General features: G+C 51.5%; 3 protein-coding genes across 3 annotated transcripts; all 3 read left to right on the top strand.

Annotated features, from left to right (window-relative positions):
* The first annotated feature begins 1,418 nt into the window (after positions 1–1,418).
* Supt5h (SPT5 homolog, DSIF elongation factor subunit) lies at positions 1,419–29,421 on the top strand. Its single transcript, XM_026411537.2, has 30 exons — positions 1,419–1,489; positions 1,746–1,829; positions 10,059–10,224; positions 11,108–11,173; positions 11,709–11,720; positions 12,200–12,269; positions 12,388–12,456; positions 12,550–12,615; positions 12,875–12,905; positions 13,279–13,347; positions 18,470–18,721; positions 20,167–20,256; positions 20,354–20,424; positions 22,306–22,411; positions 22,614–22,707; positions 22,821–22,957; positions 23,895–24,050; positions 24,135–24,281; positions 24,986–25,132; positions 25,222–25,347; positions 26,171–26,255; positions 26,456–26,575; positions 26,660–26,762; positions 26,842–26,969; positions 27,056–27,161; positions 27,450–27,608; positions 27,716–27,884; positions 27,992–28,195; positions 28,818–28,913; positions 28,987–29,421. Exons 2-30 carry the CDS (start codon positions 1,755–1,757, stop codon positions 29,128–29,130), a joined length of 3,264 nt encoding a protein of 1,087 aa, XP_026267322.1. The 5' UTR covers positions 1,419–1,489; positions 1,746–1,754; the 3' UTR covers positions 29,131–29,421.
* Positions 29,422–31,491: 2,070 nt separating this feature from the next.
* Positions 31,492–38,560, top strand: Timm50 (translocase of inner mitochondrial membrane 50). Its single transcript, XM_026411543.2, has 11 exons — positions 31,492–31,623; positions 32,541–32,691; positions 33,138–33,169; positions 33,376–33,397; positions 35,185–35,243; positions 35,333–35,452; positions 35,740–35,844; positions 35,935–36,033; positions 36,778–36,934; positions 37,284–37,390; positions 38,346–38,560. The coding sequence occupies exons 1-11, from the start codon at positions 31,516–31,518 to the stop codon at positions 38,445–38,447; spliced, it is 1,062 nt and encodes a 353-aa protein (XP_026267328.1). The 5' UTR covers positions 31,492–31,515; the 3' UTR covers positions 38,448–38,560.
* Positions 38,561–43,885: 5,325 nt separating this feature from the next.
* Positions 43,886–51,076, top strand: Dll3 (delta like canonical Notch ligand 3). The gene is made up of 8 exons (XM_026411588.2): positions 43,886–43,948; positions 44,096–44,377; positions 45,107–45,164; positions 46,641–46,883; positions 47,936–48,150; positions 48,912–49,134; positions 50,115–50,694; positions 50,929–51,076. Exons 1-8 carry the CDS (start codon positions 43,886–43,888, stop codon positions 51,074–51,076), a joined length of 1,812 nt encoding a protein of 603 aa, XP_026267373.2.
* The last annotated feature ends 9,872 nt before the right edge of the window (positions 51,077–60,948 follow it).

The raw sequence follows: 60,948 nt of genomic DNA, 5'->3' as shown, positions 1-60,948 counted from the left end.
ATTTGGAGCCCAATTTGCAAAGGGTTTCTGATTTGTGGCCTGTGAGAAGCTCCTTTAACTTCTCTGGGCTCAGTTTCTTCATGCTGAGGCATGAGGATGGCAAGTTCCAGACCAATTTCATCCATTTAAGAAGACCCTATCTCAAAATAAAAAATAAAAAGGGCTGGGGATGTAGCTCAGTGGTAAAGTGCTCCTGGGTTCAATCCCCAGTACCCAAAACAAACATAAAGCAAACAGGACAACAACAAAGTTATGTAAACTTGGTGCGCTGGCACACACGTGTAATTCCAGGTATTCAGGAGACTAGGAGACTGAGGCAGGAGCATGGCAAATTCAAGGCCAACCTGGGCAATTTAGCTAGATCCTATCTCAAAAAAAGGGTGGGGGGCGGGTATGGTGATGCTCCTTAGAGGCAAGAGGATCACAAGTTCAAAGCCAGGCTCAGCAAAAGCAAGAGGCTTGGCAACTCAGTGAGACCGTTTCTAAATAAAATATTTAAAAAGTGTGTGGGGGGGGGCTGGGATGTGGCTCAAAGGCGTGGGTAGGCGAGTGGGGTGAAGACGTGGCTTAAGGGCAGAGCACTTGCTCAGTATATACTGGGCCCTGGACTCAATCCCCAGAGCCTTAAAAAAAAAAGAAAAAAAAAAGTTTCCTTCTCAACTGAAACCAGGTGTTTGAACCTTGCTTATGTGAGAAATTTTAGTCATGTGTTACAAAAGCCTCTGAGTTTTAAAAATCCTCCAACTGGTTATTTTACATTTCTCCCCGGTACTTATCCTCTTTGCCATCAGGCTGACGCGTCATTACTATTACATAAATTAATGCTGAAATAAATTTTGGGAGACCCCAAAGAAAATCAGGGATCTGAGCGCAAATACAACACGCTTGTGATCCTAGCGACTCAGGCTGTTGGAACGAAAGGATCGCAAGGTCAGCCTGGGCAATTTATCGAGACCCTGTCTCAAAATTAAAAAAAAAAAAAAAGAAGAAATAAAAGAAAAAGGACTGGGATGTGGCTCAGTGGTAAAGTGCCATTGGGTTCAATCCACAGTAACGCAAAACAGAAACTTTAGGGTCCCCCAAACTTGGGGAGAAATCTTGAGTCGGCTGCTTCTCATTTAATTTTTCTGAGCATGTTTCCGCTTCTGTAAAATGGGAGTACCGATCTCGTAGGGATGTTTTAGAGAGTCTATAAGATAATGAGTAAGCCACTCACTAAATTCAAGTACGAATTCGAGCTACACAAAGTTGGATCCCGACGTGGAAAACTCTCATTCTTGACCCTCCCAAGATGTCGGCTCCACCTTCTGCTTAAGATAATCCTGTCACTCTCAAGATGGCGGCCTGGAAGTGCGTCGCCCGGGGCCAGCCTCGGAAATCTCGCGTTAGGCGAGGCCAAAGGGTAGGTTATCGCGAGAGGATTCATCAGTCCTAGCTAGGCGTCGTGTGAACAGCAGCTGGTACAGAAGGCGGAGGTGGAACCGAAGCGGTAAGGGGGACTTCAGAGGTGGTAGGCCTTAGGATTGGTGGAGATCGGAAAGTTGTAGAGACCTGATGGGAAGACTCGGGGTGTGTTAGGAGGTGGCATAGGGACATTCCCCACTCTGGTTCCCGATTGCCAAAACGAGGCTGCCGGAAGTGCGCCAAGGGATTTTTCTTCTCCCAAAGAACTAGCGGGGAAACTGAGGCTGAGGGTGGAGCTTGGGAATTTTGGATGCTCTGAGGCCGGGGGTCTTTCCCTACAGGAGCAGAAGATGTCGGACAGCGAAGACAGCAACTTCTCCGAGGAGGAGGACAGTGAGCGCAGCAGTGACGGCGAGGAGGCCGAGGTCTGTGGCTGGGGCGCTCGGGGAGCTATTACCCTGGAGATAGGACGCGGGGTGGGCAGAAAGGCACCTTTGGAAGCCCAGGGACACTCAGAACCGACTGCAGCTTCTGGGGGCTTCCAGATTGTCGGCAGATATAGCAAAATAAGCAAGTAGACGTCAAGCAGAGGGAGAGGTTCTGGAGGCCTGGGGTGTGCCGGGTGCAGTGAGATAAAAGGTGATGTGTCTAAAGGACCTGGTTGTTTTTATGCCCCGTCATCACAAAAATGTATTTGTAGTACCTACATTGCTAGGCACAATTCTTTGCTCTTAGGCTACACCAGTAAACAAAACAGATTTTTAAGTGGTAATAAGCATAAATAATAAGTAAATGTATGTTCGTCCATGTAAATAAGTATAAATGATTAAACTATGTACAGATTGAATATTACTAGTCTGAAAATCCGAAATGTTCCAAAATCTGAACCTGTTCCTTTTTTTTGGGGGGGGGCGGCACTGAGTGGTGTTGGGGGGGGATTGAACCCAAGGGCTTGTACATGCTAAGCAATTATTCTATCACTGAGCCATATCCCCAGTCCCCAAATCTGAAACTTTTTAATACCAATATGATGCCACAAGTGGAACATTCCATACCTGACTTCATGTGACAGATTGAAATAAAAAAATCAGTCCACAAAAATATTATATAAAATTATTTCAGGCTGCTGAGTATAAAGTATATATAATATAAATGAATTCCTGCTTACACTTGGATTACATCCCCAATGTAGCTTTTTATGTATGTGCAAATATTCCAAAATTTTAAAAAATTTGAAGTTTCCTGGTCCCAAGTGTTTTGGATAAAGAATACTCTGCCTGTGTTAAACTAGAAGGTGCTTGGGAGAAAAGCAGAGGAGAGAAAGGAAATAGGAAGTCCTGCTTGCACTGGAATAGGGTGATCAGAATAAGTCTGAGAGGGTAACATTTGAAGGAAGACTTGGAGGTGAGGGAGTAAGTCTTGTGGAAATCTGGAGGAAGAGTTTTCAGTAAGAGGAATCATCACATGCAAAGTTCGGAATGTGTCTGCCCTATCCAAGGAGTAACAAGAATAAGGGGTCTCATGTGGCTGAATCAGAGCAAGTGTAACACACAAGTAACAGGAAGACGACACATAGGATTTATTATTATTATTAAGAAAACAGGTTTATTTTAAGTTTATGGTTCTTGTCCAAGGTCTAATGGCCTTCCTGCTAGCAGATTCCAGGTGGTACATCAGATCTCACAGCAAGAGAAAGGAAGTGTGTGTGTATATATGCATATAGAATCTTGAAGGCTATGGTGAGAAATCTGGCCTTAACTGAGAGGGAACCAAAAGCAAAGGAGGGAAATGTCCTTAGATTTTGGAGAAAGTTCACTTTGGTTTTGGGTCTGTTGATTGTCTCTGTTTTAGGAACCCAGACCAAACATTATCTGGGACATTTCTGATTTCAAGTATTCTTTTTTTTAACTACTAATTTTTTATTTATTTCTTTTTAAATTGTTGAACACATAAACAAATGCCTGAGTGTCTACTGCTGTGTTCTAATACATTTCCAGGTCTGGCAGACAGTAGAGCAAAACAAATCTTTGCTTTTGTGGAATTCACATTTAGCAGACAGGAGTCAAAACCAGTGAACAAAGAGATGACAAGATGATTAGAGATTATGTTTGGTGTTTGTTTTTTGGCACTGGGCATTGAACACAGGATGTTTTACCACTGAGCTACATTCTCAGGGTCATTTTTGTTTTTTATTTTGAGACAGGATCTTAGTAAGTTGCTGAGGCTGGTGTCAAATTTGTGATCCTCTTCCCTAGCCTCCTGAGTCACTGGGATTACAGGCATGTGCCACCATGCCCAGCTAGGTTTTTTTTCCCTTCTTTCAATATGGGGAATTGGACCAAGGGGGAGTCTACCACTGAGGTACATCCACACCCCCCCCCCTTTTTTTTTTTTTTAAAGAGAGAGTGAGAGAGAGGGGGGGACAGAGAGAGAATTTTAATATTTATTTATTTTTTCTTAGTTCTCGGCGGACACAATATCTTTGTTTGTATGTGGTGCTGAGGATCGAACCCGGCCGCACGCACGCTAGGCGAGCGTGCTACCGCTTGAGCCACATCCCCAGCCCCCATCCACACCCTTAATATTTATTTATTTTTTTTGGTACCAGGGATTGAACTCAGGGGTACTCGACCACATGAGCCACATCCCCAGCATTATATTGTATTTTATTTAGAGACAGGGTCACACTGAGTTTCTTAGCAGCTTTTTGCTGAGGCTGACTTTGAACTTGTGATTTTCCTGTCTCAGCCTCCTGAGCCGCTAGGATTACAGGCCTGCACCCCTGTGCCCAGCCCTTAATATTGTGTCTGTGTGTGTGTGTGTGTGTGTCTGTGTGTGTGTGTATATATATATATATATATTTTTTTTTTTTTTTTTTTTACTTTACTTTTTTGGCACCAGGGATTGAATTCAGGGCCACTCGACCACATCCCCAGCCTTATTTTGTATTTTATTTAGAGACAGTGTCTCACTGAGTTGCTTAGTGCCTTGCTGTTGCTGAGGCTGGCTTTGAACTCATGATCCTTCTGCCTCAGCCTCCTGAGCCAAGCCACTGGAATTACAGGTGTGTGCCACTGGGCCCAGCTTTATATACATATATATTTTTTAACCTGTATTTTATTTATTTGTTTGTATGTGGTGCTAAGGATAGAACCCAGTGCCTCACACATGCATGGCAAACACTCTACCTACTGAGCTACAACCCTAGCCCCTTAATATTCATTTTTTAAATTTTTTTTTTCACTTTTTAAAAAAATATTTTTTAGTTGTTGATGGACCTTTATTTTATTTATTTGTATGTGGTGCTGAGAATCGAACCCAGTGCCTCACACATGCTAGGCAAGTGCGCTACCACTGAGCCACAACCCCAACTCCATTTTCCACATTTTTAATTGGTGCATTATAGTTGTGCATATTGATTATTTTAATTTTTGGGGGGGGTGCTGGGGATTCAACCCAGGGCCTTGTGCATGTGAGGCAAGCACTCTACCAGTTGAGCTGTATACCCAGTCCTTGCTAAGTCCTTAAACTTATGGTTCTCCTGCTCAATTTCCTGGGTCTCTGGGATATAGGCATGGACCACTAAGCCTAGCTAGATGACTTGTTTGATGTGCAAAGACTTAAATTTACTTTAAACAAAAAAGGTTTTATTTATTTTTGTAGCACTGGGGATTGAACGCAGGGTCTAGTGCATGCTAGACAGATACTCTTCCCCTGAACTGTATCCCCAGCCCTCAAACTTTTGATTTTCTTGCTTCAGTTTCCTGAGTAGCTGGAATTATGGTGTATGCCACTGCACCTGGCTTTTATGGGCATTTGATTGTCAGTTCTTGATCTTTTTAGGACCTCTTCTGCTTCCAGCCAGGAGTTGGAGGTGCTGGGATGCCTTGGAGGGGTAGGGCTAGCGGAAGGATGACAGGAAAGGTCTTTGCACCAAGCTGTAGCACTGGGTCCTTGGCCTGTGACTCATGGCTTCAAGTCACTGCTTGGTGGTTAAAGCTTGGTGATAATCAGACCAGGATGATCCCTAGTTCCTTTTTCTTCTGGGACGTTCTGCTTTGCACTGTGTAAGTCTCACTTTCTAGCAACATAATAGAATTTTTTCCCCTCCACTTATTATTTTTAGAGTTTTGTAGTTATACATAATAGTGGAGTTTGATGTATTCATAAGTGCATATAACCTGATTTGCTCCATTTTAGTCCCCTGTACTATCCTTGCCCTTCCCTCCTCCCTCTATCTGATCCCCTCCTTCTGCTCTATTGGTCTCCTTCTATTTGTGCATTTTTTAGTTGATACATTAGAGTTTTATATAAAATTGGGACACATTGTGATATATTGATATATGCACCCAGTATAATTTGGTCAACTTCATTCCCCAGTTCTTCCTCTTTCTCTCCCTGTCCTCCTTTATCCTTGGTCCCCTGCTTCTCTACTCATACTATGCTCTTTAGTCACCTGTGGACTCGGCTGTCTCCAAGTGAGGCAGAAGGGCAGTGTGAGGCCTACCCCATTGCTAGAGACAGGGCTGGATGGGCTTTTCAGGTGGCCAGATGTTGACATAGGCCTAGATCGAAAGGGTTCTTTGTGTAGATGTGCCAGGAAGGCAAATAATGAGCACTGCTGGGGAATCAGCTGGCTTCCCACCCACAACCCCAGAAACCTGTTAATTCATTTTGTTTTCTGGAGTTCTTGGTGTGAGCCCTCATAGAGCTGTCAGTCCTAGGGAGTTTTTTTGCTTTTTTTTTTTTTTTTGGTACTGGGGATTGAACCCGGGGCACTCAACCACTGAGCCACATCCCCAGCCCTATTTTGTATTTTACTTAGAGACAGGGTCTCACTGAGTTGCTTAGCACCTCGCTGCTTTTGCTGAGGCTGGCTTTGAACTTGCAATTCTTGTGCCTCAGCCTCCTGACCCATTGAGATTATAGGCCTGTGCCACCGTGCCCGGGAGTCCGGGGGAGTTTTATAGGCAGTTATTACAGGTGCTGTTGAGGACTGCTGAAGAGCCTGCTTGAGCCCTGAGGTAACACAGACATGTAGTATGGGGAGCTCTAACCTCAGGTAGGGATGAAAAGTGTGTTACAAGGTTTCTGTAGGGCCCAGCAAAGGGGAGTGATGACAGAATTCTTCCAAATCAGGCTTGGGTCATTCAAATGGAGATTAAGCCAGGCACAGTGGCACATGTACTGCTCTCAGGATGCTGAGGCAGGAGGATTATTTGAGCTTAGGAACTTCAGGCCAGCCTGGGTAACATAGTGATAGCCTGTCTGGGGCCGGGGAGGTGGTGGGGGAGGGCAAAACGCCTTGGGCTGGTTAGCTGGCATCGTGTATTAAGCACATCCCAAGATTGTAGGATGTGTTCTAGGTCAGGAGTGATAAGAAGTGCTTTTAGATGGGATGAGGGTTAGAATCACATAATGAGAAACTTCCTTTTCAGCTGTGTCATTCTTCTGTGCCCAGCCCAGCAGTGGGCCGGGTGATACTGAGGGAACCAGTGGTGCCTGAGAGAGCTTGTGCCCTGGTGTCAGGGAGCTCTCAGTGTTCAGGGCTATATGGAGGGAGCCCAGAGGATGCTCCTGGCATTTCCTAGGGGAGAGGAGGCAGTGACAGCTGCCTGGAAAAGGGGGAGGGGGGGAGAGAGAGAGAGAGTGAGTGTGTGTGTGTTTCTGGGGATTGAATCCAGAGCATCACACATGCTAGGCGAGTGCTCTACCACTGAGCTGCATCTCCTGCCAGAAAAGGGAGTGTTTGAAGTATAGGTGGGAGATAGAGGAGAGAACTTTTTATTTCATTTTTGTATTTATTTGGTACTGGGGTTTGAACCCAAGAGCACTTTACCACTGAGCTACATCCCTTGCCCCCCCTTTTAAAAAACTTATTTAATTTTATTCATTTATTATTATTATTTTTAAAGAGAGAAAGAATTTTTCAATATTTATTTTTTAGTTCTTGGTGGACACAATATCTTTATTTTATTTTTATGTGGTGCTGAGGATCGAACCCAGCGCCCTGCACATGCCAGGCGAGCGTGCTACCGCTTGAGCCACATCCCCAGCCTCTCATTTATTATTTTTGAGGCAGAGTCTCACTGAATTGCTAAGGCTGACCTTGAGTTTGGAATCTTCCTGCATCAGCCTCCCCAGTTGCTAGGATTATAGATATGTAACACCATGCCCTGCTCCTCTTTTTGTATTTTTTAATTTGAGACAGGATCTTGCTGGGTTGCAAAGGTGTCCCTGAGGTACTGAGTCAGGCCTCAAACTTGTGATCCTCCTGCCTAAGCTTCCCAAGTTGCTGAGTTTACAGGCATATGCCACCATGCCCGGCTATTTTATTTTTCACAGTGCTAGGAATTGACCCAGGGTCTTGTATGACAGGCAAGCATTCCGTCACTGGGCTCCATCCCTAGCCGGAGAACAACTTTTTATGCAGAGTACTGGTAAGGATGATGGCTAGAGCAGAGAGCCTGGTATAGGGGTTCTGTGTGTAGTTCTCTGGTAGAGTGTTTGATTAGCATGCACAGGGACCTGAGATTGGACCCCAGCACCAAAATAAAGGGAAAAAACAAGCAAACAAATCTGAATGATAGAGGAACAAGTGTTCAGTGCAGCTGAGACCTAGTGGGGAAAGAAGAGGTCAGGCAGTGGGCAGGGTGTACGCTTCCAGGTCACCTCAAATCCATGGTTTAGATCATAGTTTCCCAAGATTGAAGGATATGTTCCAGGTCAGGAGTGATGAGAGGTTCTTCTAGGTGGGATGAGGGTTAGATCTTAAGCTGTATTGAATCACATAATGAGAAATTTCCTTTTCAGCTGTATATTCTGTCTTTTTGATGGAATCATGGAAAAGTTTAATTTGGGCGCTGCTGCGTCCTGAACACCTGAGATTTGTTGGCCTGTGTGTTTATCAGGCTTAGGCTTAGAGCCTGTAGCAGTCCCTATGTGCTGGACTCAACAATAACAACTTTGTTTGGCTTTTATCTTTACGGTTACTTTCTAGTTAAAACAAGCTTTCAAAAACCTTTTAATTATGAAACATTTCAAAACATGGACAAATCTTTCTTTTTTCTTTTTCTTTCTTTTTTTTTTTTTTTTTTTTGCTAATGATCATATCTAGGACCTTGTTTGTCCTTCACAGAAATGCTGTCTCACTGAGCCACATACCCAGCCCAGAAACATTTCACTTAATTACAAATGTGAGTGGGCCAGGCAAGAGGGTGCACACCTGTAATCCCAACAGTTTAGGAGACTGAGGCAGGAGGATCACAAGTTTGAGGCCAGCCTGAGCAACCAAGTGAGATCCTGTCTCAAAATTTGGGGGAAAAAAAAAATTTTAAAGGCTGGCGATGTAGTTCAGTGGTAGAGTGTTCCTGGTTTAATCCCCAATACTGCCAAAAAAAAGGTAAAAAGGTGAGTGAATTTGAAGGAAATATTAAGTAAATGGGTTGTAATAGTGATATGGTCATGAAAAGAGATGTTGTAAACTTATTGAAGTAAAGATTAAGTTTGGGAAACATAGTTTAGTATTTTGTAAGAGTTAATTTTGTGACTGATTTGGGAAGAGGGATTAGAGGCCCGGAGACCAGGAGGAATCCAGGGCAGGGACCCAGGGCTGGAGTATAGTGTGGTGGCTTAGGTGTCAGGATGTGGGGTTAGGGAAAGGGATGGACTGGAGAGATGACAGTTACAGGCAGCAGAAAGGACAAGGATCTGGTGCTTGAGGAGAACTAGAGGAGGCCAAGTTTAAGAGAAGACACTGAGGTCAGTGTGGGACCTCCTGTGTTTGAAGGCTGGGAGGCATGGAAAAGGCGCTGGAATGCCAGAGGCTCCCTAGTTGTAAAAAAAAAAAAAAAAAAAAAGTGGGAGATAAGAGAGGTGAGGAGAGGGAAGGTGGAATGGAAGGTATGGACAGAGAAGCCAGATGGGCCCTGGACTGACCCCTGGTGTTCAAAGCTGCCCATGGGGAGTGAGCAGAGTGAGAGGAGCAGCACAGTTAGAGCAAACTGGGACTGCACCATGTGCGGGAGCCAAGGGAGGAGTGTCATCCTTGGGGATGGTGTGGCTAGTGGTGCCAGGTGCAGTTGGGGTGGCTACAGGTAAGGTCCACCGGAAGTCCATGCAGTTAGTGTTGGGTTAGTGAGCACGAGGCTGGAGAGTAGTGTGTACCAGAGATGGCTCCTGGAGTCATTGTCAGAGCTGCTCACCTGAGCCAAGGTCTGAATAAGATAGCTCAGGGGGGTTGTAGGATGGACAGAGATGAGGACCACGGACTGAGTCCTCATCCCTGGGTTCCAACCCTAGCACCACCAAATTCATACATACATACGTACTATATATTCTAGCCTAGTAAGAGACTTTTTGTTTGCTTGCTTTGATCCTTGGTGTGTGGCTCTTGATGGCCAGGTAGAGGATGAGCAGGGATTCTAAGAGGGAATAGTGAGGGCCAGCTGCCAGGGGTGGATTGGGAGCTTGGTGACGCTGTCAGAGTTAGGGTGGTAATCAAAGGCCTGGCCAGAGGGGGAGGATGTAGAGGCAGAGCTGAGGGGCTAGGATTGGCCTGGCAGGTCTAAGGTCAGGTTTTGGGGAGAGGTAGCTTGATTTTTGGATTTGAGATGGTAGAACCCTGGCACCCCAATTCTACCTGACTCCTGCAGGTAGAGGAAGAGCGGCGGAGTGCAGCAGGCAGTGAGAAGGAAGAGGAGCAGGAGGAGGAAGAGGAGGAAGAAGAGGAGGAGGAATATGATGAAGAGGAGGAAGAAGAAGATGATGACCGTCCCCCCAAGAAACCCCGCCATGGTGGCTTCATTCTGGATGAAGCTGGTATGTCATGGGACTCGGCAAGCACTGAGCAGAGCCCACTGAACAAACGTGCCTGGGGACATAAAGACACGAGGACATGGGAACACCTTTAGCTCCGTTTCTGGGGTTTTGTTTTGTTTTTTTAGTTGTATGTGGTAGGACACAATATCTTTTTTTTATTTATTTTTATGTGGTGCTGAGGATCGAACCCAGGGCCTCACACGTGCTAGGCGAGCGCTCTACCGCGGAGCCACAACCCCAGCCCGCTGAACATACTTTTAAAAACATTTTGGGGCCAGAAGTGTAGTTCAGTGGTATAGCATGTGCTTAGCATTTACCAGGCCCTGGGTTTGATTCTTAGCACCATCAACAGTAAAAGTGAAATTGTATATATTAGTTTTCCCTTGGTAGGAAGAAGAGACTTTTTTGCTTGCTTACTTTGATCTTTTGTATGTGTAAGTTTCCCCCGCTGTGGTACTGGGGATTGAACTCACAGTGCTCTACCAGTGAGCTACATCCCCAGCTCTTTTTAGGTTTTATTTTGAGACAGGGTCTTGCTAAGTTCCTGAGGTTGGTCTCAAACTTGGGATTCTCCTGCCTCAGCCTCCCAAAGAGCTAGGGTTATAGGCATGTGCCACCACACCCTGCCGATTCTATTTTTTCAACGGGATATGTGGGTGGGGTGGAGAGTTGACATTTAGACGGGTGGGTCTGTGCGCTGCACCTGACTCTCCTGTAGCAGCTCCACGGTGTGACCTGGCCTCTCAGAGCCAGTGTCCTGCTCTGTAGAATGGACATTCCTAGAACCCATGTCCCAGAGGAAATGCTTCATTGCTGAGAGCTGTTGTCATGAGGTCACCTTTGCCCCAACTGTCTCCCTGACTATTTTGCCTTCCACTTTCAGATGTTGACGATGAGTATGAGGATGAGGACCAGTGGGAGGACGGAGCTGAAGACATCCTGGAGAAAGGTGTGTGTGGGCCCTGCCTCTTCGAGGCGGTGGGAGGGTTCTGCCCAAGAGGGTCTTCCAAGGCCTTCTCCCACCCCATGCCCTGTATCACCCCAACCCCTATCCTCTTCACCTTGCTTCTTTCTGTCCTTGCCAGAGAGACCAGCTCCCCACCCTTTTCCTTTTAGGCCCATGAGTGGGGGGCTGGGATTATGGGGTGGTGGGGATTGTGGGGAGAGGACTCTGGGACCCCAGGGCCCCAGTGAATCCCTTCTGTGGGTTGTTGGGTGGGCAAGATACCCCCCACTTCCTGGGCCAGTGCCCCCTGTTCCCTGTTATTTTCGTTCTGTGCGCCTCATACATTCCGGCTTCTCCCACCACCTGGTGCCTGGCCTTTACTTTTGATTTTCAACCTTCTCGTGTCCCTCCTTTCCCCTCCCCCAACCCATTGGTTGATTTTGCTGCTATAATTTGGCTCATACTTTGTCTGCCCTCGCCCACCACCACCACCACCACCACCACCACCACCACCACCTCCTCCTCTTCCTCCAAGTAGAAGAGATTGAAGGTAAGAACCTGGAAAGTGTGATTTGTGCCCCTCTCCCATAGCCTGATGTTTCTGCCTTCCGACAGCATCCTGCCCTCAGCCCTTGACCCTGTCTGGCTTGGGGGCTCTGACTCATGTAGAGTCCAAAGTCAGGGAGTTCTAGAGCTAGGTCTCCAGCCCCGGTTAATCTGGGAATGTGTGTTGGATTTCTGTAGGTGACTGAGCGTTGTGGGTGGCATAGATGCAAGGTGTGGGATGAAGTCAGGGTGTGTTTAGACCATGGCTGTGAGAGGGGGACTGTTCAGTGTGCCCCAACAGCTGGGCCCTGTCGCCAAGCCTTTGTGGTGAAATGATGAGAAAGAGCCTAGGGGGTGAGGGCTGGGGGTTCCTCAGGAGGTGTCTTCCTGCCCCAGGTCAGGCTCTGGCTCCCTTCGCCCCCCGCACATGCTCCAGGCCCTGCTCTCCACCCTTACTTACCCTGTCTACATATTTGTTTCCAGCCTCCAATATTGATAATGTTGTCCTGGATGAAGACCGTTCTGGAGCCCGTCGCCTACAAAACCTGTGGAGGTGAGCAGGGAGGGGGAACTGGGGTGGGGCTGGCTCTCTCGGGGAAATTTGGGAGCAAGTCAGCCCACCCTCTCCTCCCTTGCCTTCAGTTCATGTTTGCTTTCCTCCTCGTCCCCAGGGACCAGCGAGAAGAAGAACTGGGCGAGTATTACATGAAGAAATACGCCAAGTCATCTGTGGGAGAGACGTAAGGGCAGGGTGGGGAGAGGTGGCCCCACGAGGGAAGAGGGAGGACCTCACAGATCTTCACCCCTCCTCCCTGACACCCATCTCTCTCCAGGGTGTATGGAGGGTCTGATGAGCTCTCAGATGACATCACCCAGCAGCAGCTGCTCCCAGGAGTCAAGTAAGGGGGTGGCACGAGACAGAAAGTCTGAAGTGGGAATGTGGTATGGTTTGGTGGTGCCCAATGGGTCACTTGCTGGAGTAAGTTGGGACAGACGCAGTGGCAGGAGGCAGGGGAGGGCCAGTTGGAGCTCTCTTCTGTGTATAGATGAGAGAGGGGAGAACCCTGGAGAGGGGGAAGAAGCAGGGCTGTGGTGAGCTCAGCGTTTCTTGGTGAGGAGAGTTCCTCTAAAGGGTTTCCTTTTCCCTCTGCTACCTAGGGATCCCAATCTGTGGACAGTCAAATGTAAGGTGCGTGCCCTGGCTCTGGGACTCGGGGAAGTCAGAATGGAGAGACTGCTTGTCAGGGAGACTGTGTGTCTGTTCTGGGTCTCCTCGGCCTGTGGGTTTCCTGGTCCTTCTGTCTACTCGTCCATCCTTCTCCAGTGTGTGCCCACGCCCCCACCCTCCCCGCCCCATTCACTCCTTCCTCCCTTCCTCCCTCCCTTCCCATCTCCTACCCTGCCTTTCTTGATGCCCATCCCTCTCTGTCTCTCATTCCTCATTCTCTCCTGCTTATCTTTCTGCCCCACTGACTGTCCTTTTGGTTGCTGTCCTGCCCACTTTTTCCATGTTCTACCCTCCCGTCTTGCCAGCTCTTCCAGATCTGTCTCTCTTCTTCCAGATTGGGGAGGAGCGAGCCACAGCCATCTCCCTGATGCGCAAGTTCATTGCCTACCAATTCACAGACACGGTAAGTGGGGTAGTCAGGAGCCTTGGGGATGAGGGACAGGCCAAACTCAGGAGGATGTTATAGGTTTCAAGGGCACCAAATGTCCCTGGATTTAGGCAGAGCTGTTTGCTGTTGAACTGCGGCAAGACTGGAGAACTCTTCTGCACCTCGCAGAGCTTTGTCTTTGTTCTTTGCATTTCTTATGAAACCCCACAGCTCCTGAAATTCTTTGGAGATCTGTCAGCTAGCTTCCTGTGCCTTCTGCAAGAGACTGAGTTTTGCCTGGTGATCAACCCTGTGGGGCAGCTGTCATCCTCTTACAGTTGAAGAGGGTGTCACAAGACAGGGTAGCTTGGCTAAGTCCATGAGGGACCTGGGGGCTTGGGGCTTGTTCAGAAAATTCCCTCCTTGTCTCATTCACATAATCCCCACATACAGAGCCCTTCCTCAGTGCTTGTCCCTGCACTGGGTGATGCTGAGGGTACAGTGGCCACTGTGCCAGAGCTGGTCTTTGCCCCACCTTCCATGTTCACTCACAGCGTGAAAAACAAGCCGTAATGTCATGGCCCGTCAGACAGCAAGTGATGCTTTGAGAACCTAGATCTTTTGTCAGACTGCCAGGGTCTGAATCCTCTCCTGCCTCTTCTATCTGTGTGACTCCATTAAGCTTCTTGCCTCTCTGGGCCTTTTGCTTACCTTTTAGCATCGTTAGGATTAAATGACCTGGGACATGTCCAGCTCTTGGCCAGGGTTTAACTTGCAGCTTGTTTTCAGTAAGCATACTTGTTAACAAAGGCGCACATTTGGCAATTTGGAACCAACCCTCCAAAATCTGTGAAACTAGTGTAGGTGTGCTGGCGGATAGTTTTCTTAGTAGTGTTCCTGTAAGTCTAAGGAATTATTATTATTTTTTTTTTTTTGGTACTAGGGATTTAATCCAGGAGAGCACTTTACCACTGAGCTACACCCCCAGTCTTTATATGTTTTATTTTAAGACAGGGTTTTACTAAGGTGTGGGGGCCTCAAACTTGTAATCTTCCTGGCTCAGCCTCCTGACTCACTGACATTATAAGCCACGTGCCACTGCACTCAGTCTGAGTCTTGCTTTGATCTGCTAAAGTGATCACTGTTGAATAGTAGGGACATGATTTGCAAATTATGATTTGGAATATGTTCAAACCTTCCTACCTCATATCCAGGGCTGAAATACTAGTCACCTCATTTGAGTTATGACTCTGATAACTCAACTTGTTTTTGTTTTTAATGTCCAAAGTAATAAAAGCCCAAAGTCCCATTTTTCAGAAGCAATTCCTATTGGCTCTTGCGTTTTCTGGTCCATCTTCTGTGCATGTTCAAAGGTACATGTCTTTTTTTTCCCCCCCTGTAAACAGGATGGTATTATATGCTTGTCATTCTATAGCCAGCCCGTTTTATTTAATTTAATTAATTTATTTTAAAAATATTTTTATTTTATTTACTTATTGTTTTGTAGTGCTGAGGATCGAACCCAGGGCCTTGCACGTGCTAGGCGAGCGCTTTACCACTGAGCCACAACCCCAGCCCCCGTTTTATTTTTTTAATCTTCTAAAATTGGGGAGGTTTTGTCCATATTTTTCATCGGTATATTAACATATAATATATAAACATGCACACGATATAACAATATATTTTGGTCAGAATCATTCCCTACTTTCCCTTCCCTCCTCTCGTCCTTCCCCCTGAGTTCAATTCCCAGTACCAAAAAAAGAAAAAAAAGTGTTCTTTCTTCTCCACATCCTCTTTGGCATTTATTATTGTTTGTATTCTTGATTAGCCAGACTTGTCATATCTGTCATGTCAATGTCATATCTGTCTTTCCACACTCGGGAAACAAGTTTTTTTCAACGTCTGCATGAGCTTCCATTGTATAGATGGACTGTTCTTTATTTACCCACTATCTCAATAATGGACAGGTTTTCTTTATCTGGATTTTTTATTTTTTATTATTTATTTATTTTGATGCTGGGAATTGAACCCAGGGACACTTTGCTACCGAGCCACATCCTCAGCCCTTTTTTATTTATTTTGAGACAGCCTCACTAAGTTGCTGAGGCTGGCCTTGAACTTGTGATCCATATGCCTGACCTCTTCCCTCACATTTTTTTTTTTTTTCTTTTTCTTGGTAGTGGGGATTGAACTTGGGCAGAGTGGCCTCAACTATTACACCTGGCCTCTTGCCCCATATATGTATTTTTTTGTACTGGAGGCACTCAACCACTGAGCCAAATCCCCAGCTCTATTTTTTATTTTATTTAGAGACAGGGTCTCACTGAGTTGCTTAGGGCCTCCCCATTGCTGAGGCTGGCTTTGAACTCTGGTGATCCTTCTGTCTGGTGATCCTTCTGTCTCAGTTTCCTAAACTATTGGGATTACAGGCGTGCACCACTGTGCCTGGCTTCTTCCCTAAGTTTTAACTTTTCTAAATAGTACTGGACAGTTGGGACATGTTTTTTTCTTTCCCTATTGGGTTTTAGAAAAGATTTGCATGTTAGTATAAAGTTCTACATTATTCTTTCTGAGTGGGTAGATTTCATGATAGGGACACATCTTTGATATACTTAATTTCTTATCAGTAATGTATAGGATGATTCTGCTTTTGGGCTATCATAGTGAACATCTTGTTTTTCACCTAACATTGTCTCTTGAACATTTTTTCTTTTTTTTAAATATTTATTTATTTATTTATTTATCGGCGGACACAGCATCTTTGTTGGTATGTGGTGCTGAGGATCGAACCCGGGCCGCACGCATGCCAGGCGAGCGCCCTACCGCTTGAGCCACATCCCCAGCCCCTCTTGAACATTTTTTCATATTATATTGAATAGAGCTGTGTCAATCTTTGTAAGGCTTTGTAATTAATTGGCTGGATCTTGGTCATGACTTGCTTAAATAATCTCTTTTGTTGAACACTTGGGTGGTTTCTACTTTTCACCATCACAACCAATGCTGAAGCAATCTAGTTGCATTTTTAAAAAATGAGATATAATTAATACATCATAAAATTTACTCTTTTTTTAAAAAATATTTTTTAGTGATATATGGACACAATATCTTTATTTTTATATGGTGCTGAGGATCGAACCCAGGGCCTCACACATGCAAGACAAACGCTCTACCACTGAGCCACAACCCCAGCCCCAAAATTCACTCTTTTAAACTGTAAAATTCTGTGGCTTTTAACATATTTCAGCATACTCAGTATGTTCACAACCATGAACACTGTTTAATTCCAGAACATTGCCATTTCTCCAAATAACCCATACCCATTAGTAGTCACTTCCTGTTCCATAGTCCTGGGTAACCATTCATCTATTTTCTGTTTCTATGGATTTGACACAGTTCAGGGTATTTTATATAAATGGAATAACATGATATATGATCTCTTTATGACTCACCTTACCTTTACATAATATTTTCAAGGTTTATCCATGTTGTAGCATATATCAGATTTCATTAGTTTTGTTCTTTAGTGTTTTATTTGGTGCTGGGGCAGGGAGCGTGCTAGGGATGGAACCCAAGGCCTCAGACTTGCTGGGCAGGTGTTCTACCACTGAGCTATATTCCTAATCCTCTCTCTTTTTAGATTTTTTTTTTTTTAGTTGTCAATGGATCTTTTATTTTATTTATTTCATGCAGTGCTGAGGATCAAACACAGGGCCTCACACATGCCAGGCAAGCGCTCTACCACTGAGCCACAACCCCAGCCCTTTTTCCATATTTTGAGACAGGGTCTAGCTAAGTTGTCCAGGTTGGCCTTGAACTTACTATCCTCCTGCCTCACTCAGCCTCCCAAATTTGCTGGGATTGTGTGCCACTGTACTCAGTCCCTTGTTTGTTTAAGTACTATATTATATTTTATTGTATGGCCAAGCTATAATTTAATCAATCTTTTGGGGCATTTTAAAAATTTCCAGTCTTGAAGCTGGGGCTGTGGTCCAGTGGTAGAGCGCTTGCCTAGCATGTGTGAGGCCCTGGGTTCAATTCTCAGCACCAAATATAAACAAATAAATAAATAAAGGTCCATCAATAACTAATAAAAATATTTTTTAAAAAGATGGCCTTTAAAAATAAATAAATAAATAGATGAAAATTTCCAGTCTTGGTTATTTGTTGTAATAAGTAACTCTAGGGTAGGGCTGGGAAAGCATCTCAGTGGTAAAGTACTTGTGTAGGGTGCATGAGGCCCTGGGTTCTATCCCCAGCACTACAAAAAATAAAATCTCAAAATTTTAAACAATAGTCCTACAAAACAAATAACTGAAAGTTTAAAAAATAGGTAGGCCGGGTATAGTAATGATACCTATTATCCCAGGAGCTTGGGATGCTGAAGCTGGAGGATCATCAGTTTAAGGCTAGTCTGGACAATTTGGCAAGCAAGATCTTGTCTCAAAAATTAAAAAATATACATATAAATAAAAAGGACTTGGGATATAGCTCAATGCTAAAAGCACTCCTGGGTTCAATCCCCAGTCTCCCACCCTCCCCCAGAAAATCGCACAGCTAGGTATGGTGGCATGTACCTGTAATTCTAACTATTCAAGAGGCTGAGTTAGTAGGATCATAAGTTAAAGGCCAGCTTGGGCAATTTAGTGAGACCCTGTCTCAAACAGGCTTGGGAATGTAGCTCAGTGATCAGTACTGGATTCAGTACTTGTACTGCAAAAATGGATGGATGGATGAATGAATGAATAAATAATACAAAAATATGCTGGGCACAGTGGCACATACCTGTAATCCCAGCAACTAAAGAGGCTGAGACAGGAGATTCGGAAGTTCAAAGTCAGCCTCAGCAACTTAGCAAGATCCTATCTCAAAATAAAAAGGACTGGGGGTGTGTCTTAGTGGTTAAGCACCCCTGAGTTATCCCTGGTATCAAAAATAAATTAATTAATTAAAAAAATCTTCACTGAAGGCCCTAAGTTCTATTCCCAGCACCAAAACAAAATTTATTAAAAATAAACAACAGCAGTGAATATCCTTGTATCTATGACATTGTGCCAACACAAGTCTGGGATTAGTTTCCTAGAAGAGAGCCTGTAGAGTGGTAGTCATTACTGTCACTGGCATTTGTACTTGACTGTCAACTTCCACCTGCTCCCTATAGCCCCTGCAGATCAAGTCAGTGGTGGCACCAGAGCACGTGAAGGGCTATATCTACGTGGAAGCCTACAAGCAGACCCATGTGAAGCAGGCCATCGAGGGTGTGGGCAACCTGAGGCTCGGCTACTGGAACCAACAGATGGTGCCCATTAAGGAGATGACAGATGTGCTCAAAGTGGTGAAGGAGGTGGCCAACCTGAAGCCGAAGTCCTGGGTCCGCCTCAAGCGAGGCATCTATAAGGATGACATTGCTCAGGTGCTGCAAGTCGGGGCTGCCAAGGGGGCTTCTCTGATCTATCCTCTCCTGTCCTTTGTCCTTCCCACCCCCATTTGGCGTGCAGAGAATATAGAGTCCTGCTTAGGTTAGAGGGACGCAGAGCCCTCGGTTCTGTTCTGAGCACTCAGGAGATGGGTGGCCGTCTCTGGCACTTTCAAAGGTGTGTGAGTAAAGATCTGAAGGGGGTGAGCAGTGAGCTGTGGAGAGAGTGTGGTGGGCAGAAGGGGTGGCACTCAAGATGGTCCCTGGCTAAAGCAGAGGGAGCGAGGGTAAGAGTGCAGAGATGTGCTCAGGGAGGTGTTGAGGCCTGGCGGCCAGGGGTAGGCCTAGGCTTCACTTGGAGTAAGATGGGAAGGTGGTAAGGGACGTGGTTTGATTTGTGTTTTAATAGAATCATTTTGACTCTGTTGAGACTAGTTCACTATTCTTAGGCTGGGGCGCTGTTGCTCCCAGGAGCAATTTGGCAGTTTCTGGAGATATTTTTTAGTTACCTGGGGAGAGATTGACCCTAGTATCTAGGAAACAGAAGTCATGGATGCTGATGACATCCCACAATACACAAGGTCAGTAGGGCTGATGCCAGGGAGCTCTGGAATGAGCTGGAGGGGCAACACAGCAGGAACAGGGAGCCCTGCCAGGAGGCCCTGCCACAGTCCAGGTGGCAGGTGCTGGTGGGACAGGACTGAGGCTGTGGAGAAGGGAAGAGGTCAGGATTTTGAAGGTAGAGCTGACAGGATTTGCTTACAGATTGGATATAATTGTGCAAGAAAGAAAGAATCAAGAATGAATCCAGGGCTAGGTGTGGTGGGGCACATCTATAATCCCAGCTGCTTGAGAGACTGAGGCAGGAAAATCACAAATTCAAGGCTGGTCTCAGCAACTTGTTGAGAGCCTGTCTCAAAAAATAAAAAGGGCTTTTGAGGCTGGGGTTGTGGCTCAGCAGGAGAGCGCTCGCCCAGCGTTTGCAAGGCGCTGGGTTCAATCCTCAAGGCCATATAAAAATAAATAAATAAAAATAAAGTTATTAAAAATAGAAAGGACTATAGGTGTGTATTAGTGCTGAAGCACCCAGTGTTCAGTTCCTGGTACCAAAACAAACAGTAAAACTCCAGGTTGTGAGCCTGACCAGATGAATGAAGTAGGAGGTGGCTGGGACAGGGGCAGGTTGGGGAAAACAGTCGCTTAGCTGTGACCATCTGTGTTTTAGGGACCTTCCAAACATCCAAATGGGCATGTCAGGCAGGCAGTGGATGTTCTGCTCCAGACCTTGGGGAGGCAGGCAGGCTAGAGAGGGGCTTCTGGGAGTTGCCAGTTGTCTGATCTCTTCCCCATCACTCTCTTCCCCTTGCTGGTACCTGCCCTTCCAGTGTCTGGGTTCAGGGAGGCAGGACCAGACCTGCTGACCCCCTCTCTGCCCTGTGCAGGTGGACTATGTGGAGCCCAGCCAGAACACCATCTCTTTGAAAATGATCCCACGCATTGACTATGACCGCATCAAGGCCCGCATGAGCTTGGTACCGTGGGGTGTGCTGCCTGGTGAGGGGACACTTGATCTTGCTGGTGGCCAGCTCTCCCCCCTCACCTTTCCACCCATGGCCCTTTTCTCTGCAGAAAGACTGGTTTGCCAAAAGGAAGAAGTTCAAGCGGCCTCCACAGAGGCTCTTTGATGCTGAGAAGATCAGGTGAGAGTGTGCGTGGGCTTGGGGCAGGAGGGTGGGGTCCCTGTGACTGTGGTGCAGTGTGACTTTGCAGGCTGTCTGCCAAGCTGGACCCCCATAAGGGTAGTTGTAGGTGGTGAGCTGGGCAGACAGCCTCGGGCACACTACTTTACACTCCTGTGCTTCAGTTTCCTGCTTCAAAGATTGATTATAGCTGGGCATGCTGACTCATGCCTGTCACAGTGACTCAGAAGGCTGAAGCCGGAGTATTACAAGTTCAAGGCCAGTCCCTGTAACTTAGTGAGAATCTGTCTCAAAATAAAATAAAAAAGAGAAAGGGGGCTGGGGATACAGCTCAGTTGGTAGAGTGCTTGCCTCACATGCACAAGGCCCTGGCTTCGATCCCAGCTCCACAAAAACAAGCAAACAAAGCAAAAAGGAAAGGCAGGAGATACGGCTGAGTGGCAGACACCCCTGGGTTCAGTCCACAGCATCCCTCCCCCAAAAACAGATTGATGATGATGGTTCAAGATGGTGATGACCTGGCTTCTCTAGATTACAGTGAGAATCAAACTGAAATGCATGTGCCCAGAACAGCACTCTGCAGGTAGTGAGAATGTTAATGGTATCACATGTTAAAATGGGGTTTACAGATCATGTTAGACTCCATTAAAAAGTCTCCACCCCTGATCTCCTGGCCACCTGCGGTGGGGGTGCAATGACTCCCATCCTCCCCAGTGAAGGGGCAAGTTGGAGCAGCCTGGGCTGCCAGCATGTGGGCCTGGTGGACTCCACCAGGGCAGGGCTAGAAAGGAGCGAAGAGGTGCCAGAGGCACCAGTGCCGCCCTGCGCTCTGGTCCTGTTCTGGAACTGCCTGCCTGTGAGTCAGCTGGGCAGATTCCTCTTCTGTTTTGGGGCTGGAGATGGAAGCCAGGCCTCCACGCAGAGCCCCACCAGGCAGGTTCTCTTTTCTGTTCAGGCTGCTCTGTAGAAGGTGCCTTTGAGTCTGTAGCCAAGGGCCTTGCATACTTCCTGTCTGAATTAGCTCCATCCAGCTGGCACTCTCCCGCAAGGCAGAGAGCAGACCATAGTGACCCTGCCCCCACAGAAGGCTGATAGGGTTCCCTGACACGTCCAGCAGAGTGTGCTGTTCCCCACACCTGACTTGTAGAGAAGATGGTTGGGGGAATGGCAGCAGGGACCTGGCCTGTTCCTCTTGTGCTTTTCCATTTTGGTCGGTGGCAGCCATTATCCTTCCCCTTCTGGGAGCCAGGAACGAAACGAGGTACCTGTACTGTGCGTGCTGGGCAAGGGGCACAGATGGCCCGGGGCTGGATAGTTCAGGAACAAGCCTGGAATCCCACTTGCCTGTGTTTGAATCCTGACCCTCAAAATTGCTGGTTTGGCTACCTTGAGCTTGTGGTGTGACCTCTCTGAGCCTGTCCCCTCACCAGGAACATGAGCACAAATCCATTGTCACAGGGCTTAGGGGACTTTAGTGAGGCTGTGGCTGTGTAGGCTAGGCCATGCTGACTGCACCATAAATCGTGTCATCAGTGTCTGACATTAATGCCTTGTTGAGCCACTCTTTACTGAGCACCTACTACGCAACAGGCACTATTTAGGGGAGGTCAGTAAAGAAGGAGTCAGCATTGCTAGTTAGGAATCAGAGCAAACAGTAGCTCTTCAAGTGGTGATGCGTGTGCTGGTAAGAAATAAATAAATAAATAAATAAATAAGAGGGAGATGGGGCACAGGGGTCTAGGGAAGTCCTGCCTAGAGGGTGTTTGCTGGAAGCCGGGCAGGCATTCCTGTTGTCCTCTCCCTTTGCTATCTGAGGAGACTGAGGCACAATAAGGTCCTCTTCATGACCCCTTTTGCTGTCTGCTCCCAACAAAATACCAGGTCCCTGGGGGGCGACGTTGCCTCCGATGGTGACTTCCTCATCTTCGAGGGGAACCGGTACAGCCGAAAGGGGTTTCTGTTCAAAAGCTTCGCCATGTCAGCTGTGGTATGTTCCATGTTTCTGTCCTGAGGTGTGAGGGGGGACAGTGTCACACACACACATGCCTGGCAGGGCAGTGCTCATGGGGTGGGGGAGTTCCTCCCTCTGCGCCCCGGCCCACAGGCAGCAGGTTGTCTGGGTCTGTCCTGGGGAGTGGCTCTCGGGCTGGGCCTTGCACTAACCTCTGCCCTCCTGCCCCGGGGCTTAGATCACAGAGGGTGTGAAGCCCACGCTGTCTGAGCTGGAGAAGTTCGAGGACCAGCCAGAGGGCATCGACCTGGAAGTGGTGACAGAAAGCACAGGTATCTGGGGGCGGGGTCTGAAGGTCTTTTCAGAGGGCTTTGTGTATTTGGGGACAAGCTGTGTTCAGGGCCCTGGGGTGGCTGCTCAGTCAGCCATGTGGCTGTCCCCACAGGGAAGGAGCGGGAGCACAACTTCCAGCCCGGGGACAATGTGGAGGTGTGTGAAGGCGAGCTCATCAACCTGCAAGGCAAGGTCCTCAGCGTGGACGGCAACAAAATCACCATCATGCCCAAGCACGAGGACCTCAAGGTGGGCGTGCACAGGGTGCTGGCTGGACCTGGGTCCAGGAGGCGGGCGAAGCTTTGGGAGCCTGCCTGCCTGCCTGCACGTGGGTGACCAGGCTGGGGTGTGCCCGGCTTCACCTCCATCTATCTTCAAGGCCACGTCTAGGCCTTCCAGTTCCCAGTGAGAGGCTGTGCCGAGGGGGTAACATGCGTGCACCTCTGGCCAGGCCAGGCTGGGGTGTGTGCAGGGCCCGCTGTTGTGGTTTGGGGGAAGAGATGTCTGGTTACAGTTCTGGGGCCTGGTATGTAGGTTCTGTCTGTGACTTTGGTGACTGGGCTGTGGATATACAGCGTTTATGTTCCATGTTTCTGTCCTGAGGTGTGAGAGGGGACAGTGCCACATGTGCACATGCCTGCGGGAATTCCAGGAGAGATGTTCATCCACGAAACATCCCTGAGGCGTGGCTAGGTGTTGGGTGGCATGGTTTAGGTCGATCACGGGTGTATATTGGTGGTGGCGTGGTCAACCAGGGAGCCACTGAGGGCGGGAGCCTGGTGTTTGTGGCCTAGAGGTGTATCTGAGTGACTGTTGGGTGTCACATGGTGGCGAAGGCTGGTGCAAGCCAGTGTAGGGTGTCTGAGGTGTGGCTCTCTGGGGGCGGGGCCTGAAGGTCTGTTCAGGGGCTTTGTGTATTCGGGGATAAGCTGTGTCTGTGGTGCCCTGCAGATATCTTGTGTCTTGAGGGCTGACTGTCTTTGGGGTGAAGCATTGTCAGGTCCAGGTCCTATCTGAGGGCCTGCTATCTCCAGGGCCATCAGGTGGCCTCAGGTGGTGGGCAAGCCTAGAGTGGGTTTTGGTGTTGGCCTCTTCCTGGAACGTGAGGGGTTCTGAAGGCAAGAGGGGCAGGCAAGCTGTGGTGGTCCCTCTCACCTGCTCGCTTCCCTCACACCCAATCCCCCAGGACATGCTCGAGTTCCCTGCCCAGGAACTTCGGAAGTACTTCAAGATGGGGGACCATGTGAAGGTGATCGCTGGCCGATTTGAGGGCGACACAGGCCTCATTGTGCGGGTGGAGGAGAACTTCATCATTCTCTTCTCTGACCTCACCATGCATGAGGTAGGTGTGTGGATGGGCGTGTCGAGAGGAGACCAAGGGACAGTTTACTGAGAGCCACCTCACCCTCGTACCTTTTCCCGGCAGCTGAAGGTGCTCCCCCGGGACCTGCAGCTGTGCTCGGAGACAGCCTCAGGTGTGGACGTGGGGGGCCAGCATGAATGGGGTGAGCTGGTGCAACTGGACCCCAGGACTGTAGGTGTCATCGTGCGACTAGAGCGGGAGACCTTTCAGGTATGTGCCACACCCAGTGGTGGGGGCTTACTTTTAGAGACTTCCTCTCCCACAACCCCCTCATCTTGCCAGAGCTGAGTTGCAGATGAGGCTCTGTCACTTGAGTCACTTGAGTCTGGCTGTATGACACTTAATCAGCAAGTGGCAAGTCATATACCCTCCCTGTGCCTCGATTTCACTGCCAGTAAGATAACAGCTGCATCTGCTTCACTGGCCACGAACGACTCCCTGACGTCAGATATGTGCCCTGGAACTGGTGCTATCAAGGACAGGGTGCTCTCTGGCTCTTCCCCTTTGTCCTGGACGTGCGAGTCAGAGAGCACAGCGCTCAGGACCTGCACTGTGGGTCGTTGCTTCTGTGCTGGATGACCCGAGAGAATCACCCCTTCTGCGCTCACCTCCCCCACCGTAGACAGCACCCCCCTCAGAGGGAAGTGTTTGTGGAGAGTCTGACCCGGGCTTGGCGCAGACGAATGGGTCAACAGTGTTCTGTCCTATCCATCTCAGGTCCCTGAGGCTCAGCCAGGGGGCACAGTGTCTTCCCAAAGAGCGTTTTGGAACGGTTGAGCTCGTTTTGGGATGGCTCAGTGCCTGGAGGGTGATGCTCTGACTTTGCCTGCCCCACAGGACAGTCTCCCACAAGGAGGGCGCAGTGCTCCACCTCACCCTGACCTCTCAGCCTCTTGGCACCTCTTCCTTTGTAGGTGCTGAACATGTATGGGAAGGTGGTGACTGTCAGGCACCAGGCTGTGACTCAGAAGAAGGACAAACGCTTCGCTGTGGCCCTGGATTCTGAACAGAACAACATCCACGTGAAAGACATCGTCAAGGTCATTGATGGACCCCACTCAGTGAGTATAAGCTCCTGCTTCCATTGGAATCTGAAAGTTATAGTAGGATGGGGCATGGCCCAAGAGTGACTCTTCTCTCCCCTGCCTAGGACCGAGAGGGCGAGATCCGTCATCTGTACCACAGCTTTGCCTTCCTCCATTGCAAAAAGCTGGTGGAGAATGGAGGCATGTTTGTCTGCAAGACCCGCCACCTGGTGCTGGCTGGGGGTTTGAAGGTGAGGTGGGCATGGCGGGACTCTGTGTATTGGGTCCCCGGCTCAGCTCTACAGCCTTCCTTGGGCCCAAGAGTAGCAAGTTTGGGCTTATTGGGGGCAAACGGTTAGGAGAGCAATTGTCATTGTCAAGTCCTTGGAAAAGCACAAGATAAGTTTCCTTGGGATTCTGAGTTGCTCACCCAGTCACTCCGTCCATCCAGTTTTATTGAGCCACCACTTTTGGACGCCAGACACTGCAGACAGAAGTCACTGCTCTCCTAGAGCTGATTCTTAGATGCCCAAATGATACAGCGGGCAGCCGCGGCAGCCATGCCCGAGGAGTGGAACTGGGTGGGAAGACAGAATCACAGGGGCTGCCGCTTTAGGTAGAGGAGGAGACAAACGAAGAATGGAGAGCCATGTGAACTTGGTGTGGGGAGGCAGCAGCTGCAAAGGCCCGGAGGTGGGACTTGTACATAATCACGTATAAAAAAGAAACTCTGGTCTGGGTACCAGGGACCAGGAGGTGACCTCAGGGCTCTGCAAGATGAGACGATGAATTCTTATGGCTTTTAGTTTTTGTGTTATTAGGGACTTAAGTTTTTGACTAGCCACATTTCAGTTTCACTCCTTGGCCAAGGGAAGCCCAGTCATCGGGATCTGCCACAACGGCAGAGGGGTGGCAGTTCCGCCAAAGGGAAATGGAGGCGTTATCTCCAGAAGGAGGAGGGAGGGCTGCTGGGCAGGTCGGACAGGAACTGTCCATGTGGAGAAGGTCGGTGTGGTGTGGAGGGCTGGAGTCCGTCGCCCAGGCCCTGCAGTTCACTCCTTGCCCCTCCCCTAGCCCCGAGATGTGACCAACCTCACTGTGGGCGGCTTTGTCCCTATGAGCCCCCGGATCAGCAGTCCCATGCACCCCAGTGCTGGAGGTGAGGGGGGTCAGAGGCCAGGGGTGTGTCTGGGGGTTGGGAGGGTGTGGAGGGGAACCTTGGCTACTCAGCTCAAGCCACTCATTGCTCAGGGGTCAGGGGTGGACACAGGATGCTCCTAACCCAATGATGTGTCAAGCAGACATGTTGGAGGGGAGGGCGCGGTCCTAGGGGACTGGTGACATTCTTCTCCCTCCCAGGTCAACATGGAGGCTTCGGTAGCCCAGGTGGAGGTGGTGGCGGCATGAGCAGGGGCCGAGGGAGGAGAGACAATGAGCTCATTGGCCAGACAGTGCGCATCTCCCAGGGACCCTACAAAGGTGACCTGCAAGGCCATGTGGAGGCCTGGTGGGGCCAGGTGGGTCCAGGTGGGGAAGCCCAGGCCTGACCTCTGTTCCCCACAGGTTACATTGGTGTGGTGAAGGATGCCACCGAGTCCACAGCCCGTGTGGAGCTGCACTCCACCTGCCAGACCATCTCGGTGGATCGCCAGCGTCTCACCACGGTGTACGGCTGGGCCAGGGGAGGGCCAGTGGCAGGTGAGGGGCGGTGCGAAGGCCCCACTCACACACTGTTCTGTCCACAGCGGCTCTCGGCGTCCTGGTGGCATGACCACAACTTACGGGAGGACACCCATGTACGGCTCCCAGACACCCATGTATGGCTCTGGCTCCCGCACACCCATGTATGGCTCGCAGACACCTCTCCAGGACGGTGAGTAAGGCCAGGGTGTGTTTGGGGGGGGTGCTGGGGGGGGGGATAGGACATAATGGTGGGCATGCATGTCTCTCACGTTACAGGCAGCCGCACTCCACATTATGGCTCACAGACACCCCTACATGATGGCAGCCGCACTCCTGCCCAGAGTGGGGCATGGGACCCCAACAACCCCAACACACCATCACGGTGAGGGCCAGGTTCTGAGGCACGGGGTGCAGGGGCTTGGGCATGTGAATGGGTATGTTGTGGCATCCAGGGGCAGAAGGCTCTGGGGGGTGTACCCGAAGGCCCAGGCAGGAATAGGTGTGGCTGGGAATGGGGCCATCCAGCCACTGTGGATAGCCACTGCCATGATGCCAGGGCAGGTGGCCCCCATCTGCTCATGGTCTCTGCTGTGGAATGGCATGTGTTGCCATCCAACAGCATCTGCCACCTTACCATCCCCAGTTCTCAGCTGACTTCTATCCCCAACAGGGCTGAAGAAGAGTATGAGTACGCCTTCGACGATGAGCCTACTCCGTCTCCACAGGCCTATGGGGGGACCCCCAACCCCCAAACACCTGGCTATCCAGATCCTTCCTCCCCCCAGGTCAACCCACAGTATAACCCACAGACTCCAGGGACGCCAGCCATGTGAGTGCCCTGGGCTAGCCCTGATCACGGCTGTACACATCCTCCCACTGCCTCACCCCCTGTGCCTTCCCTGCTGAACAAATGTCCTTTCTTTCCTGTGTCTTCAGGTACAACACAGACCAGTTCTCCCCCTATGCTGCCCCCTCCCCTCAAGGCTCCTACCAGCCCAGCCCCAGTCCTCAGAGCTACCACCAGGTGGCACCAAGCCCAGCAGGCTACCAAAACACCCATTCGCCAGCCAGCTACCACCCCACACCCTCGCCCATGGCCTATCAGGTACTGGTCACCTTGGATGCCCTGCAGAGCAGTGGGCTAGAATGGACTGTGGCCTACAGCCAGGCCAAGTGACTGTTCCAGTGACACTATCCTCTGTTCCCCCGTAGGCAAGCCCCAGCCCTAGCCCAGTTGGCTATAGTCCGATGACACCTGGAGCTCCCTCCCCTGGTGGCTACAACCCGCACACACCTGGCTCAGGCATTGAGCAGAACTCCAGCGACTGGGTAACCACTGACATCCAGGTGAAGGTGCGGGACACCTACCTGGACACACAGGTGGTGGGTCAGACAGGAGTCATCCGTAGTGTCACGGTGAGTGGGAAACAGGCATGTTATGGTGATTGGTCAGCAGGCATCCTCTCCCTGGATGCCCGCAGTTTTCATGTATGGGCTCGGGTCTGTGGTTTGAACTGATTCTCCAGGTTGCAGTGTCAGGGAGGGAGTGGAGGTGGTGAGACTGGGCTCTTGGAGCCCTGAGGAGTTGGGGGCGTCAGGTTGCTCTGTGGCAGTGCCATGGGGAAGGGAGGAGGAACAGAGGTGGGAGAGGAGACCCTCCGGAGGCTGAACGGACAGACCTCAGAGCTGGACCACTGTTGGTGACAAAGATGAGGTCCAGAGCTTACCGGGGCTATGGGGCCAGGATGGGGGGCAGGTAGAAAGAAGCCACGGCCATTCGAGGACATGAAGAGTGCCTGAGAAGTAGTCCCCGTTTGGCCCAAGTTAGCTTCATCCTGGGGCTTCCCTTGCTGACTTGGTCACCCTCCCACCTGCCCTGCCACCATGCATCACTGGCTCCAGCCTTGGAACCAGGCACAGCCGTGGCCCTCCTTGCTTGCTTATCACATGGGGATTGAGTTTTCAGAATGAGTCTGTAGCCTGTGTCCCTTGGAGAGTGGGAACAGGACAGGTTGACCAGGCTGTGCCTACCCCGCAGGGAGGCATGTGCTCCGTGTACCTGAAGGATAGTGAGAAGGTCGTCAGCATTTCCAGTGAGCACCTGGAACCCATCACCCCCACCAAGAACAACAAGGTAGGTCAGGGGACGGGGCCAAGGGGTGTCAGGCTGCTGACATGGGGTGCTGATTCTATGTCCCCCACTTCAGGTAAAGGTGATCCTGGGTGAGGATCGGGAGGCCACAGGAGTCCTGCTGAGCATCGATGGTGAGGATGGCATCGTCCGCATGGACCTTGACGAGCAGCTCAAGATCCTCAACCTCCGCTTCCTGGGGAAGCTCCTGGAGGCCTAAGTCAGGAGGAGAAGTAGAATTCAGAAGATGACCTGGCAGAGAAGAGGACCAGGACCCTCCTTCCTTCCCTGGCCCTTGAACCTGACACAGAATCCTGGGCTTGGAGTAGGGCTACGCTGATCATTTTGGAGTTTCTTTATCTTCTTTTCTGGGTTGCCACCTTCTTCCTCCCTGATGCTCATAGGAATCAGAGTAGAATCTGGGGAAGGGTCCCCCACTTCTAACACCCCGCTGCCCCCAGCTTGCTTTTGTGTTTATGGTCTTTCAATAAAAAGAAGACGTTTGGTCAGAGCTGTGTGTGTGTGTGTGTGTGTGTGTGTGTGTGTGTGTGTGTGTGGTTTGTAGTGGGGTTATTTACAGAGCCCATTTACTTCCTTTTGTGCTTTGGGGTAAAGAACTGGATACTATCAAAGTTCTCCCATCTAGAAAATGAGTTTGTACCTCAGAAGGCTCATGAGAGGGGTGGATGAGAAGACATTGGAAAGAGGTCATTGGAACAGAGCTTGCTATGCGACTAACAAAGTTACTTCTTACTCAGGCATGAATTCTACTAAGTGAAAATCACAGTCAACCCCTGCCCTACAGGGTTGGGGCTGTAGCCCAGTGGTAGAGCGCTTGCCTGGCATATAGGAGGCACTAGGTTTGATCCTTATCACCACATAAAAATAAACAAGTAAAATAAAGGCATGATGAATAACTACAAAAAAACAAGCCCTACAACCTAAATGTCGCCTAGCAGCACACTTGATAGTCCTTTATCTTGAGTTCCAAGAGCAGTGACACCAGAATTACTGGAGCTTGTGATAACTTGGTGACAGGAGTGGGAGCAATGTTAAGAATGGGGCTTTGGGGGCTGGGTAGCTCAGTGGTGGAGTGCTTGCCTCTCACATGTGAGGCACTGGGTTCAATCCTCAGCACGGTATAAGGTATTGTGTCTGTCTATAACTAAAAAAAAAAAAAAATTAAAAAAAGAATGGGGCTTTGTATCTTGAACTTCCTGTTCCTCGTTTGATATTACAACGTTAATATCTTCTTGGGGGGAGGGGTTTACTGGGAATGGAACCCAGAAGTGCTTAACCACTGAGCCATATTCCCAGCCCTTTTTTATTTTTTGAGACAGTCTCACTAAGGAGCACAGAGCCTTGGCAAATTGCTGAGGCTGGCCTCAAACTTGTGATTTTCCCGTCTCAGCCTCCCAAGCCACTGGGATTATAGGCATGCATCACCACGCCCGACCAATATTAATACTTCTACAAATATGACAGTATTATAAAATACTTCAGATATTTAAAAAGATACCGCTGGGCAGGGTGGCATATGCCTGTGATCCCAGTGGTTTGGAAAGCTGAGGCAGGAGGATCTCCATTTCAAAGCCAGCCTTAGCAACTTAGGCTGCAAGAGATCTAGTGAGACCCTGTCTCAGAATTTTAAAAAAAGCTGGGGATGTGGCTCAGTGGTTAAGCGCCCTTGGGTTCAATTCCTGGTACCTAAAATAAGTAAATAACCACGAAGACCCATGCCCACCCCAGCTTAGGAAACAATAGGTACCAGAGAGAGAACCAGTTTTGGCAGCAGCCCCAATCCATCCCCTTCAGCAGTAACCCCACCCTGGATTCCGTTTCTTTACCTTGCCGGGCTTTTGCTACATTAGTATTTTTGGTTTTTATATATAAGTTATCAGAGCCCACACACTGAAAATGATTTGGCAAACATTCACGGCTTTTGTAAAATCAAAATTCGTTGATTTCTCGCTATTAAGGGCATGGCGCTGTACTGCCTCTCCTGTCCCTTTATAAGAATTCGTGGTAGGAGGGGCAAGAAGCGCTCTGAGTATGGGAAAGAAGGCAGATTCCATCTCAGCTCAGGGCTGGCTTTTCAGATGTCCTCCAAGTCTGTTTCCACTTCTGAAGATTAAGAGGTGAAGATAAAGACCCCCCTTAGGGGAGACAGCTATCCTGGGTTCTTTTTTTTTTTTTTTTAAACCTTTTACTTATTTTGTGAGGTGCTGAGTGAGGATCGAACCCAGTGCCTCATGCATGCTAGGCAAACGCTCTACCACTGACCTACAGCCCCAGCCCTAGCCTTAGCTTTACCTCCAAGCAATAGGTCTTATCCTCGCCCCTGCCTCGTCCAGTTGCTGAACTGGTGTTCCCTAAGGATTGAGGGGGGCGTGGTGCCAGCTGACTGTACTCCAATTGGTGTGCCTGGGAGACAGCTAATAAAAAAATCTAAGGCGATAGCACCTGCGGCAATCCGCCTGGAGCCTCTTGTCTCTCTCAGGCACCCGTCCACCCACCTCTTCTCTGCGTCCTCATTGGCGGCAGCCTGCGCCCGGGGCGGGAGAAGAGGGAGCGAGTGGGCGGGGCCTCGTGGCGTCAGCGCAAGATGGCGGCCTCGGCGGCGCTGTTCTCGCGCTTGCGGAGCGGGCTCGGGCTCGGCGCGCGGGGGCTGTGCACGAGGCTGGCGACGCCGCCCCCCCGAGCCCCAGACCAGGTGAGCTGAGTGAGATTGGGCCCTGGGTGCCCGGGCTCCTCCATGAAATTTCGGACGTATAGCTGCCGGGCAGGGGTTCTGGGATGCTGCACCTCAGGGTGCTGAATGGAAATCCGCCTGCGTTTGAGGGGTGCTTCCCTGCCTGCCAGAGGCACATTTGCTTCCTGGGACGGATATTGGGGCCCCAAGGGCATCCTCTGGATCACACCTCCCACCCACGTGGGCGGCCGAAGAGGTCACCTCTTTCCCTGTGCCAGTGAACACTCAGGTGTAATACGACGGGGAGGGACCCGGGACGCTGGGGTTCCAGCCTGGCCTTGCGGGTATTTTCTTGGAGTTGTTAGTGGTAGTGAAGTAGATGTCCGGGCTTCGGATTCGACCTTCTTCCATGTGGACAGATCCCAACCATTCTGACCTCCAGTTCATTACTTCCGTTACCTTTTTTCCCCAAGTCCCATACAAGTTGCTCTTCCCTGCCCCCACTCCTGTCCTTTTTTTTCTAGACCCTGCTACCTTGAGCCGTAGGAATCCGGATGTTTTAACTCTCAGTCTTGTCCCGTGTGCCTTCTGTCCCCCAACTTCAGGCACCCCAATTTTGGGCGACCTGATCCCTTAGTCTCCCTGACTTTGCTGGGCTCCAGACCCTCCAGTCCTCTTACCTCCAGGGTCCTGGGTAAACTGGCCTGTCAGTTCTTAAATTCCTGGATTCTTTGCCCTGTACAGTCTAGTTTAGACTCTCTGAAGGAGGTCCTCTCAGTTGCCCTTCCAAGAATACAATGCTGGGGGTTATGTGGGTGTCTGCTTCTTGACTTCTGATTTTGATTCTACTTGAACTAGAGTAGAGGTCAAAGTATCCTGACCTTGTCTCTCTCTTCTCTTAGCTAACTGCCTTCCTCCACTCCTCCCCCAATCTGCAGGCTGCAGAGATTGGAAGCCATGGGAGCACTAAAGCCCAGGGGCCACAGCAGCAGCCAGGCTCAGAAGGTCCCAGCTATGCCAAAAAAGTTGCACTTTGGCTTGCTGGTTTGCTTGGAGCTGGTGGGACTGTGAGCATCATCTATATTTTCGGTGAGGGACATGCCCCTGCCCGCCAATTTTGTTCTGCTGGCTTCCTGAATTCTACTGTGGAACCTTCCCCTCTTTCCCCGTAGTGGCTTCACTGATCTTCATTCTCTGACCCTTCAATAGGGCTGCCAACTAGGACACCTATTTTGAAAACTGGAGAAGTCTCCTTTCTTCTTTCTCCCCCTTCTGTCTCTCGAGCTGGTTCCTGTATCAGGCTACGGGAACCAATTGGAAGAAGGGAATATAGAGGAGGATAGCCTGGACCAGCCTTCTAAGCTGTGTCTTCCCTCAGCACCCAAAAGTCCATCCCAGTCCTCTCCTCCCTTGAATCTAGGAGGCCATACCTCTAGCCCTCTCTCTCAGACCCAGGAGTCCAAGCCCCTGACATACCCTCTACCCTCAAGAGCCAGGAGATGGGGTCCCCATGTCATTGATTGTCTCCCTTGCAGGAAACAACCCTGTGGATGAAAACGGTGCCAAGGTGAGGGGGAACGAGGCCTTGCCAGAGTCCTTCCTTTGTGAGGGTGGGTTCCCTTTGATCGACTCAGGCTTGTCTCTGGCCTGGAGTGAGCCTCTCCCTCCCAAGGACCTTCTACTCCTCTCAGAGGTCTTGGAGAACTTTTTATAAGTATGTTGGGGTCCTGCCTGTTCCTTCCCAACCTTTCCATTTTTCTCTCCACCTCCCAGATTCCTGATGAGTTCGACAATGGTAAGTCAACAAGCACAGATTCTGGGGTCCCCTGGCCCTCTTAACTGTGCCACTTAGGCACAGGAGCCCTCCCCATCTGGTGCTCCCAGCCCCTCCTCCTTCCATTGGAGGGGCAGCAGCTGGATGGCTTGGGGGAGGGGCATTACAAAGCTCCAGCCCCCTTTCCTGGCCCCTCAACCCAGGAGCAGATGGCCGAGGACACATGGGGGAGGGGAACCTGAGTGGGAGGGCTTGGGGAGACAGGGCAGTCTATCCCCAGACACATGGCTTCCTGTGCCTTAGATCTGAGCATCTGCAGCCCCTAACCCCCTCCTCTTTATGACAGCCTCTTTTTTTCCCCTAAGCTCCTACCCCACCAGGCTCCTCATTTCCAAAACAATGCCTCCCTCCCTCCCCCTCTCATTAACCAGCTTTTGATGGGGAGGTTCTGACAAATTGGATAGTAGTTGTCAATTCTGTCACACCTGGCTCTTCCCAAGAGAAAAGTAAAATTGGTGGATCCAGAAAGCCACCTGTTTTGTGCTGGGGAGTTTGTTATACTGATTGTTGCAGCGAGGCATTGGGGTGAGTATGTTTTAACTGGGCAGATATAAAATTATAGTGGCTTCAACAAATCAATATGCTGATTTAAATTGGGCAGGTAGAGACGTAGGTTTAAAATGTGCATATTAACTGGTTTCAATATTGTGGTTTTTCAGAGAGTGGCCCATAGGTAGAACTGGACTGAAAATACTGCCCTCCAGCGGGCACTCCTGGAAGCTCTCGGTTTCAGCTGAAGCCAGTGTACTCATTTAAACCAGGGTTTTTCACCTTCAGCCCTATTGACAGTTTGAACTAGATCATTCTTTACTGTGGGAGGACTGTCTTGTGCATTATAGGATGTTTAGCAGCACCCAGGATAATTATATTTACGCACTAGGTGCCAGAATCATGGCAATCAAAACTGTCCCCATGGGCTGGGGTGCGGCTTAGTGGTAGAGCCCATGCTTAGCATGGGTGAGATCCTGGGTTCAGTCCTAGCATCAAAAAAAAAAAAAAGGTCTCTAGACATTGCCAAATGTACGGTGGTAGTGTGTGTTGGAGGGACAAGATAAATAAAAGTGTTCTAAGTTGAGAATCTCTGGTTTTAAGCACACAGATGTGTCTGTGTTCACTGTAGTATAACTAGACTAGTGCGCTGGCTTTGAGCAGACATCTCAAGCTCAGGATGGACATAAGATCAAAAGGTGTACATGTCTGAATTTTTAAAAAATATTTTTGTTGTAAATGGACACAATACCTTTATTTAGTTTATTTATTTTCATGTGGTGCTGAGGATCGAACTCAGTACCTCACTTGTGCGAGGCAAGCGCTCTGCCACTGAGCCACAGCCCTAGCCCCTATATGTCTGAATTTTAGGTGGGCTATTTTTATACCTGGCATGGAGTGTGGAAGTAAGTATTCACATTAAAACTGGGTAAGTGAGGGGGCTGGGGCTGGGGCTCAGCAGTAGAGCACTCACCTAGCATGGGTGAGGCACTGGGTTCGGTCCTCAGCGCCACATAAAGATTAGTAAAGGTATTGTGTCCATCTACAATCAAACATTTTTTTTAAAAAACTGGGTAAATAAATATCTTTGTTTCCACCTGGTAATATGTCATTGCCATCTACCTTGTGGCCTGGAAATGAGCTGATTGAAACCAGGCGGGAGTAGACCTGCTGTGTGTCTGGTGGATCACAAACCTCTGGTGTTTGGGAGGTCGAGCAGCAGCTTATCTTGGAATCCTTTGTGCCCAATGTTCTCCTAGATCCAATTCTGGTTCAGCAGTTACGTCGGACATACAAGTATTTCAAAGATTATAGACAGGTAAGCGGGGACCTGGGCCTGGTCCCTCCCTTCTGTCCTCAGCCCCCAGCTTCAGTGTCAAGCACCCTTGTCCTTTTTTTGTCCCACAGATGATCATTGAGCCCACCAGTCCCTGCCTTCTTCCAGACCCTCTGCGGGAGCCATACTACCAGCCGCCCTACACACTTGTCTTGGAGCTCACTGGTGTCCTCTTGCACCCTGAGTGGTCGGTGTGTCTCGGGGAAGGCAGCGGGTTGGGGATAGACCTGTGCAGTGGGCTGGGGGTGCTGTGTGATCTTGGGGAGAGCCTGTCTCTTCCCACTGCCTCGTTTTCAGTGCCCACTGTGGGGCTGTCGGGGGTGTGCCAGGAGTCGGCTCTTGCTCCAGACTCTAGTTCTTAGCCCTTGTGTTCTCAAACCCCCAAGAACAGAGGGAACCCTGGCTCTGGGAACCCCTTGGCTGGGTCTAGGCCCCGGGCCCCTCGTGGTCCTGGTGGCTCACTGCCCTCATCCCCCAGCTGGCTACTGGCTGGAGGTTCAAGAAGCGGCCAGGCATCGAGACCTTGTTCCAGCAGCTTGCACCTCTGTACGAAATCGTCATCTTCACGTCAGAGACGGGCATGGTGAGGCTCCGGGGCAGAGCAGGCATGGGTGGTGTGGGGAGCAAGAGATCTGCTGGGCCAGACCCAGCTGACCTCTCCTCGATCCCCCAGACTGCGTTTCCACTCATCGACAGTGTGGACCCCCATGGCTTCATCTCCTACCGCCTCTTCCGGGATGCCACAAGATACATGGATGGACACCATGTCAAGGTGCGTGTGGGGGTCATGGTGGGCCTCTGGGTGGGCTCGGGTGCCAGCACTGCCAGAAAGAGGGCTGAGCTCCAGTCCCAGCCTCCACCCTGCTTGTGATTCTGTACAGATCTCATTCTCCTGGCAGGACCTGAGCTTGGCGGAGCATTTTGGCCCTTCCTCCAGAATCTGGGGGAGTGGGGAGAAGTGGGGTCTCCCTAAAGAAGACAGTTGTGGGTGAGGGGTAGTGATGTGGAGTTTCGTCTCTCTGTGTCAGTAACTGGGTGCTTCAGGACAGTGGATAATTGCAGTTGCTCCCATGAGCCTGTTTTTGGAAACACATGCCGGGGTCTGGGCCTGGCTCCAGGATTCCCTGTGCCCAGGCATCTGTTGGGCTTCTATGTGGGTCTTGTTGGGGCTGGGGGCTTACGTTGGGATTCAGCGGTGCATGGACTGTGACAAAGGTCTGTGTCAGTCTGTGTGCTCCCTGTGTGTTGCTGTGGGTCCATCTGCACCTCTTTTTCCTGGGCAAGAGGTTCCTCAACCTGCAGCATATCACAGTCACCTCACCTGGGCAGTAGTTGGACACGCCAGGGCCCGCCCATCCCAAGAGGGCCTAGGAGTGGCGTGACTCCGCCCAGCCAGAGGCCGAGGGCTCTGCAGGTGGAGTTTGGGAGAGGGGCCATGGTGATGCCTTGTGTGTGCATGTTCCTCTTGGGGAGGAGAGGGGCACAGAGAGTGACCTGACCTGTCGCCCACTTCCAGGACATTTCATGTCTGAATCGGGACCCGGCCCGAGTGGTGGTCGTGGACTGCAAGAAGGAAGCCTTCCGCCTGCAGCCCTACAACGGCGTCGCCCTGCGGCCCTGGGACGGCAACTCGGACGACCGGGTCTTGTTGGACCTGTCTGCCTTCCTTAAGAGTGAGGCTGGTCCCGCCCTCCTAGCCCCTGACCCCAGGGACCTGGTCCTCAAGATGATGGCAGATGCTTGATTCTGCCTTGTCTTTCTTGTCCACTGGCAGTCAAGGGAGGCCCTGGGCTCAGTCTCCAGTGCTGGGAAAACAAACTGCAGTCGAGGGGCAGAGGCCATGAGCAGTTTGGAGTCCCAGAGACTCCTGTGTCCGGGTGCTCCCCTGGGAATGACGGGGGAGCCCTTGTGGAGCATTGCGAGCGTTCCAGGGAGTGTCAGTCTAGGATCTGACCTTGGCCCTGTGGGCCCTGCCTCCCTTGGGCCTCAAGGCTGGCTGACCGCGTCCTGTTGTGCCCGCAGCCATTGCTCTGAACCAAGTGGAGGACGTGCGGACCGTGCTGGAGCACTACGCCCTGGAGGACGACCCGCTGGAGGCTTTCAAGCAGCGGCAGAGCCAGCTCGAGCAGGTTGGACTCCTCCACGCCCAGGGTCCTTTGAGGCTCCCGAAGGAGGTTCCTGAAGCAGCCCCTCTCTATACTGTCCCCTGGCTGACTGTGACCTTAGCCAGTACCTTCTCCTTTGCCTCAGTATCTGTGACCTGGGGGCGGGGACACAGCCTTCTGGGCAGGGATGTGGCGAGGAGGGTGGCCTGGTTCTATGGGCTGCTCAGGAAACGGAAAGCACCTGAGATGGGTCTGGAGGAGGGAGTGTCCTTGACACTTGTGAGTCCTGGGGACTCCCTGTGGAGATAGACTTAGGGTTTAGATCACTTCTGGAGGGAGGTGTCCATGGCACTGGGCCAGGAGTCTGGGGAGGGAACTTTGCTGGTCTTGGAGGGACACTGGTGTGTGGCTCGAGTCAGAAAAGATGCTCAGGTCCAGGCTGCGGGTTGGCTTTCTGGGGCTAGCTAGAGCCCCTAAGTGCCCAGAGAAGGCCTGAGACCTGGGCCAGGGGCTTCCCCCATGCCAGCCACTGGGTGCTCAGAGTAGGACAGCGCAGTCTGTTTAGGAAGGCTATGGTCTTTGGATCTGGGGCTCCCCCAGTATCCAGGATGGGGTCTAGGGTCTGAGATAGGTTCCCAGGCTTTGGGGTTGGGCCCTGGGATTAGGGGAGGGGCTTCTGAGAATTTTCTGCCTGAGAAACTGCTGAAGTTCATGGCTGAAAATCCTGAGGGCCTGGGATCTGAGTGTGGTGTCCCCCAGGCGTCTGAGGTTGAGCTCCTGTGACACAGCTGGCCCTTACCAGTGTGTGAACGGGGCTGGAGCCGGCGTGCAGTGCTCGGTTGGTTTGGGGAGGGGAGTGGGCCCTGGGCCAAAGTCTAAAGGAAGGCTGGCCCCTGGGCTGAGGCTGGGAACTGGCAGTGTGGGAGGAAACCCACCTACCCCAGGCTGACTTCCTCCTCCTCTTGTCCCCTGACCCCAGGAGGAACAGCAGCGCCTGGCTGAGCTCGCCAAGTCCAACAAGCAGAAACTCTTCTTCGGCTCTCTCACCAGCCGCTTGTGGCCTCGCTCCAAACAGCCCTGATGCTTTGGGCCTCCTCAAACTCACTGCCTGGGTTCAGGGCCTCAGGCCCCAGTGCTCCCAGACCAAGGCTTGGGCAGCCACATGTCCAATAAAGTGCATCCCAGATGGCACAACTCCTGTGTCCGGAGAGTCTCCAGATGGGGGCATCAGGGTGAGGTCCGGGACTTGGGTCATCATGCCACAGTGGCCAGCTGACTGCCGAACAGAGCAGAGGCTCTGTAGGATCAGGGCCAGTTTGGGCCTGGCTGTCTGGAAACCTGGGTCTCTGCTCGGCTATCTTCCCATGTGCTGTTTGATCTGCAAAAAGTGCACCTCTCTGGCTCCAGATTCCTCGCATGTGGAGAAAAGCAGAGGATGGGGGTTAAACACAGGTAGCTCCCGTGGAAATAAAGCCAAGTTGAGCCCTGGTGGTCTAGAGATGGCCCACCTCACCTGGACATCTGCTCACCTCCCGCCAGCCGTGGCCCTGGAGCTGTTTGAGCTTCTGGTTTTTCAACAGAAGCCCAAAGTTGGGAGGGATGGATGAGTGGATGGATTGAAGGATCGATGGATTGATTTTTGAGATGCGCTCTCACTGTGTTGCCGAGGCTGGTCTTGAACTCCAGGGCTTGAATGGTCTTCCTGCCTCAGCTTCCAGAGTATCTGGGGCATAAGACTGCTACAGTGCCCGCCCAGAAATGAGGATTTTTATATTAAATCTCACTGTTGATTGGTTTTCTGCAGTGCTGGGTGAAGCCCAGGGCCTCACACACCAGGCTGAAATTGCCCTGAGATTTAAATAGCCACATGTGTCTCCTGGCCCCCATGTTGGCAAGCACGGCTGTGTGGGTTCCTGACTGTTCAAGTGCAGATGCAAGCTCTGCCACTTCCTGGCAGGCTGTGTGACCCTGGGCAAGTTATTTTACCTCTCGGTGCCTCAGTTTCTACATCTGCCTTAGTTTCTGCCTCAGCTTAAAAGCAGAGCCCCTTCTACATAGGCCCCGGGTAGTAGCTGTAAGAATCTAAGGGAGGCACCTCTCCACCTTGGTTTTGTCATCTCTAAAACAGGGGTGTTGGTACCTTAGAGAGGCTGTCAGGAATAGTGACTTGAACTGTCCAGGGGCTAAATGGGGCCTGCCCTTAACAGGCCACATGGTTGTCACAGATGGAAATGTGCTGGACCTTTTTGGCTTGAAGTGACTTCCTCCCAGCCTCTCCGCTCTGGCTGGCACCTACTGCTAGTACCAACTATTTTTAAAAGATCTTCCTTGATGTTTCTTATAAGACTAAATGCACTTGAAATAATGGTCAGCCAGATGCTGAGGGGCACACCTGTGATCTTAGGAGGCCGAGGCTGAGGCAGGAGGATCACAACTTTGAGGGCAGCCCCAGCAATTTAGCAAGAACTTGTCTCAAAAAGGCCTGGGATGTAGTGTGGTAGGGTACCTCTGGGTTCAATTTAAAAAAAAAAAAAAAAAGTTCGTGGGCATCTGCAAAGATAAAGTTTGCAGGAACACTCCCAGCCCTGGGTACTGTTTCTAATGCAGGAAGCCGACCCACGTCCTCAGGGCTCCCTAGTTTGGGGAAGTTCCTGGATAGAGGGAGAGCCTGCATTTGCTTTGCATGTGGCTTTAAGAAATGAGACTGAGAATAAGAGGACAAAGCTGCTTCTGTGAGTGTCCTGGGGGAGCCCCTGGTGGGCTGGGAGCTTGCCCCCAGGTGTGCCTACATCCCAGGAACCTGAGGGCCTTTCCAGTTCCCCTGCATCAGTACGTGGAAGGAAGAGGTTTATCTGCCAGCCCCTCCCCTCTGGGGTCAAGAGTGGCTCTGGGGCATCAGCCTTTGGCATTCTGGGTGGCACATGCTCTTGCAACCATTGGATCTCCCAGACTTGCCGCTCACTTTGGTGCCAGCTCAGCCCCTTGTGCAGTCAGGTGACACTCGCTGAAAGCTGGTGGGGAGGAGAGGATTTGACCTACTTGTATGACATGGCGGGACATGATCCTCAAGTGCCCTGGGCACCAGGGGTGCGTCGTGTCCTGGGATCTTCTGATGGACAGCACCGCGTCGCATTAAAGCACCCCAACAGGACCTGCATCTCCGGGTCACGCCTCGGGCTCTGTGACCCTGGCAGGCCTTAGCCTCTATTTCCTCACCCCAAGGGGTTGATACTGGCTCCTCCCTCTGACCCCCTGCTGTGCGGCCCTGCTGGCCCTGGCTGCAGAAGTGGGCCACGTGTGGGGAGCTCCGCCCTCATGGAGCTGTGGTCCCACAGAGGAGATGACAACGCCTCCGGTAGTTCTTAGGGATGATCAATGGATGAAGAAAAATGAACCCAGTGACTCAGGAGGCTGAGGGGGGAGATCCAAAGCTCAGGCAGTTTAGCAAGACTGACGGAAAAGGGCTGGGGTATAGCTCAGTGGGACAGTGCCCCTGGGTTCAGTCCTCAGAAATGAAAAAGAAAATGTGGGAGAAGCAGGGGCTTGGGGACTTGGAGGGCTACTTTATACTTGAGGGAATGGTCCAGAAAGGCGTCTTGGGAAGGTACAGTTGAGCAGAGCCCAGAACGAAATGAGAAGGAAAGCCCTGGGAACCTCGAGTAGACCTCGGGCCTGTGCACTTCCTTTGCCACCCTCACCTCCTCTAGGTCTCAGCGCACATGTCACCTCAACAGGCCTTCTGTGGTCTCTAAGGTTAGCACATAAGAAAAAGTCCCAGCCAGGCACAGTGGAGCACAAGAGGCTGAGGCAGGAGGATCTCAAGTTCAAAGCCAGCCTCAGCAGTAGGGAGGCACTAAGCAACTCAGTGAGACTCTGTCTCTAAATAAAATATAAAATAGGGCTGGGGATGTGGTTGAATACCCCTGAGTTCAGTCCTTGATGCCAAAAAGTAAGTCCCAAACAGCCAAAAAGATAGTCAGAAATCCTGTAAAGTACATTTCCCACACATGTGACATGAGTCCCTGAGAAATGCCATAACGCTTAGCACAAACCTGCAATAAGGGCTGCTTTTAAAAATTTATTCATTTTTTATGGTGCCAGGAATCCAACCTAGAGCCTTGTATATGAGAGGCGAGTTGTTGTTTTAAGTATTTATTTTTTTAAGCATTTATTTTTAGTTATAGGTGGACACAATATTTTTTGTGGGGCTGAGGATCAAACCCAGTGCCCCCTGCAGGCAAGGTGAGCACTCTTCCTCTGAGCCACAATCTCAGCCCCAGACAATTTTTTTTTAATATTTATTTTTTAGTTCTCGGCGGACACAACATCTTTGTTGGTATGTGGTGTTGAGGATCGAACCCGGGCCGCACGCATGCCAGGCGAGCGCGCTACCGCTTGAGCCACATCCCCAGCCTACAATTTTTAACTTTTAAAAATTTTTAGGTATATCAAACCTGGAATCTGTTACTTTCTCAAGTTACCCAGGGCAGAAGTTTGCCATCTCCCACAGCTAAATTCTGTTTTTTTTTTTTTTTTTTTAGTTGTTGACAGACCTTTATTTTATTTATTCATATGCGGTGCTGAGAATCAAACCCAGGCCTCACTCGTGCCAGGCAAGTGCGCTACCTACCACTCAGCCCCAGCCCCAGCCCCAGCCTTCCCACAACTAATTCTAATCTTGCCCAAATTCTGTGTGAACATCTCCAAGATGGGAGGTTCACTCTCCCACCTGACCCTAATCTGCTGCTCAATAATCTGGGTCCACAAGGTCTGGCTTTTCCCTTTGGGTGGCCACAGAATCTGAGTAGTGAGGATGTGGGACAAGGACTTCAAATGTCAGTCTTAAAGATGCACGAGCCACTGAAGAGTATGCAGGGGGAGGACGGGGCCGGGTTTGTGTTCAGAAAGACCCCGTAGGCCAGAGTGGTCAGGGCCGGTGGGGAGGCCCGGGCAGAGGGTGGGGCCAGCACAGAGGAATCCCTGGGGGCTGTGGGAGCTCAGAGGCCTGGGCCCTTGGGGAGGCATCCGAGGGCATCCCTCCATCCATGGGGAGGGGGAAAAGAGCGGCAGAATGAGAAGGAGCCTGGACGTTGCGTGAGCTGACCCACAGCTTTCTCTGGCTCAGACCCTCCCCTACTCCAGTGTCCTCAGGATTAGGAGAAGGTTCTAGATTGGCATTCTTCTATTAATTACAAAATGAGCACTCTGTGTGCCTGACTTTGCTGGCCTCTGGCAGACAATATGCATTTAAATTCAACCTGTATTTTCCCCCTAAAACTATTAGCCTCTGAATTAATTTCCTCTCCCCCGGGAAAAGGAACGAGTTTCCTCCATCCAACAGGCTTTGCCCTGGGCACGGAATGATTATGTCCAGGGCTGGAACATTTGCCCCTAACTGGCGTTTTTTTTGTTTTTGTGTTTTTTTTTTTTTTTTTTTTTGCTGTGGCCCTGGGATACTAAGGGGTTTTGGAGGGTCTGGGGGTGCCCCCACCGCATTCGTCCTGGGGTGGGAGAGCGACTCCTGGCTCCTGGTGCGTGAAGACGAATTTCCTGCCCATTTGCTCCTCGCACCTTCCGGAGGCCAAACGGCGGCCCAGCTGCGGCCGAGGGGGAGGGGCGCGGCCGCCCGGCAGATGGCGGCATTTACATACAGCTGAGAGTTCCCTTTGAGGCTGGGGCTCCTCGCCCTGGCGTCTGGTGCGTCTGGTGATGAGGGGTTTGGGAGGGTGGCTTTGTTATCTGGAGGCGGAACACACACGAGTACCCGCATACACACACATGCACACAGGTCCACAAAGAACCCCGGATCTTCGTCGTATTCATTCTCAGCTACACCCGGGGGACCTCCCAAACCTAGTCACCCGCCCACGCACACCCCTTAGTCATTCACAACCTCATTCGTGTCCTCTAGCCCCACACGCACACAGCCAGCTGGAGACACCTGCACAGGACCACAAAGTCCCAGGCGCCTACGACTACACACAATGGTCCAGGATCTCGCATAAAACACATACACATGCGCGGAGAAGCTTGCGCGCAGCCCACGATCTCAAAACGTCACACAACCCTGAAGTCGTTTACACTTCTATGCGCCCACTCAGGTGCGTACTCACACTCAGAGAATCTTAGAATTATTTACAGTGTGCAGTTGTGTTACCCATCACAATTGCAGGCACACACTGAACTGCACAATCCCATTTAGCCACCGCGTCATGCACGTCCCCCAGTAGCCCTTGTCCCTACACTTACACACTTAGAACCACGTGCAACCTCACAGACTCAGCGCCGGATTCCCCAGCCCACCCCGAACACACTCAAAATCACGCCCACAAACACACTGCATCGCCGCGCCCATCACACATCGCAATCGTGAAGTTGCTGGGGCTCCGCGACCCTTCCCCTGCCGCCTCTTCCCCTGGATCCCCGGAGCCAGGCGGCTGCCTGAAGGGGCGGGGCCGTCCTCTCGGTTATAAAGCTCCAGAAACCGGCAGCTGCGACTCCCGGGATCCTGGAAAGGCCATGGTCTCTCTGCGGATGTCCCGGGTCCTGTCGGTGATCCTGGCGCTCTTTGGCCTTCCCCAGGTCAGAACACAGCGGAGATGCAATGAACAGGGATAAATGGGGCTGGACGGGGCGACCCACTGGTCTTGGGAGGGGACGCGGGCCGACAGACGCCTGATTCCCCGCGGTCCCCTCACCCAGTGCCCCTTTCCGCCCCTTCCATCCCAGGCACAGCCTGCCGGTGTCTTCGAACTACAGATCCACTCCTTCGGACCGGGACCAGGCCCAGGGACCCCGCGATCCCCCTGCAGCGCCCGGGGCTCCTGCCGCCTCTTTTTCAGGGTCTGCCTGAAGCCAGGGGTCTCCGACGAGGCCGCCGAGGCCCCCTGCGCCCTGGGCGCGGCGCTCAGCGCTCGCGGACCCGTCTACACTGAGCAGCCTGGAGCGCCCGCCACTGACGTGCCGCTGCCCGCGGGCCTCTTGCGCGTGCCCTTCCGAGAGGCCTGGCCGGTGAGCCCCCGCCCTGGGCTACTCCCGGTGCTGGGCCTGATCATGCCACCCAAGCCTTGATCCTCTTCTGTCGTCCAACTCTCAAGACCCTAACCGCATCCCCAGGGCAGCAAATTTCCAGACAAGTAACTACCATCATTCTGGGAAACTACCAGGCTTCTCAACCCTACTCACTGGGCTTCCTAAATGTTCTGATTCCAACTTGCCCTCTGGGGAGTCTAAATATTCTGACTTCAGCTCTACAGGCTGGGGACCCCAAATTCCCAGAACCCCAAACCCACCTTCTGAAAACCCTACATTCATAGAGCCCTGCTTTTGTTCCTTGGAGTTGCCTAAAATCCAGGATCCTCATCTTTGTCTCCAAATCTCCTTGCACTTAGGGACGGACGCTTCCATACTCTGTCTTGGGGACACCTATTAATTCCCCAGGATTTAAATTCTAGACCATTAGGGAAAACGACATTCCCTTTTCTAGTCTATTTCCTTAGCTGTAAAGTGGGGTCATTCTGATACTCCAGTGAACCCCTTTTGCGGGACTCAACTAGGGATCTTGAATTAAGTCCTTGCCATACACTGGTTAGCAAGGAGAGCTGACCGTATTGTTCCTTCTCTGCTCCGGTCCTTCTGGGAATTGTCCCTGAAATTGGCCACCACTCTCCACGTCTGGACTTGCCTTCTCTGATTACCTGCTGTGAACTTTCTGTCTTCCTCCCTTTCTACCACCAACAGGGCACCTTCTCCCTCATCATCGAAACCTGGCGAGAGGAGCTGGGGCAGCAGGTTGGAGGTGAGTGTGTTTGTCCTTGGGGCTGTGGTGGGGGCATGGATGTGGGATCCAGGATGGTGACATGAGGCAGTCTGTAAGGTGGAAAGTTCCTGAGACCATGATGTCACTGCTCCTGGGGAGCAGTGCTGTGGGTAACAGCTCCAGGGCTCTGGGCATCTCAAGAATAGAAATGTCCTGGTAGTGGATGTGGAGTCCATCGTCTTAGTAGAGGTTGGGCATTCCTAATCCAAAAATCAGAAATCGGAAATGCTCCAAAATCCAAAACTTTTTTTTTTCCCCAGGACTGGGCTTGGAAGCCAGTTTCCCACATGCCAGGCAAGCACTCCCCCACTCCCCCTCTAGCCCCTAAAATAAATCCTTTTGGAGAGCTGACATGATGTCATGGGTGTAAAATTCCACATCTGGCCTCATGTGGTGCACTAAAATGTGGGTGCAGTAAAAAAAAAATGCAGGTGCACTTCTGGGCACGGTGGTGCAGGCCTGTAATCCCAGCAGCTCCGGAGGCTGAGGCAAGAGAATTGAAAGTTCAAAGCCAGCCTCAGTTACCTAACGAGGCTCTTAGCAATTTAGCGAGAACTTGTCTCAAAATTTATATATATATATTAAACGTATTCCATGTTCACACTTGAGTCCCTGTCCCAAGATATCTCATTATGTGGATGCAAATATTCCAAAATCCAGAACACTTCTGTCTCAAGGTGCCCCTCCCTTGCCCCTTGGCATTGGTGATCAAACCCAGCATCTCATGTGTGCTAATGCTAAGCAAATGCTCTTATCCCTGAGCTGTGTCTCTAACCCAAAAGCTGTCCCCCCCCCCTTGAGATGCATCTCACCATGTTGCCCAGGTTGGGCTCAAACTCCTGGGATCAAGTGATCCTCCCGCCTCACCCTCCCCAGAGCTGGAACCACGTGCCACTGCACCCAGCTCTTTGAAAATTCTGGCCAAGGCATCCTGCATCAGTATCAGGCAAATGGGAGGAAGCTGTCTTGGACTGAAGCCACCAGAGCAGGACCTAGTATTTCACAGCCTTGCTCTGTCACAACCTGATTTCGAGAACCCAGAATGCAACGGGGAGTCACCTCTGGCTCCTCTACGTGCAGCTCCATCACCTTGTCCACCTAATGGTCCTGGGGAGCCCCCTGGGGCGCGGCAGCTTCCGCAGGGGGAATACTGGGTTTCGGGACATGGAGTGATCTTACCCTGGCTGGAAACTGTGGCTGTGAAGACCACCGTGGGGTTCTGTCACCGTTTCGAAATAGAAAGTCCCTGGGGCACAGTGTTGGAGTGTGACACCCTCGCTCCGGGGAAGTGGACACTCTTCCGCATCCCAAGGTCGGGGGCAATCTGGGTAAACTGATGGTCTAGTAATTGGAGTGTTTGTCACCACGTTAGACGTGTTAGGGTCTCGTCACTAGTTTACTACAGTGTGGCCGGCGTCGGGTCGCGCCCACTCCAGCTCCTCGCTTCTCCCGCAGGGCCCGCCTGGAGCCTGCTGGCGCGCGTGGCCGGCCGGCGGCGCCTGGCGGCTGGAGGCCCTTGGGCCCGGGACGTGCAGCGCGCGGGCGCCTGGGAGCTGCGCTTCTCCTACCGCGCGCGCTGCGAGCCGCCCGCCGTCGGGGCCGCGTGCACGCGCCAGTGTCGCTCGCGCAGCGCCCCCTCGCGGTGCGGCCCGGGACTGCGCCCCTGCGAGCCGATCGAGGACGAATGCGAAGCCCCGAGTGAGTCTTACCAACCCTATTCAGTGCCCGGGGACACCGGCTCCCCCTTGCTTCACTAGCGGGTTCCGATATCCTTCCGCAACCCAGCTACTTCCTTAAGGGATCTGGGCCCCTGGGCCCCTTTCTAGCTCCATTCCTGGTCCTCAGCCCCCTGTCACCATCCACCTAAACTCAGGACCCTAGACATCCCTCCAGCCCTGCCTGGGGACTCCAGTCCCCTTCCCTCTTCCCGGTACCCTTGTTGTCCTAAGTAGGAATTCCACACGCATTTCCAGAGTGGTGCCCCATTTCCTCCCCTAACCCGTACCCACCCCTTTCCTGAGGTTGGGATTCCACCCTCTTCTAATTCTGGGAAGCTCCCTAGTTCCACCCAGGAGCGTTAGAAATGTCTCCCAATCACCTCTTCCTCCAGCGCCCCCACTTCCCCCAGAATCTTCCCTCCTCCTTCCCTGAGATTCCAGGCCAGAACTCAGTGGTTTTTTATTTTTATTTTTTAAAATTATTGATTATTTTTTCCTTGAGGTGCCTGAGGTAGGACCCGGCCTGCTCACATGCTGAGCCAGTGCTTGATCACGGAGATACATCCCGGGCCCCTCACTGCTTTTTAAAGCTTGGGATCCCTAACCTCGACCCTGGGGTCCCTCAGACCTTTCCTCAAGTTTCAAAGCACTAGCAAGGCCCCTAGGCTACCAGATAACCTAGATCTGCCCAAACCTTCCCTCACCCAACACCTTCCCACCTTCCCTGAAAGGCCAGGGGTCCCTCCCAATCCCAGATCCCCACCCTCATTCTCCTCTCCAAGCTCAGACTTGGCAGTACAGAGCCAAGGCCAGCAGCCTGGGTGCCAGTCCTCACTCCTCACTCCACTTCTGGCTGTGCAGCCCAGCTCACCTCTCTGGGCCTCAGTTTTCCTGTCTGTAAACTGGGAGGGTTGTCTGTCATAAGGATGTGACAGGGTAGTGCACGGGAAGCACTCACAATCTCTGCTTCCCATCCTCTTGCCCTCGACCTTCTCCAACATCGATATTCCTCTTCTCTGCCTCTCCACCCAGCATGTCGGGCAGGCTGCAGCCCAGAGCATGGCTTCTGTGAGCGGCCAGATGAATGCCGATGCCTGGAGGGCTGGACTGGGCCCCTCTGCACCGTCCCTGTCTCGACCAGCAGCTGCCTCAGCCCTAGGGGCCCATCGTCTGCTACCGCTGGATGCCTTGCGACTGGGCCTGGGCCCTGTGACGGGAACCCGTGTGCCAACGGGGGAAGCTGTAGCGTCAGTATCCCCTCTCCCACCTCCCCCTGATTAGAACTTTACCCTGGGAGTTCCTGAGACCCCTCTCTGGGGAGGAGGTCTGGAAGTAGCCATCAAGGAGGGCTTCCTGGAGGCGTCCAGCCTGCATGGGGCCTTGAAGTAGGTGATGGAGATGGGATAGAGGAGCAAAGACTGAGCGGAGGTACCGAAAGGTGGGAGTGGGAAGGAGGAGTGTGTGGGGCCACGGGCGTGGAGGTCCGGGGCTCCTGGAAGATGGAGGTGAAGAGGTCACAGGCTTCCTGGGCTAGCGCTTGAGAAGCATGGTTTGGCTGAGGGGTGGCCCAGTGAGTGGAGGAAGCAAAAGCACAAAAAGTGGGAATGAGCTTGGTGTCTGTACTTGGGCAACCTAGAGCCACTGCCACCCTGGGAGGGGGAGAGCACTCTGTTCAAGTTAGGGGGATCACCCAGGAATAGATGGGGAGCAGCCCTCATGGAGGAGGTGGGCTCAGAGCTAGGACCTCAAAGTACTATTTGTGCACGCGGATGGATTCCGGAAGGCAGAGCAGAGGGCAGCATTTGGAGGGGCAAAGGTATAGCCGTGGGAATGAGTGCGCAGGGTGACAGAGTGGACAAGGGACTGTCTGGGGAGGACTCCCAGGCAAGGACCCTGAATACTGGGGCTTGGGGCAGGACAAAGAGCAGCCCCAATGGTTACGACTCCGGAGAGGGATGGGGTTTTGCCTCGAGAACCCTCCTGTTCAAAGCCCTCTTGCCCCTGCCAGGAGACACCCGGGTCCTTCGAGTGTGCCTGCCCCCGCGGGTTCTACGGCTTGCGGTGCGAGGTGAGCGGGGTGACCTGTGCGGATGGACCCTGCTTCAATGGTGGCTTGTGTGTTGGGGGTGCAGACCCCGATTCTGCCTATGTCTGCCACTGCCCACCTGGTTTCCAAGGTTCCAACTGTGAGAAGAGGGTGGACCGGTGCAGCCTGCAGCCGTGCCAGAATGGTAAGGCTGCGAGGCCAGAATGGCAGGGGATGGACATGGGGGCGGGAGGTCCCTGCATGGCTCAGATGGTCCTGGGTGAGAATCCTGTCTATTCTGTAGCCTCAGTGTTTGGGCTCCTTCCTTTGCCCAGCCACTGTGTTCTGTAAAATGGGCAAGGAGATAGTCCCTATCTTATATTTAATTGTCAGGCGTCAATCTAGGCACTGCAGATTACAGCAGGGAAATATTCCTCGTTCCCTTGGAGCTGATGTGGCAGGAATGTGCCTGTCCTGTCGCGGACCAGCAGGGAGGCCAGTGGGGTTGGAACAGTGAGCAGAGAACAGTGGTGAGAGACTGAGGCCAGCAGGTGATGGTAGTAGATCCTGTGGGACCTTCTGGGCAGCAGGAAGGGAGACTCTTGCTTTTACTCTGAGGTGGAGCCGCCACAGGAAGGTTCTGAAAGGGGACAGACCTGATCCCGGTTAAAAGATTAAAAGAGATCATGAATGTAAAGCGCCTGGCATGAAGTGTGCCTGGCACACTCTTAATGGAATGATTATGTCCGAAATAATGTGTGTTCACTCTGGCCACAGCAGTGTCCAGGCCATCTCTTGGGCTCTGCCAGTGGCTGCCTGAGCCCCTCACCCTCGGCCTATCCTCAGAGAGCCCCGAGAGGTCAGGGCTATGGGAAGGGGGCACAGGGCACAGTGATGGGGCTGGGATGGAGGAAGAGTTGGGAAGGGTTTTCCACGCGGGAGGGAAAAGAGGAAGGGCAGTCCTGGCGGAAGGCGCGGCCCAGGCCGGTTAGTATGAGTCGAGGTGAGAACGGGGGAGACCCCGAGGGCTAAAGGGTGAGGCTGCGGGAGTCCAGGACTTCGGCGCTGGTTTCCCCGGCAAACCGAGCCTGGCCTTTGCGTAAGGGAATGGGGCACCCAGGGCGGCGACACGGAGCAGAGAAACTGGGCGGGCGGGCTGCGCCGCTGACGCCCGCTTCCCCGCAGGCGGGCTCTGTCTGGACCTGGGACACTCCCTGCGCTGCCGCTGCCGCGCCGGCTTCGCGGGTCCGCGCTGCGAGCACGACCTGGACGACTGCGCGGGCCGCGCCTGCGCCAACGGCGGCACGTGTGTGGAGGGCGGCGGCGCGCGCCGCTGCTCCTGCGCGCTGGGCTTTGGTGGCCGCGACTGCCGCGAGCGCGCGGACCCCTGCGCCGCGCGCCCCTGCGCTCACGGCGGTCGCTGCTACGCCCACTTCTCCGGCCTCGTCTGCGCCTGCGCGCCGGGCTACATGGGCGCGCGCTGCGAGTTCCCGGTTCACCCCGACGGCGCGGACGAGGGGGTAGCGGCCCGACCCGGCCTGAGGCAATCGGACCCGCAGCGCTTCCTTCTGCCGCCAGCTTTGGGACTGCTGGTGGCCGCGGGCTTGGCTGGCGCTGCACTCTTACTGATCCACGTGCGCCGCCGTGGCCCTGGTCGGGATACTGGGTCTCGCTTGCTGGCGGGATCCCCGGAGCCATCGGTCCACGTGCTACCCGATGCACTCAACAACCTGAGGACGGCGGAGGGCTCGGGGGACGGCCCCAGGTGAGGGCCGCCGAAGGATGCTTTGTGGCTATTGGTTGCGTGCATCCATCCCCACCGTGCAATTGGTCTGAGTCTTTGGTGCATCTTCCTGATTGGCTCGTACCCCTCTAGCCCTCTTCGGATTGGGTAGTTCCGCCCCTAGTTGACCGCGGGTTCCTGTCCTTGATTGGTGGGGGAAACAAGATTTGAGAATTTAGAGGGATTTGGTCTTTCCTTCTTTCCTTCCTCCTACAGTTCGTCAGTAGATTGGAATCACCCCGAAGATGGAGACTCTCGATCAATTTATGTCATATCTGCTCCTTCGATCTATGCTCGGGAGGTAGCTACGCCCTTTGTCCCCACTGTCCACACGCTGGGAAAGGCAGCCCTGATTTTTCTCTAGTTCTCTGATTTTCTCTAATTCTGTCTGTGAAACAGGACAGAGCTTCTGCAAGGTCTCTAAGCCTGCCGTTCAGTTCTGGCTTAATTCTGTTTTGCATTCCTCTTGCTGTTGTTTGGGTTCCTTGGCCACTTCCTTGGAAGGCCCCTGGGCTCAAGAGGTCACAGTGGAGACCCTCAACCAGAGCTGCTTCTGGGGAGAGGGGTGGCGGAGGGGCAGCCCTTCTAATGCTTCTTACTCCTTTCCTTTTCTAGGCCTGAACTGCCCCTTCTCCATCAGAGCCCGATGCTGATACTTGCTTGCTAGTGGCCAATCTTGCCCCAGACATTTTGGAGTGCATGTTGGAAGGAGCGGCTGGGAGAACTTGACTGTTGGCAGTTGTACATAATGGTTATTTATATCCTATTATTTTCTCTCCCCATCTTTCCAGAAATGTCTATAAAGGCTCTTATTTTGATCAAATATCTCAGGCTGAGTGCTTTATATTTGGTGTTAGAACTGAGGGGAGGAGAGATTTGACTCTCTTTGAGAATAATGGAATTCTTTATGTTGCAGAAATCAGAAACCACACAAATTGATTTAAATTTTTAAAATAACATTGTTAAAACACAAAATTACAACAAATCTGATTTTATAGATCTTTACTGGATTTATTTGTGACTGAATTAGGTAGCAGTCTTTATCAAAAATGGTTCAGAAAACTCCCTTCCACCACATAGGCAGGTTGTAACTTTTTTGTTTGTTTTTAACTTTTTTGTTTGTTTGGTACCAGGGATTGAACCCAGGGGTGCTTAACCACTGAGCCACATCCCCAGCCCTTTATTTTATTTAGAGACCAGGTCTTTCTGAATTACTTAGCATCTTTCTAAATTGCTGAGGCTGGCTTTGAACTTGCAATCCTCCTCCCTCAGCCTCCTGAGCCCAGATTACAGGCTTATGTCACTGAGCCACACTGCAGGTTATAATTTATCCTCAGGAAGTGATATACAGAAACAAGAAGTGAGGTAGACAGACAGACACTGGTTACAGCTAAGTGTCTGTCTTATTTGAACATTTGAATAGTTGGCTACTTGTGATTGGCTAAGACTCAACTACTTGTCACAATGGTAGGTACACTCTGCACATCAAATTAAATTGTAGCTTACTATGTAAGGATGCCACTTTTGGCCAAGCAATTCAAATTAACAGTTCATAAAAAATAAATAATCCTGTGGTGGCTTCAAGTAGGGCTAGACTCCAGCTCAGTGTCTTTTCCAATTGGCTCTTTAGGTATGTGTGTGTGTCAGGGGACAGGTACTGGGGATTGAACCCAGGGATGCTTTACCACTGAGCTACAACCACAGAGCTACATTTTTTTTTTTTAAATTTTGAGACAGAGTCCCACTAAATTGCAGAGGCTTCCCTCAAACTTGTGATCTTGCTGCCTTAGCCTCCCAGAGTCGCTGGGATTACTGGCGTGTGCCAGCATGCCCTACTCCAGTGGCTCTCTTTACCCCTGAATTGCCTTCGTAGGTAGATACACCTCCATGGGTCCTGGCTTGTCATAAGACCATCACTGAACAAGTTGCTAAGCAGCCTGACGTACTCTGATTAATCAGGCTTGTCATCTCCTTGCTGTGTGAAAGGGCGTCAAGGTGGCCTGCCCAAATCCCATGGAGTACGTGGGAGAGGGTACCACCCCAAGTTAGGGTTCCTTACTAGAAATGAGCACTGTGCCAGGAGGCAGACCAACAGAGCTGCCTTACGAGAAATGCTGAAGAAGTTTTTCAGGTTGGAGGCAAGTAAGACGAATGCAAATCCATGCCAGACAGCAGGGCACTGGCAGAGGAAGTGATGTCACCATAACCGTAATCACACACGCGTATTTCTTTCCCTTCTGGTTTAAAAAGCAGTTGTATAAGCGGAATTCTCTGGACTTAATTAAAAAAACAAATGAATGAATTAAAAATCTTATTCTTGAACCTCTAAAACCCTGAACCAAAATGAACCTCCCTTTGCTTCCTAAGTAGCCCCTGTCAGGTATTTCGTGATAGTGACACAAAACTGACTGATACAGGAGCGTTGGCAGAGGGGCCTGATTGGAGCTGTTGATCAGGAGCACTTGCTATGGTTTGGAAGTGGTTTCTCCTCTAAAGGTTCATTGGTCCCCAGTGTGGTGTAATTTGGGGCCACTAGTGAGGGTGGCACATCATGGCAGCCTTGTACAGGATCAACTGCTCACATCGCAAGCTAGGAAGCAGAGACTGTGAGACCCGAGGTTCCACCATCCCCTTCGAGGGCACACCCCCAGTGATCTGAGGACCTCCCACTAGGCCCCACCTCTTAGGTCCCTACCATCTCCCTACCAGGCTCCCTGGGGACCAGTTCTTTTCACACATGGACCTCTGGAGGACACCCGTCCAAACCAGAGAAACTTGCATCGCGATTAACATGATTTTTTTGGGTGGTAGTGGGGCACAGTCAAACTCAGCTATTGTTTTATTTTACTTTATTTTTTATTTTAAAGATAGAGTGAGAGAGGAGAGAGAGAGAGAGAATTTTTCAATACTTATTTTTTAGTTCTCGGCGGACACAACATCTTTGTTGGTATGTGGTGCTGAGGATCGAACCCGGCCGCACGCATGCCAGGCGAGCACGCTACCTCTTGAGCCACATCCCCAGCCCCAGCTATTGTTTATATACAGTTCACAAAATCTGACTATTCCAATCTGTGTTACGTTTAGCAACAAAATGTTTAAAACAAAAGTATGGCTGATTGTCCCATTATCTGTTGCTATGGATACTGCTGCATGAACTCTGGCATGAAACACTACTCCAGAGGCTACAGGTTGACTGGGCTCTCATCCTCTGGCAGGCTGGCTCTGGTTTGTTCTCCTGGCCAAGACAGGGGTCTAAGAGAAAATGGACTCCGCTGAACATCTTCACTTCACCTGTGTGCTGTCAATCAAAGCTAGTCACAAGGCCAGGGGTGGGGAAATGGATTCCACTTCTTGATGGGAGAAGGACAGAGTCCCATTTCTAAGGGTATAGATGGAGAAGGGGGTATTTTTGCCCTCAGTCTCCAACACTGGACACCTTCCCCTTGGGAGGGAAAGCATCCAGGTTGTTGGTACAGATGCCCTTTACTGAAAACAAACAAAACAAGCAACAAAACAAAAAAAAACCCCAAACTCCAAAAACCAAGCTAGCAGTCGGGGATCCCTCTAAGACAGGTAAGAACCCAGTCCTTGGCAAACCGTAGGAGCCGGCCTGGCAATGCTAGTGTCACCTCCAATGCTCTGGTGGGAATAAAGGGAAAGTGCTAATACTTTGACTTGTCCCTGTTTCACATGTCCTGAAATTTCCTTCCAAAAGAGATGGAACAGATCTAAGTCAGAACTAGCCAAAAGGGCTAGTCGTGCCAGACTGAACCCAATAATTGTTCAGAACCTGGCATTATATATATATATATATATGACTAGTAGAAAGGGGGTAATCTTCCCTAATTTGGGGAGTGTCCTAAGACAGTTAATGACACTCCTAATGCTGTTTGTATGCTTGAAAAAGCCTACATGTGTACAGATATGAGTGCATGGGCTCAGATCTTGGTTCTGCCACTTACTAGGATGAGCCACTTCACTTCTTTGTGCCTTTATTTCTTTATATGTAAAGTGGGAAAATAGAATCTGCTTCATAAAGTTGGGTGGATTAATGAACAAGTGCAAGGTTTTATAACAGAGCCTGGACTGTAACAAATGCTCAATTAATGTTAACTCTCTATTATGCTATGAGGAAAAACAGCTTCACAGAGGGGAAACTGAAGGCCAGTGAAGGGTAGAGACTCACCTGGCATCAAACAAAATTAAGTGTCTTTCCTGGTTTTTTTGAGACCCAAATTTTAGCACCTGGAGGTTGGGCAGGTCATGCCTCTCCTCTCCTCAGAACCCTTCCATGAATCGGAAGCAAGTCCAACCTAACCATATTGTACTAGTGTCAATATCTTGGTTCCAACCATGTATCGTGGGTCCACAAAGTATTACTATTATAGAAAATGGGAATTACACAGGATTTTTGTGTCCTACTAATCCAATTTCTTGTGTTAAACTATTTCTAAATAAAAATATTATATATATATATATATATATATATATATATATATATATTGAATTGCAGAATTACATATTATAAAAGATTGTGCACTTGCAGACATGTGCAAACTTTGTGAAGAGCATGCGGGGGTGTGGCTGCCAAGTTCAGGGCCCAAAATCACCCTCAGGATTGATAATCCGATGGGAGGATTGACCCTCTGGGTCAGTCGTGGTGCATCACAGAGGAAGCATAGGGATTAAAGTCATCCAAGGAAGAGGGGCAGAGTCCAGGGGAGTCCCTACTATGAGCATCTGGGTGTCCTGGTTGGGGAGTCACAGTTGGCATGACTTCCCCAGGAGACAGTGAGGTGAGCATGTGCGTTGATAGCCAGCGGGGTGCGCCTGGAGCTTTAGGGTCTACAGTTTTTATAGGGGCTTGGTCAAGTCAACAGTCCAGGTGGCTGACCTTAGGAGTTGCCAGCACTTCCCAAGGTCGAGGTGACAGTGTGGCCCCAGACCCCACCATCAGTCACACTGTTAGCACAGACTGGCTTGGTCCAAGGCTCCAGCTTAACTACACAATGTTCTTAGGAAGGACATTCCAAGGGCTTAGAGATCATTCCCAGGAGCCAAGGGCAGGGCCAGACTCTCTTTGGACAAGGTTAATCACTTACTGCACCATGTATTAGCTAAAAAGCCTCCTAGGCCTCCATGTCCTCAGTGGCCACTGCTCTCTGCTCCCCGTGGTGCCCGGGGCTTCAGCCCTGTGAGCCACTGTCCGCTCCTAGAACAAGCCAGGATTCCCCTCTGCCTCCAGCTTTACCTCCTTAACTCCTATTCCTTGTGTCTTTCATTAGTTCCACATTTATTGAGCACCTCCTGCGTACTGGGCCTTGATCTAGGAGTTGGGGACTGAACAAGATAGACAAATCCTCACCCTGAACAGTGCTCAGTGAGAGTCCTTCTCAGAGTGCGGAGGCCACAGGACCCTGGAGCCACCAGCTTGGGTTTGAATCCTGCCTCTGCTACTCATCAGCCTGTGTGATGCCTAGATTTAGTCCTGGGTAATAATAATTCTGCGTGGTGGTTTTCACCAGTGCTCCAGTTGTTGCTTTTTCCTCGGAAGCCCTCTCTGATGGCTGCAGACTGGTTGCACCTGGGCTGCCACTCTGATGGACAGGGACCAGGGCTTTCCTGATCCCTCCTCTGTCCCTAGAATCACCCAGCACAGAACAGGCACTCTCAGTAAACCGATGCCCAACACAGGAATGTCAACAGCAGCTGCGGGATGTACTGGTTTCTTACCCTGACGGTGGCCACCCAAGGGGTGGGAGAGCTGGAGGTCGCGCCATACCCCAGGCCTCGGTCTGTAGAACCTCCGCCCGAGTGGAACACGGTGTAACAGTGCCTCCTTGTGGGCACCTCTCATTTTAGAACCCTGGTGCGGAGATGCTCTCTTCCCCCAAGGAAGCGGGGTGGGGCGGGACTCAGGACCCGGGTTACCCGGGTCCCACACCGTCCCCATGAACAACCAGGCGGGGGCCCCAGCCCCCTCCCCAACCCGGCCCTCCACCCTGGTCGGGGCTTCGACCCGAACCCCAACCCCGACCCGAACCCCGAACCCAGTCCGGATGTCGACTCCTGTCCAGATCCCGACTCCGGTCGGAACCCAGGCCCCGATCCGGGCCGTGATCCCAGTCCGAACCTCCATCCAGTCCCGGGCACCGAACCCAGTTCGGACCCAGGCTCCGGTCCGGTTCTCAGCTCCGACCTCAGCTTCAGCCCCAGCCCCAGCCCGGGTCCCGACCCCAGCTGCAGCCCCAGCCCCAGCCCAGGTCCCCACCCGGACTCCGGTCCCGACCCCAGCTGCAGCCCCAGCCCCGGTCCCGACCCGGACTCCGGCCCCGAACCCAGCTGCAGCCCCAGCCCCAGCCAAGATCCTGTCCCGGGCTCCGGTCCCGAACTCAGCCAGGGTCCCGACCCGGACTCCGGTCCCGAACCCAGCCTCAACCCCAACTCCATCCCCAGCACCAGCCTGGGTCTGGACCCCGACTCCAGTTCGGTTCCCAGCCCCAGCCCCAACCCCAGCTCCAGCCCCAGCACCGTCCTGGGTCCGGGCCCCGATCCCCGCCTCGGTTCCGGCTAAAGAATCGCCCTCGACCCCAGCCCTACATTTGGATCCGCCCGCAGAACCTGCTCTAGAGTCTCCGGCGGAGACTCCAGCGCCCACGCCGGGCCCAAAGCACTTCCCATCCTTCAGCAGCCTCGCAGGGTCCGTCCCGGGACCCTTTCCCGCGCCCACTCCTCTGGCCTTTAACGTACAGAGATCCACTGCGAAGGCAGACCTAGCAGCCACCCAGTCAACGGATGCCCCCACTTCTGGACCCATCCCGGGGACCAGCCGGCTGTCCATCTCCATTTCTACCAACGCAGTCGCCTCCACCAACGAGAACTTCCAAATGGGGAACAAGATCTTGATTCGAGTGACCTACTGGTGAGGGACACCCCTGCCCGCACCTGCCTTCCTCCCCACGCAGGGCTGGGTCGGGGAGGCTCGGGGCTGTGGGGGCGGAGCTCCCGGGCTGGGCGAGGAGGAGGAGTCAGGTGGAGCCCCAAAGTACCCAGACACCCCCAACCCCGCAGTGGGCTTAGCCCCGCCCATCCTCGTGTTTGGGGCGGGTTCAAACTCCTGCTCGGGCTCTGAGCTTCATCCGTTCACTTTTATTCATTCATTCATTCATTCATTCATTCGTGTGATTTCTGCCTCGTGGCTTCTTCTTGCCTCTCGTCCTTTGTCACTCACTTCCCAGCGCTCTGCCTGCCGCGTGCCAGGCCCGCGCTGGGAAGACGGTGCTGAGCTTCGGGACTCCCTTAGCGCGAGGTCTGGCGGTGCAGCCCAAAGCCAGGGTGCACGGAGATGAGCTCCCTGAGGGAGGACAAGGGGTTAGCGCACTTTAGGAACACCCCTTTTCAGGAGGTGACTCTTGAGCTGACACTCCACACTTAGGAGGAGGCGACACGGCAAGTGTAGCGTGGGGGAGGGGTAGTCAAAGTCGCCGGAGCAGCCAGTGCGAAGTCTGGAGGGGGCTGGAGGGGGCTGGAGGCCATGCGGAGGCCTAAGCCTCTCTTTGAATCAACAATGAGAACAAAAATAACAGTAATGACTTTCCTCGACCTCCTCTGGGGCCCAGGGCTGAATGCAGCTCAGACAGTATTCCGTTCTGATCCCGGTGTGGCTTCTGCCCCAGGCCTCTTTGCACCTGGTCTTTCCCTCTCTCTCCTCTTCTCGTCTCTGCCCCGTGTCTCTCCAGCTCTCACCCAACTCGCTGTGGCTCTTTTTCCTGTGACATGTGCCTTTCCTCTTCCCCAGTTCGACTGGTTCCTTGTCTCCTGTGCTCTTCTCGCCCCATCTTCTCCTCTCTACCGGTTTCTCTGACTCCATGGGTTCATTAATCCACTCATCCAACAACCAATTTCTTGGGTACTTACCCTGCCTCAGGCGTGGTTTGTCAGGGATACAGGAGCCAACAAGACCAGGTCCCTGTCTTGGTCTGCTGGCATGCTGGGGTGGAGAGGAGACAATAAAGCATAAATAGGACCCACGAGGGACCAGTGCTATGGATAAAAGGCATCTTTGGTGTTGCAGTGTTGTGGTGGTGGTGGTTACAAGGAATTGAACCCAGGGGCACTTCACCACTGAGCCACATCCCCAGTCCTTTTTTTGTATTTTATTTAGGAACAGGGTCTCCCTGAGTTGCTTAGGGCCTCCCTAAGTTACTGAGGCTGGCTTTGAACTTGCAATCCTCCTGCCTCAGCCTCCTGAGCTGCTGGGATTACAGGTGTGCACCACCATGTCTGGTTTGGGGGTTGCCGTTTTAGCTGGCGTGGTCAGGAAGGCCTCACTGAGAAGCTGATATGAGTAAAGACCTGAAGGAGGGGAGAGAAGGAGCCAGCTGGGCACTAGAGGAGCATTCTGCAGAGAGAACCACAGTGGGTGCCCCGGTGTCAGAAGACCAGCTAGGGGGCCTCTGGGCAGAACAGGGTGAATAGTGTAGGACAGAGGGGGAGGAGGTGGGGCAGAGGGATGACGGACAGGTCATGTTGCAACTTCTGGGCCAAGGGGCAGACTGTGGTCCCTTCCCCTGAGTGAGGTGGTTCAGGGGAGGGTTCTGAGCAAGGGGAGGAGGTGATCTGACTCAGGCGTTTCTGGGGAACCTTGGGAAGTACTGATGTGTGTCCCCCCCTCTCTGCCTCCCTCCCACTCTCTCCCTTCGGCTTCTAGTGGCCTCTGAAGCTATAGCTTTCGGGTGAGTAGTCTGGCCTTGGAGGTGGGGAAAGAGTGGGACATGAAAACCGGGAGGAGTTGGTTTCCCTTCCTGGGACCCCATAACCCTGTGACCCTGCGATCCCATCTCCTTTCCTCAGTATATACTACTGAAGAAGAGTCTGGAGCAGCAATTTCCAAATCTCCTGCACTTTGTAAGCGTGTTGATGGGCTGGGGAGTGGGGACGTCAGCGCTTCCGACCCTCCAGGGCTTGGAGGGGAGCCCTCAGCCTTTCCCCATCCCAACATTCCTTCCCAGGACGAGGAGGTAGCCCAGGCCACAGGGGAGTTTGAAGTGTTTGTGGAAGGGAAACTGGTCCATTCCAAGAAGGTGATTCTGAACAAGGGGCCTGCACAGGGAAGGAGGGTGGGGCTGGGAGCCTGGGGGAGGGAGACATATCTGAGCCTTTCCCCTCTGTGCCCAGAATGGTGATGGCTTTGTGGATGATACCAGACTTCAGAAAATTGTGAACGCTATCGATGAGGAGATCAGGAAAAGGTAGCAGGCAATGGTGGAGCTGGAGGTGAGTGAGATCCTGCAGAGGAATTGGAGGGCTGGGTTTGGGGTGGCAGGTGAGCAGGACAGGGCCCCATCTAGGGTTCTAGCTCAGCTGGTCTGACTCAGCTGGTCCTCACTGCTGTAGTTACCTAAACTCTCCTCTGAGCCTCAGTTTTCTCATCTATAAAATGGCTCTGTGGAGGTGATTTCAAGAGATGACTCCCATCAGGTAGCAAATAGCACTTGTTCCAAGTAGGGCTCAGTGGATGTCAAATATACTTCCCCCTAAACAAAGAGCCTGCTTTTTGTTGTTGTTGTTAGCTTTTAGTTGTAAAGCTGTGCTATCCAATAACAGCATCACTTGTAAATTTAAATTAGTTAGAATTAACTACATTACAAATTCAGTTCCTGAGTTGTACTAGCTACATTTCAAGTGCTCAGCAGCTACATGTGTGGCTAGTTTATTGGGTTGGATTACAGGTACAGAACACAGAACTCATCCTGGCAGAAAGTTCTAATGGAAACATTGTTCTAAGATATTAGTATAATGCACCATAATTTATTGGCCACCAATATTTGATTTTTTTTTTTTTTTGGCACTGGGGATTGAACCCAGGAGCACTTTACCACTGAGCTAAATCCCCAGCCCTTTTTATTTTTATTTTTTTTTGAAACAGGGTCTTGGTAAGTTACTGACAGCTTTGTTAAATTGCTGAGTCAGGCCTTGAACTTGTGAGTCTCCTGAGTTTCTGGGATTGTAAGCTTGCGCCACCGTGCCCTGCTCCAATATTGGATTTTAATTTTATCTATGTATTTTTATGATACTGAGGATTGAGCCTAGGGCCTCACACAAGCTAGGCAAGCACTCTACCACTGAGCTACATCCCCAGCCCCCAATACTGGATTAAAAAAAAATCTTGTGTTTTTTAATTTAATTACTTTTTGTTGTTATTGCTGTGCTGGGGATGGAACCCAGGGCCCTGTG

The sequence above is a fragment of the Urocitellus parryii genome, chromosome 15 (assembly GCF_045843805.1).
Source record: "Urocitellus parryii isolate mUroPar1 chromosome 15, mUroPar1.hap1, whole genome shotgun sequence".
Lineage (NCBI taxonomy): Eukaryota > Metazoa > Chordata > Mammalia > Rodentia > Sciuridae > Urocitellus > Urocitellus parryii.
Note: the sequence above shows the minus strand (reverse complement) of the source record. Positions and strands in the feature narration are given on the sequence as shown.

Bases quoted from the DNA above. Each gene is read 5' to 3' on its own strand.
- Dll3 (XM_026411588.2), top strand. From the start codon at position 43,886: ATGGTCTCTCTGCGGATGTCCCGGGTCCTGTCGGTGATCCTGGCGCTC. The intron at 44,378-45,106 runs GTGAGCCCCCGC...TACCACCAACAG, and splicing joins CCTTCCGAGAGGCCTGGCCG to GGCACCTTCTCCCTCATCAT. The intron at 46,884-47,935 runs GTGAGTCTTACC...CTCTCCACCCAG, and splicing joins GGACGAATGCGAAGCCCCGA to CATGTCGGGCAGGCTGCAGC.
- Timm50 (XM_026411543.2), top strand. From the start codon at position 31,516: ATGGCGGCCTCGGCGGCGCTGTTCTCGCGCTTGCGGAGCGGGCTCGGG. The intron at 33,398-35,184 runs GTAAGTCAACAA...ATGTTCTCCTAG, and splicing joins TCCTGATGAGTTCGACAATG to ATCCAATTCTGGTTCAGCAG. The intron at 36,935-37,283 runs GTGAGGCTGGTC...TTGTGCCCGCAG, and splicing joins CCTGTCTGCCTTCCTTAAGA to CCATTGCTCTGAACCAAGTG.
- Supt5h (XM_026411537.2), top strand. From the start codon at position 1,755: ATGTCGGACAGCGAAGACAGCAACTTCTCCGAGGAGGAGGACAGTGAG. The intron at 20,257-20,353 runs GTACCGTGGGGT...TTTTCTCTGCAG, and splicing joins TCAAGGCCCGCATGAGCTTG to AAAGACTGGTTTGCCAAAAG. The intron at 28,914-28,986 runs GTAGGTCAGGGG...CCCCCACTTCAG, and splicing joins CCCCCACCAAGAACAACAAG to GTAAAGGTGATCCTGGGTGA.